The sequence below is a fragment of the Dermacentor albipictus genome, chromosome 1 (genome assembly GCF_038994185.2).
Source record: "Dermacentor albipictus isolate Rhodes 1998 colony chromosome 1, USDA_Dalb.pri_finalv2, whole genome shotgun sequence".
Taxonomy (NCBI): Eukaryota; Metazoa; Arthropoda; class Arachnida; order Ixodida; family Ixodidae; genus Dermacentor; species Dermacentor albipictus.
This window is the reverse complement of record NC_091821.1, coordinates 118,700,782-118,759,581: the sequence shown is the minus strand read 5'-3', so window position 1 is coordinate 118,759,581 and position 58,800 is coordinate 118,700,782. Positions and strand designations below refer to the sequence as shown.

Genomic DNA, 58,800 nt, shown 5'->3' with positions numbered 1-58,800 from the left:
CAGCAGTTTCGAGATATAAATTCTCGAACTTTGCGGAGAAATGCATTGGCGTTTCAATCACTTGTGTGCTTCAGTGCATGAAACGACGTTTTTTGTTTAACAAGTTAACTGGAGCACCATGCATTTCTCCGCAAAGTTCGGGAATTTAAATCTCGAAACTGGTGTCACCTTGAAAATTCTTTCCAAGCGTATCTGCCTTGCGAACTCCACTGCTAGAATTTGTAAATTGCAATATGGCCCATAATGTAATTATTTAAAAACGTAATCAGTGAATTCATATTAATTAGTCAATTTTGCATCTCAATTTCTTGTGCAAGTATTGTCCGCTGCTTCGAGTAGACCAGCTCACGAACTAAAATTGTGATATCTGCCACAGGCAACTTTTAAACATTTTTGAAAATGTTCGCTGAAACACCCTGTTCTGGCGCTCTTTGGCCATACCTGGCCCTTGCGCCAATAAACAACATACATTCATTCATTCAAACACCCCGTATATATATCCTCAGCGCCCAACACACTTCTGACGTGTGTTGGGTGCTGAATATAAAAGCGCTTCAAAGGGCAATGCGGAATAGCAAACTTAAACAACCGCCACCGATGTAGTAATCTTTAATTCATGCATTGCCTTTCCTTTTTCGTCATATGACTTAAGCAAGAATATTAACACTTTTTGACGTTATTCTTCTGAAAACACAATTGAATGAGCTATTTCTAGCTTCTGTTTATGAGAATCACGTCTTTGAAAAAGCCCCTCTAATAATTCTGTATACCGAAGAGCACTAAACGCACAAAAATGGATGACTAAATGATTGCGCTGAGAGTGCCCTAAAGGGCTCATTTAAAAGAGGGAGAGACAGAGAGAAAATCGCTGGACCAGGTTCCAGTACTTCATGGCATATTATGAGTCAGTCACGTGTTATACAAATACCGAAGCTAAAATTTGCACGCTCTCTTGCGGTACAAAGTTATTGGTCCAGAGAATGCGCCTCCCGATCTCTTCGTCTATTCCTGGAAAAGAAGCATTCGTTAGTGCGCAAAGCCCCCGTTCGTTTGACCCCTTCTCAGCGCATCCATGCATCACAGAGTAAAATAAGTGCTCCTTAAACTGGCTGAGCCTCAGGCGGTTAAGGTGTAAGAGGAAATACATAGTTGCCGAGCCGCACAACAGTTGGGCGCTTTTACGCCTAGTGATAAAGCGGGGCCTAAAACAAAGAGCACACAGCCCTTTCCCGCGATGCCGTTCCAACGACGGCCGAACTACTTCGCCGGATAAGGCTGTTTCACATGCTGCGACTGGAACGACGAAAATCGGTGCAGTGGCGTGCGTCGCAATGCGATATTTAGAGGGCCCATTTCACATGATTGCGATTTCAACCATGCGACTGGTTGCTTACTGCGAGGTTTCGTGGCACACGCTGCATAATTATTTTAATGTAATGAATAAAAAATTACATTATAGCATTGTTGACTTTGCTTTATTAGGAGAAAATAATATGAGTGTTTTGTAATAAAAAAACGGCGCTAAGTTAAGGCTTCTTTTGGAGTGCGCAACGGCGGTTTCTGGAGTTCAGTGCGATGAGACACGGCGCACGCAAACAGCTTTTCGCAGCTGATTGTTAAGCGCTGTGTGTTGTCTCATCTGCCTTCTATGACCGTTTCGTTCAGTCTGCGCTACAACAACCTGCAAGATGACCTATCAACAAGTTCAGTAAGCTACACTCACCGCATATGCAGTATCTGGAATCCGGCTGCCACGACTTCGTCGTGTCAGCCCAACGAGATCCTCGCGATACCCGTGCTCAGCGTCAGCTTCTGGAGAAATGATGTGTGCACATTTCTCGTGACTGCACATATGCGGTGCCTGCTCCTAGCCATGTTCATGCACCAAGCGCAACAAGAAGCGCCAACTCGAAAACCCGCGTCTGCCCCTGAACGAAGCCGCAAATGATCTGTGTGATTACTGAACGTGGCATGGAAATTGTGGTGTGATAAGCCAACCTTAGCGCCAGTCTCGTTCATCCACCGTGGTGCGCGTGCTGTATATATATATATATATATATATATATATATATATATATATATATATATATATATATATATATATATATATATATATATATATATATATATATATAATTCGTGATGCACCCTCGACATATGAGCGTGCATTGCAACGGATGAAGCTATCATTCTGTGCAGATCGGCTGCCTAGAGAAATTATGGAAGCTACAGATGTAAAACGGTCGGACAATCTTGCCAGCATGGCCTCCGTTAAATATCGATGCATTTCCTGTCAGGAAACACAGCTAAAATTTTGCTTCTCTTTTTTGTGTATGTTCGGTTTATTGCTTGTCAGCCAACCTTTACACGCCATGTACATTAAACATTCTGTTGTTAAATCATCTAGGTTTTCTTGTTCGTCCCATTTGTCCTCTTGTGTCATTTGCAGCCAGGTTATCTTTATTTTTAGACTGCATCAAGTCACATTAATGGCCCTTATGATGCTTCTGTGTACCTTATAAAATCTTTTATTTGAGCATTGCAAGAGTGTATAGTGTGGAGTAGTAAGAACAGGGCACGCTAACTTCCAATCAAAATGTTTATTGTGAGAATGCAATTATTTATAAAGGTTACCAAAAAGTAGTACAGCAGGAAAGCCAGATAAAAACCAGTGCTTGATGGAACCAAACAATCAAAAAGAGGAATAAGAGAAAATACAAATAAATACACAAGTTTAGGGAAAAAAGCATTGTGATCTCCACCTGTGCATGCGACTACCTTCGAAGAAACAAGTTCTTTGTTTATGTTTGGTTGTATCAAGCACCAATTTTTCCCTGTTTTCTTGCTGTCTTTTTTTTCTGGTAAGCTGTAGAGATTGCCTCATTTTTCAGAATAAATCTTAGTGGGACGTTAGCCCTCATCCCTCTCTTGTATAAACCCGTTGATACTGAGGCCTGCTATACGTCATGCTATACGTATGTTACGTGTGTGTGTGTGTGTTTGAAATTCGACACATCGCGATTCGCATAATCACCATCATGGAGGATGCACATTGTGTATAGTTGAAACTGTACATTGTGTATAGTTGAAATGCCTCAATTTCTTTTAAACTCCAAGAGTAATATGTTCTTGCAAGAAGCATGTCACTTCTTTACTTATAAAGGTATTAATCACACAGGATATCGTTATATGAGTTCACACACTAATAAATGTGATCACAAACTTGTTAGAAACTGTCGTTAGAAGCATGCAAAGCATGGATGTTTCTACACACTTGATTAGCTGTGGACGTTCTGTAACCGTTTATATTTAAAAGATTCACAGAAAGAGATGCAACTGGCTGAACTCACTGCACAGTTTCGATTTACGTTTCTTTAACCTGTCGTCTTCTACCGTTTCGTTTACACAAGAACAGGCTGGACGCCTGCCTTTCGCATTGTTGCACGAGTTTTACATGACGGTGCAGGAGGGTGCGTTGTGACCGTGCCACTATAGCAAGCTAATAATTTACGAACTGTACTGTTAACTACCGTTCAAACCAAATGTTAATACAGGTACAGTAAGGATACGAAGTCTGCAACATAATCAAGGTTTATTCGTTTCTGCGCAGGGAAAAAAATTTTTCCAGAGAAGAGGTGCAACTTAACGTGCATGAAATATTCGAAAACGAATTGACGAAGGTGTTTATTCAAGCCATGGAGTTATTGCTATCCCAGAAAATTCATCACGATGGCCTGCACGTTTGCCATGTCAAATTTAATAAGCGAGGTAAGATAACCTTTCATGACGCAAGGGGGAAGTCACGCTTGAAAACCTACAAGAATATGCAGCTGAACAGTACCGCGTTCAGCATAACGTTGAAACTTCGGGTACTTTGCTGTCTTGTCATTTGTCCTTGCCGAGGTTGAAATTATTTAAGGTGCTCCGTACGCGGGCGATTTTTGTATGCTACTCAACAAAGGAAAACTATGACGACCACAAAAGGTCATGTCGTCTTGGGGCGATCGAACACCCAACTCGCAAAGGCGAACGAAGCAAACATGAAAATGCACTTTATTTGCTGCGTAGCGTGTCAACGACGGCAAAGAAATGGAAGAATGGAATCGGCGGTTCAAGTTTTTTATTATCCCTTCACGTACGTACTGAATTCGGCAACCCACGTCTCCGCGCATTGCACTTGTTCAGGGAGACGCCATTTTCCAAAACAAACCGGCGAAAGAGCTCTCCGCGAAATTTAGAAAATCGCAGCGATCACTGCAACGGTGCGACCATGCGACCAAACCGGTGTGTCGCAGCCCAATATCGGGAGGGCGAGGGGGGGGGGGGGAGGCACTGAGATTGCGATTTTCTTCGCAAACGACGAAAACCGCATCATGTGAAAGAGGCTTTACACCGTGCGCTTCAACTGAGATATATCGGTTACGGCGTGTCTCTGCATGTCTATAGTTATTGTAGGTCTCTATGCTATGCATATATTTTAATCCTTCCCACTCACCTAAAATTTATTGACTTTCGTCATCTTTGATGACAATAATCATGCTTTAATTTCCCTTTTAATAATACAGTAGCAGTATCACTTGCTAGACGTAGCAAGATTCACCCATCCATAATTGAAATATCATTGTTGATCCTCAATTTTGGCATGCTCCAACCGCATTTAGCATTGCTGCATCTTCAAAAAGGACAGAGTATTTTAAAAAATAAAGCGGGATGAGGGAGGGGTCAGAGCATAGCAAAATCAGCATAATCTCATCGTCACATAGGGCCGCCACTGAGAGGAGTTACAGCACATCTATACGTCCAGACGAACTCAAGAAGTCGAGGTTGACGCACCTAACTGTGGTGCTCTTCCTAATATTGGAAAGCAAACTGCGTCTTTCCTTTCTCTTTTTTGAATTACCAATGCATCTATCTCTCTCAACTACCGGGGGATACACAGCGACCGATGGTTTAAAAGAAGAGGAATAAGGAGCAAACAATCGCCTTAGTCGTCTTAAGTAAATGGGCAAATAATAGTAACAATAATAAAACAATTATTATTATATTATTATTATTATTATTATTATTATTATTATTATTATTATTATTATTATTATTATTATTATTATTATTACATCCCGCTCCCGCTCTTTTCGCACTATTCTACCGCCTACTTGTCAGTCCGTCCCCCGTTCTGGGTATGTGCCATGTCTGGCGCCGTCATCATCATCATCAGCTATCGTTTTCTCGGCCATCACCGTCATCAGTGGGGCGATCGCGTGCGCAGCCGCAGAGCATCGGCAGGCGCCCGGAAGAGGCGGCTCCGAAGCTGGTCCTCAAAGCCGCCGGCGCCGTAGGCAGGGTGCTCGGAGGCGCAGCCCAAGATGCGCACCGACGAGTACATGAGTCCCTGCTGGGAGGACTCGTACAACCCGTCCAGCGCTTGGTCCAGCCCCGAGCTGAACGCGCCACCTCGGGGCCCCCACCAGAACCTCATGCGCTGGATGTTCCTGGTGCTCAGCGCTCTTCTCACCACGGCGAGCGTCGCCCTTCTGGCCATGGCCCTGATCCAGCCGAGTGGCTCGGGTCACCATCACAGGGCCCATTCTTCGCACCACACCGCCCCGCCGGGACATGGTGCCAAGGTGAGACGGACTTACTGGCTATGCAATATTTTCCACGCAAACTTCTCACCTCCATTACTACTCCTTGTGCCAAACAATATGCAGACATTGAAAACTGTGTCATGTTGGCCGATCCTGAACACTACGAGGATGTCAGCTTTCGTGCTGTAGTGTCCCGAGACCTGACTTGAAAATGCGACGGCGTCCATCATTCTCTTGTAACTACCCCGCAGTGTGTACTTAAATCAGTGCGATGGCAACCAGTGGATATTAGCTACCTGAAAGGCGTGTCCGCAGCGTAGGCATTCGCCGCGTAAACTCTGCCACTCAAACGCATTGTCTTCATTTCGATTACTGAAGGCAGCGGGTGCATTTCTCGCAGCCAAAGGCATGGTAAAGGATCATGGGTGCTTTATAGCAGCCGCTTCCTCTTCTCTCTCTCTCTTTCACTGACCTTCTCCTGCGATTCGACTGCTTACTGGTGACTCACTGTAGACGAGTAATATGACAGAAACGCGTAGGTGCCCATATGTCTCGCATTTCATTTACTTCTCGCGCAAAGTAGTCATTGCTTCTATACACCGCCTGTCATTTAGACTGAAGGAAACTGCAGGCAGAGTAGACTGAAACGCGAAAATACGCGTACGCTTGTCGGCGCGCGAGAGCTCGCGCTCGGGTGACTACGCCTGCGCGAATAGTGCAGGACAGATCCTAGGCGTCGAAGCGCGGCCCGAGCACAGATATCTTCACCAGACAAGTAACCGCGCTCTGTCTTCCTCACACACAAAAAAAGTCACTGTTTCACCCGGAAGGCCAAGCATCGATTGCAATAGCCAATTATTAGACAGCTATACGAATTAAGGGTAGTAGTTCTATCCGCCGTATAAACATTCTCTGATTCACTAAATTAACAAGCATGGTGTCACGCGCGCACAAGCAAACATGGACGCATCTTACTTGATGACCACGCGCACTCGCTCGCATCCGGCGCGCTGTGTCCCCGTCGCAGATGGCTTTCAAGATGGGGACCGCGTGGCCCCGTCACACGCAGTCAACGCCGGAGCACAACGCCACCCCACTTCCTCCAGTGATTAGAGCGCGACAGAAGACGACGCACGCGAGATTGGCCACCATTGTCGGCTCACCCTCCACGCTTTCACTCGCACATACAGCATACGGCCTGCGGCGACGAGATTATTGCCCCTTGACTTTATACGGAACACCACGGCGATGTCGACGCCGATTGTAGAAATGCGCCTGGAGTGTCCACGTAACTGCTATCGCAATAACACGAAACTATGTCTACCAAGGCGACAACAGGGAGCCAAGTGGACGCGCGCTAGCGCGCATCTTGTATATTCAAACCCCCATTCCTCACGTGGGCGGCAAACGCAAAGCGCGCCGGCAAGGGTGCGTGTAGTTTGGGTACGTGTAGCTTTGTTTGCCGCACCCGAACATTTAGTACTGCTGTGCAAACTGGTTAATGCTGAAAAGGCAAGCAATTGTTGCTGTGATAAAAATGGCAGGAATAGTTTCATGGAGTGCAATAACGTCGTTTATGGCTTTCAGCTAATCCGCGGAAGTAACGTTGAATTAACAGAAATACACCTTAATGACGGACTACGCAAACATGCCAACCTAATAAAACGTACAAGAAACAGTAATCTGGCTATTCATTGTGCTATCGAACACGTGCGGTTCGCTATTGTTTGATGAGCCGCGCACACTGAAACAGTATCATGACCAGCATGTACGCGTACTTTGCCATGTCTACGTACTTCACTAGAAGGGAGCAGCCTGTGCAAGCGCATCATCTGTTATTGCATCTTATTGAGCGTGTTTGTGAAAGAGATTATAGGGTTTTATTTTTGACATGGCGAAGCCTGCTGACAATTTCAATTATCTCTCACTGTTGATACTGCTTTTTAGTTTACTCTTGCATTACTGCTGCATGTTTACGAACCTCTCTGTTGAGTCATTGCTGGCTTTTTTCATATTCATTTACAAGTGGTCTGGTTTGGTCACATTCTATACTATTATACCTGTAAAATTTGTGCTTAGCAAATACGAGCAATACCGACTCAAAATGTGCAGTGAAATGCATTACGGTTCCACTGTATTTGCACAGTCTATATTTGCACAGTGTAGCAACATATTAAATTGAACAGTAACACATTTATCTGAAGACGCTGAGTATTATTTCTTGGAAATAGTATTTACTTCTTGCAAAATATTATGTTCTGACTACTGGCTGACCTCAATTCTGCAATCACAACATGTCCCCTTAAGGTACATACTGAATGTTAATTAGTAAAATTTCTTGACTTATCTATTGCACTGGCCGTACCACGCGAAATGTATGTATGTCCTTATCATTGTATGCCTCACGTAAGTCTTTGTCGAGCTGTTTTACTGCGCAGTGCTTACGGTAGATGGTTCGTCATCATTTGCCTCGATTCAGAACGTGGAAAGTTATCCCCGCGGACAACGAGCTAGCTGATATATAGCATAATAACACTTAGGACAGGGACCGAAGGAAGGAGACATACAAGCCGTTGTGTGTCCTGTCTTCTGTTCCTGTTCCAAACATTACTGCGCCAAATAACGCATACCATGCCAACAAGGGCGAAACTACGCCAATGGATAGCAGGCATCGGCTTACCTATTGCGCCTTGATACACTGCAGTGAAGCATTTGGGTCGCCGTTGCTGTGCTATACAGACTCTTGTTGTTTGCAATCCAAGTTTCTTGAATTCAGTAATGCTGAATCCTCAGAGAATCGGCGGAAGATGTAGGGAGAAACGCCGTGCAGCTATAGATACAGGAATGAAACCAATAGATACTGGAGGTTCGACCTCCCTGTTCCTCTTTCATTTCTCCAGAAGTCTAGCTTTGATGATCATCATTTGGTCCTAATGAAGCCGACAGAAAACTCGAAATGCAGTACACACATTAGCGCTTGCCTCTGCCAGCATATGGTCTGGTTGAGTGAAAGTGGAACATCTCATTTGTCTTTCGTCTTCAAAAACAGAACCACAAAGAGAGCGCTGGCACGTTGGTGGCAAAAAACGCAGCCTTGTCCAACCAAGGAATCGTGGTCAATGCACCCAGCACCCACCTCGTGGCGGGCCCAGGCGAAAGCAAGACGCATGGAAATGCCGGAGCCCGCATGGCTTCCCCTTTCCACCGGATATATGACGCGAAAAATACCCAGGTGGGCACTGCTGCTGGACTGAGCGCGTTAGATGAAAGGTCATTTTCTGTAAAGCTTGACTGCTCGGCGGAGTTTTGTAAAGGAAGTATATTCTAAACACTATATTGCACTTTTCAGATTAGAAATGGCGTTTTACTTTGTCTTAACAGCATAGCATACATCCTCAACACACCTTCAAAACAATTATGCCTCTGTAAACTGAACCTGCATTGACCGCTTTAGAACAGTGCGAAGTCTTACCTGTGCATATGTAGCCGCGTAGTACAAACTCATGGCTGATCATGTAGTCACCTCTTGTCAATTCTGATGCGCTTGAATAACAATCTCCTTGCTCTTTGCGGACAGTGCGATGTTAATATCACAGCGTGTAGCTGCCCGCCGGATGTTATTGCCTTGCGTAGTAAAGACGGCAAAAAAAGCCATCACTTTTTATAATGACAATAATAACTGCGCCCCACGAATAAAAGGTAATTTTTTTGCGATACGTGGTTTCAATACACAAGTGTTTCATGGCACTGGCGTAGTAGCTACGGACCGGAAGTCATAGGCAGGAATGATTCGCAATATAGAAAAGACGTAGGCGCCGAGCAAGGACGATAGCGCGAAAAATTATAGTAATGACGCCCGTCATCGGTGAACACTTCTGGCTAACGAAGGCGCTGTACATCCTCGCAAACGTTATTAATAAGAGGAAAAGAGGGGCTCGATTTTTTGTTACAACCATATACGAAGCAAACGTAAAATGAAGCTGGTTCTTCTTTAACAGTTCCTTTTTTTTAATTTAAACGTTGAAATAACAAGAGAGAAATTTGATTAAAACGAAATCCTGGGATGTTACGTGTCAAAACCATGATCTGATTACGTCTTAGGTGGGGACTGCGGGTTAATTTTGCCCTCCTGATGTTCATTAACGATCGTTTTGCATTCCACCCGCATCGAATTACGACCGCTGCGGCCGGCATCAAACCCACCACCTCGAGCTCAGTAGCGCAATGCTATAGCCACTGGGCTACTGTGGGGGATAAGAAGGAAATGAAAATGTGTAGAAAAATATAAATTGTCGCAGGTGGGAGCCAATTAAACTCCAGGTCTTCCTCGTTACACGTACGGTGCTCCAAACCATAAGACGACCGCGACGGCCGTCCTACCGCAAACATTCTTGGGTGTTTGTACAGGGTTAGGCTTTATCACTGTTAGCCAGCGCCGCTCATGGACATGGCGGCGGATGCTGAACATCCTCTGAACCGCTGCTACCACCGGCGCGTAATGCGGAAGGAGTGAGTTCTGCTCCCACCATCGACAAGTTGTGCTTCCGCCCACTTCCATTTACCTTTTCCTCATTAGTTCTCAATGCCAATCAATAAGCGACGCCTGAATTTCTATGAACTTTCCCTGGCTTCAGTGCCTGCGGAATATGGTCATAACAAACGTTACTACAGCTCGTAACCGCAATAGCTTAGGCGCGTCCCGCTAAATGCGCTATGTACTTTCCTATAAACCTATACGATCCGAAGAATGAGTAAAAGTAAACATGGCATTCAGAGCAATGCGTTAATGGAATTAATAAAAGAGAATTCAGGCCGTACCTGAAACAATTAACATTGCTGGTAGAGCTTAAAAGACAACAGTGAATTAATATGCTAGGTCTTAGAATGACAGGGCGCTATAACGTAAAACTATTCCAAACTTTTCTATTCCAATTCTGCTATCAGCCCTCCACGATTGGTCGAAAACTTTTTTCGACCACCCCCACTTCAGCTGTCTGTCACGTGACGACACGAAAACTGCGATACCTCCCCATCTGATATGATCTGCACACACCGATTGTGCATGATTTGACAGAAAAAAGAAAACAGTTATTTCTGATTCGACCCCTTTTCGCCATTAGCCCTCGGCTATTGGAAAAAAGTTTTCGGGCTGCACCCACTTCACCTGCCTGTCACGCGACGTCACAAAACCGCAAGAACTTACCGCGTCAAAGTGACTTGTACGCGATAAAGATGCATTAATATGCCGAACAAAACTGAATTTTCTTCGGAATACCCGCGGGCTGCCCCGTTCCGAAAGGAATACAAGATGGCTGCCGCCCATCGCTCACACGCTGGCTACTCGCACCTGCCGGAGAGCATGGGTGTATTTGCGTATAATAAAACTTCTTGCGTGGCCGTGTAACGTTTTCGAGCACTTTCGGCACGTTTACCCCCTCATACTGCCAACACTTCTTTGCTGAGGGTCCGTTTTAGCGTCATTCTTGAGCTTCCGTTGTATGCCGCCGCGATTTTCGACCAGCCACCGCAAGCTAAGTAAGGGAAAGCCGACCAATCGTAGACGCTGGCACCACCCTCTTCATCCGGTTATCGACTTTAAGTGCAGTGGCTCGGCCCCATCGAATCCCTCTCCACTTGAGTGTTCTCCTCGCCTCTTGTCAGCCAATTAGATACGACAAGCCGCTCAGTGTAGGCAAAGTTATTCGTTTTTCAAGCAAACAAAAGTGACCTCCTATGAACGAGGAAAGCGTTTGATTGGTCTGTTCAGACGACCCTGCGGGTGACCGCCCGGTGCTTGCGTTGGTGGTTACGCAAATTTGACGTCAGGAGATTGGAATAAAAACATATTGGAATAGTTTTACGTTTTAGGGCCCACAGTTACTTTATATTTTATTATTGTAGAAGTAAAATGCCATGCCTTCACAAGTGATCGGATTCACATTTACTCGCGCAACCGATATTACTTGCTTAATTTCTTCAAATTTTGTGGCTACTCTGACTATGGTTGCAGAAAGCATATCGTATTGCAAACGTGTTGCATGGTTGGGTGCAAGTGTGTTTACCGATGGTCATCGAAAAGTGCCGGTGCTGGGCGACCAATACACTGTGTGAAATATTAAACGAATGCTAGTTGTAGTCTGAAAAGTGACAAGTGTTCATTTTGTTTATTTTTTTTCTTTCTTCACTATACCTGAAGACGGAAATACACTGCTTCTACAACAACAAGGCACCAGAGCACCCGCTGTCGTTCACACCCAGCGACATACCTGTGGGACTGTGTTCTTCGGCGATTTACTGCTGCCTCGGTCCAACAAGCGATGGCGCCAACCTCACTTTTCTCAACATTGATCCCAGGAAGGGGCCGCATGATCTTGAAACATTCAGCTCAGTTGTGCATGGCCTGGACCCTTCCATGCAACGTTTCATCGCCATCGGTGGGCCCCGCTTGAACTACGCGCACCTTACGCGGGCGCTACGTGATTCCACCTCGAGGGCCGAATTCGAAAGAAGTATCATGGGATGGCTGCAGCGTTCGTACCTTCAAAAGTTCGGGTTCGTGCTGCATGTGCTTCAGCCTGAAAAAATCACCCGGCACCATCTGCTTGACACTTTCGTTCTAGAGCTTTCCGCCATGCTCAAGCCCAGGACATTTATGCTCACCCTGCCACTCAGCGGTGACGTGGCGAGCACTTACTTTCATCCGCTGGCGTATAAGAACGTAAAGTCTTTCATCAAGATGTCTCATCGTTTCGGCACACCCTCTATCGGCAGCTGTCCCAACCCAGTTCGTGGTCTGCGGGTGCACTCACTGCAGAAGGTGATGAAGGATATGAAGGCAATGTACCACAACCAGTGGAATGGAGGCATCAAAGAAAAGACTCTTTTTACGGTTTCCCTCGCCGGATACATCTACTGGGTGAGGAATGGCTCCCTCACCGGCCTGACCAAAGGCCGTGTCGAGAAACACGCACTTTCTGGTTATTGGGACATCTGCCGCAAGGTGGACGACGCCAGCTGGAACCACAAATACATCAGGGAGACCGGCTGCCTCACAGCTTGGTCTGGTCGCAACTACGTCTCGTCTCTTTCGCCAAAGTCGTTCAAGTTCCTTGACGGCAAGCGAGAGATAAAGGGCGTCGTCGTGTTTGACATCGAGAAAGACGACTTCAAGGGCATATGCGGCGACCCCTACCCTATGCTGAGAGCACTGAAGGAAAGTCTTGCGAAATATAAGGGAGCTAAATGACACTAAAAGCCATATGGAATGGAAAAGAATGGGTCAGGGTCCTTCTTTCGCTTTACTTTTCGCTTTCTGGTGAGCATTGCTGAAAAGAAAAGACACGCATAGGCAGAGCTTTGTGTTAATCATAAACAGAGTGTATAACTATCCGCGCTATGTGTACCTCCTCAGCAGCGGTGCGTTAGCGCAAATGCTACACGAGTTTTCGCTGCCTCCTGCTGTTGTAGCTATACTTGTACAGCCAACCCTCACATACAAGCACGCACAAGATTGAGAAGGCTAGCGGCTGTAATACCTTGGAGAGGCCGTGAGTGGCCGTGCCGAACTGTAAGTAAAGACTTAACGTTTTCTTTTTGTTGCGAATGTTGTTACATATATAGAAGCACTTTTTAGAACGACAATTATTTTGTGCTCGTCACTGGTTTTCACTGCATGAATCCCGAAGCGTTTTGCGAGAGGCTTAAAAATCAATGCAGTCTCGCCCATAATGCAAAGCAGTGTCATGAAAGACGGCGCAAAATTATGTGCAGTAAGCCTTGCACTGTTTCATGTGGTATCGGTGCCCCAGCAAGAAATACTGCGCCTGGAAGAGCGCAGTCGCTCTGCTAGCTGCTTGTCCATATGTAGTGTTTCGAATCTGACACAGAAGCCACATGAGACACGATGAAAAGCTTTCACACCATGACTTGGACACAAACTTGATTGATGAAAGAACAACATGACTTAAGCAAAAAAAACATTCATGTGTATTAAACGAACAATTCGACAGCACGTCCGCAAGACGCGCGTGTGATACGCGCCTTCGTCGTCTTCGACAGCAGAGGTTCGATGACGGATTTTGTCCGTGTCACGCAATGATGTTTCTACGCTGTTGTCCGCCCAGCTCTGTAGGAAGTCCTCGGTAGCTACAAAACCATCGGTTACGGTTCCAATGAGCGTTGAGCGGCGCAGCCTGTGCGCAGCAAAGGCTCGTGACCGGCCCGGCTTCTTCGGGCAGCAGGATAACCGGCCGTGGACACTAGCACAGCCCAAAGATTTCCGTAGCCACTTTGGCTGCCAGACAGCAGGTCACAGACACCAGCAAAGCCCGGCAACGTTAGTGGCCCGAGTGCTTCGGCAATGCTACAGCAGACCGCAGACACGACCACAGCCTCGACTGCCCAAGTGCGTCAACTGCCGAAGACATCGAGCGGCAGGAGCACAGTGGCCATCTAAACCGCTTCTCGACGGCTCAGCATGCGTCGTCACTCAATCCCGTTCCACCAGCTGCCCGGTGGCAACCTTGAGCGCGCGGATCTCGCAGCGAGTGCTGTAAAGCCTGCTTCTTTCGTGGAGTAATCAAAGCACCCGAAAAACTTGACATTGTATTGTGCTTTTACATCGACTGGTACTATTTATTCGTCCCAATTATTACCACGGTGAAATGGTGAAATAATTTACACGAGAACGGCGACAAGAATCAAATTGCAAAATACGCGTGAAGAAAAAGCAATGTCCTTACACTTCTCCGCCACCAGGGAGCACCACATGAACAGACGAAGGTTCGAAAGTTTTTTTTTTCTTCGAAAGGAGATAGCTCGCGTGCATCAGCGAATGTTGACAAGTACCAATACCGTGCGAAACAGTGCAAGGCTAACTGTGATAGTATTGTGCCAGCTATGGCGTCTCTGCTTCGAATTACGGGCTAGACTGGAATTTTTAACACAGCGCCAATTAAATTTTATTGCGCTACATAGGAGGCAGTAACAATGCTACACTGAATGCGTGAGTGTAGTGTATAGTGTTTCGACATTTCCTTCGGTGCAGGAAAACTAACGCCTCTTACCGAACGAATATATTAATGCTGCATTTTTGGTACATTTTTGTTTGAGCTAGTGTACCATTTCACCGCTTGAAACACCGGAATAGAAGAAGTGTACACGGCTCCTCAACGCTAAGCGCTATTTATGGCATATTTCTGATACATTTCTGACGGCGATATCATACTATACAAAAAGTGCAACGGGATAGCTGCAGTTATGTGTTTTATGGCGATATGGACAGTGAAGGCGTATTTCCGCCCTCGTCGTCATCGAGACGTTCCGTATAAAGTGCAAGTGTGAAAACATCATGGCCACCCGCCGTATGCTGCAGGTGCGAGTGAAAGCGTGCGAGGTATAGTGCGAGGTTGAGCCGAGGTCTTTTGGCTGGATCTAGCGCGCGCCAGGGACGAAGGCGGGGAGAACGCGCGGCGTTTTCCATCGCGCGCAAGGCCCCGGTGGTGGTGGAAAACTTTTAATGGCCATATATGCAAGAGACAGTTGGGGAAGGCTTTCAGCGCCAACCCCTAACAATGTCTAAGAGGGGTCCCTAGTCCGGGACCCCTGTGGCTTCCGCGGCGGCCCGGGCCCTAGCCACGAGAGCTCTTTGGCTCTATGGTAGAGTAGCCGAGCAGGGCAGCCTCCCAGCTCTCTCGGGTGGGTGAGGGAAGGGAGAGGGTAAGCAGAATAGGAAGGGCAGACCCGCACCATGTAGGAAACGTCCGAGAAAGAAAAGCCACGGTGTGGGCATTGCCCATGAAATGCAGGATTAAAATGTGTGTGTACTACTGGGCACAGTACAGTGTTCGTGTACAAGCAGAGCAGCCAGCGCTCCTCTACTTTAGATAGCCCTATCGCGGGGGGGGGGGGGGGGGGTTGAAAATGGCTATGCCATTTTCGTAGAGCTGAGTGATATCTTTACATGTAATTGCAGGGATTGGCGCTGAGATCTCAGGCTGTGGTTGTCGAGGTGATGCCTGGTGGTTGAGTGCGCGGGTGGAGGCATCGCCTGCCTCATTTCACTCGATTCCCGCATCTGCTGGGAGGAGGAGGTTCTGCTCCGGTGGCAGTTGCTGATGGCGAGGCTGAGCGATGTGCCCTATCTGAAAGCCACCTGCAATAGGTACAGAATATAGGTGCGCCGAGGGCTCACAGCTTTGTGTGCGGGGTGTTCGCAAGGTCGATTCAAATCGGTGCCGAAGCTTTGGGCGAAAATCAGTCCACAATCAATTGTAACCGACACTAGCAAGGGCGGCTAAGGCAGCAACGATTGAAGCTCGACCAGGTCAGGAGAGAACACGCATTGTTAAAGAAAAACAGCTTTTAGAGTGCAACCTTTAGGAGCGTCGGCGTCCCTCGTAACCGAGCGAACGAGCATAGCGAAAGACGAAAGAGGCAACGCGGAGCTCAGCAGAGAATGAAAGAGGGCGATAGCGAAGGGAGCACGAGGAGGAAAGTGGTGAAGGTAGGTATGGCCAGAGTCCTTCTATTTTTTATCTGGTCACGAAACTGCCGCCTCAGTTTCATATAGAGCCAGCGCCCGCCGCTAGAGGCGCAACCGTCCATGAGAGGGCATGCGAACGCCGCTACCGCTGTGGTTGTGTGTGGGGCAGCCTCGGTATTCTAGCTTTCTCAACTTCCTCAACCGTCGCTTTAGTTTCAGGTAACTATTTTTAACATTGAATATGCTTAAATTGGTGTCTGAGTGCGTCTTCTGCCATGATATGAGCGCACGGGACGAAAAAATAAAAGCCGCTCATAACATAGAGCTCGCGGTGGTCTCCGACCAAACAAAAAAACAATCTGGGATTTTAAGAGCCAGAACCGCGATACGATTATGAAGCACGCCATAGTGGGGGACTCAGGATTAATTTTGACCACCTGGGATCCCTTAAAATGCACCTAAATATAAATAAACGAGTGTTTTGCATTTCGCCCCCGTCGAAATGCGTCCGCTGTACACGGTCGGGCGGTCTCGGTTCAGATTTCTTCATCATCGCCGTTCGCCTCAACGCTTCGGTGGGCTCCGATTTTAATTATTTGCCTAAAATAAACACCGCGCATTCGCAACAAAGCGCCAGTGGTCCCACTTTTCACCAGATGATATGGGTGGTTGCACCCCCGCTAACCAGTAAGTAAGCGCCAACTCTCCGTTGCGCATAGCGCCAGATTGTTCGCCGAGCACAGTGGTTCACTTTCTGTTAAACTGTGGCAGAGAAGGACTCTGACTGTGGGCAGTATCTTATAAGGAGATTAAAAGAATGAAATGGTTATTGCAAAGGGCTGCTACCGCAGAATACTTAATGACAAAGAAAAGGAAATTGAGCTGCTCTGTGCGCTTAAGATTTCCCTGCAAAGCGATGCCATTTTTGAATGAGATTTAGGTAGGATTAATGCAAGACAAACTTCGCTACTAAATGTCTTCGGTGAGGCTTTTAGCAACGGATTAAGGCGGACGTGAAATGTTAGGACCTTCACAGTTGAAACTAGCTGTGTTAGGACCTTGCACAGTTGAAACTATCTGTATTGTAATTAGGCAATTGCCTTAGCAAGCAGTCGTTTAGAAGCGTCAGTAAGCCCAGCACTTATTCATGCTGCTCGTGGTTCCGACGCAGAAACTACGAGACTAGGTATTTTGGTTCTTAATGCGCAACTACTTACAATATGTTAAAATGCTGCAATCACTGGTCCTGATATGCTTATCATGGTCGAAAAATGAAAAAAAGAAATTATAATTCGTATAAGAAAATAAATAAAACGTGTTGGTGCAAAAACAACATACAGGCACGATCATTTATTAATCATGTAATATAAGCGGAGCGAAATACAGACAGCACAGAGGCATCCGGTAACGAATTGTCCACCATTCACAATGCAAATTTGTTAAAAGCATTACACTGATGTGATAAGCATAAAGAAATAACATCAAACGTGAGAGGTATGCATTGGGGGCAGGAAACAAACACCAGCAAACGAATGGCAATAAATACAGAATGCATAATCGATTGTTTCTAGAAACAAGAAAGTGTAAACCATAAGCATTTCATATCACATGGCAAAACAACTCTCAAACGAACACCCGTAGCAGTATCACAAATACAGCATTCTTTTTTAAATGACTTGTTAGAGATACCACCATTCTACTCCTTCAGCTGTTACTTGCAACACGTGTTCGGCATCGTTGTCCCACCCCACCACTTCAACTAAAAAGCCCAGCACTGGAAAAATAGCACAGCACATGCACAGAACGCACCCGATCACTAAGCTCGCCTTGCACTGCGCACGCGTTTCGGTACGCGAACGATGCCCTCTGTGGCCCAGTGGCGCCACATCGCGGCACCTTTAGGCAGCATATGAACCCCTCCCATTGCGTGACGGCGGAGTTTCGTGACCAGAAAAACATGGAAGGACTCTGTTATGGCGAAAGTGGCAGAAGAAAAGCGTAGTGCCGCGCAAGAACAGGATCTGCAGGTATGATGGCTACGAGATGGCGCAAAGTAGCGCGCATCATCTGTTCACCGATGATGCGACCGATACCATACATGGAAACAAAGCGCTGAATGAGCGGATGTCTATCTGCGGCAGTTGATGTGAATCGGGTCCACGCGTAACCCACGCGCTGCCTCCAACGATCTCCTGATTAGCGAGGCAGTCGCGCCACACTTCGCTCCATTTACAACGTGCCGTACGAGACAGGTAGTCCGCACGTATAGCACGTATAGCACGTATAGCGTTCCACTCAAGTTTCACACTAGGGAGCATCGCAATCGTAGGCTATTCAAAATAAGTTGACTTTATTCACCGAAAATAAAATTTCTAATCAATTTTATATGATGCGGCGAGGAAAGAAAATGTTTGTTTTGACTTTATAATTATGAATGAACACCTGTCTTTAGAGCCCGCTAAAACAAGGGTGTTCACGCCGCTATCAGTTGCAATGTAATTCAGCTCATGTAGCATGCGGAAAGGCGCGCTCGTAAAGTTCACCGACTGCCATTAGCCCCTTCTCATATTATGTTCTTTTGCCACTTGTCAACGTGTGTCAGGGTTCTGGTGGCGCTGCGCTTACAAATTGTGTTTCAACGTGGGTAACGTGTTCAGTCAGATGCAGTGAGGTACGATCGCGATCTAATTTTTCACATAGCTGCCTTCGTCCCATGATGGGACGAGTACTCAGCACCGAACGCCTTTCTTCGGCCCAGAACGAAACAATTCTTCGTGCTAGGGTGTGCTCGTGACACCTGTATGGTTGTCGTTTTGCTGTGTCGCTTGCGGCGCAAAACACTCAAAACAGTCATAATGTAGAATTGCGGGACATTTGAAAATAGCGCCATAATGACAGGCCACGAAAGTAAATTTTGCACCTTCAACAACTAAAATGACGTCTATTTTTTTTTTTTTTTGGGGGGGGGGGGGTATTTCAGTTCGAGCATATTTTTTCGTCCGCCAGAAGTGTTCCCTCGTAACACAGATGGCGCTAAGGCCCATGGACCGCCGAGGAGCTGCCATATTTCCAACGCATGGGTTTCTATGGAAGCTTTGCTACCAGGTATGTTTACCTGGGTGTTGGAGCTTGGGCAGGTTGCTGTGACATTATTTTTTCAACAGCGCAAAGGACAAGAACGAGACGAGTGTACATAAGCGCTGTGTATGTGCAGTCGTAGCGTCCTTGCCCTTTGCGCTGTTGAACTAAGAATATCTTCGTGTTCTCGTCCCTTAGTTCGCCTTTAATCGAGAGGCAGCACGAATAACAATTCCCTCGCTGCTGCTGCTATTCTTCCACACGCTAGCGTTTTGGCAGCGCGTGTACGTGATGATCGAGTGAGATGAGTTGATGATCGCTTCTGCATGTGTGACACAATGCTTGTTAATTTAGCTAGTAAACGAGTGTTTGCTAGTTAATACGGCGGATAAAACTGCCACCCTTACTTCGTATAGCTGTCTAATAATTTGATATACTAATCTAACTAAATGATGGTGTTTTACGTGCCAAAACCACTTTCTGATTATGAGGCCCGCCTTAGTTCAGCACTCCGAATATTTCAACAACCTGGGGTTCTTTAACGTGCACCTAAATCTAAGTACACGGGTGTTTTCGAATTTCGCCCCATCGAAATGCGGCCGCCGTGGCCGGGATTCGATACCGTGACCTCGTGCTCAGCAGCCTAACACCACAGCCGCTGAGCAACCGCGGCGGGTGCTATAGCAATCTATGCTTCGCCTTTCGGGTAAAACTGCAGCTTTCTTTAACACAACGACAAATGACAAGTCGATCTTCGAAACGAAGGTTGCCTTTCTCCAAGCGACTGCTGCTAAATGAAAACCGAAGCAAGCCAGAGGTTCCTTAGGAGACAGTAAGATGTTGATGTCGCTGTACACCGTACATTCCATGATGACATTTCCGCATGTCACCTGTGCCTTGTGTTTTACGTAGCGAGATTCCAATTAGCGGCAACAAGGCTGGGGCAGATGAGTGGGTGGCCACTAACAAGCTGAATAAGGAGTGAAAGCTCATCGACGGAATTCAAAAGCTGCAGGTTGTTTTCCTTGCTCTCACAGCTCGTACACTCATTTAAACACCGGAAGCAAAGATCGACAGTAGGAGGTCACATGTTTCCACTGTACGCCTCCCGAGATATCAGCTTTAATAACGAACATAAGTGGTCAATGTAGGAGCGCCGTTTTTAACATTCTAGAGCCGTGCGTGGTCTTCTTGAGGCAAATGAAAAGTAGAACCAGTGATCAGTCTCGTTTGCTGCACAACACAGAACTTATTCATGTTTCGCTAAAGGTTTATTATTATCACTGCATTCTCTTTCACATGCTCAAGTAATGTAGAATTCTTGGCACCCCTCTAAATTTACATGTTGCAAGCTGTCCATATGCATGGTAGCACCTCTAGTATGAAGTGCGCTAAATAAAGAATTACTCAATGACGCATTTTAGGCCAGCTGATCTATGTTAATTATAAGCGACATGCCACTGTTACTTTTCCGTACTAACTATTCGTAGTTGCACCTAAGACAACGTTTTTTTTCTCTACTAAGGACGCAGCAATGACCACGGGCTGTGACCCCAGCTGACAGCAATGGCAGTGAGCGTTCTTCTGTGGACGGCCAGCACACATTTCCGGCAAATTCCTAGTATATGACGTGGAGCCGCTGCGCTATATCGTTAACAGTGACGGTTCATACAAGTCTGAATTGCAGCCTAGAGTTTCAAATCAATTGTTCACCTCAAAACCTTATTCCTGGAGTTCGTGACGTGATATGATTAAAAGGTATTGTTTCGGTTGCCATCATTGATAAGGTCGCGCATGTCACAGTGCAGCGATATATGCGTCAGATGCCCCAGAGGAACCTTTCGAAATGAACATTGGCAAGAAGGAGTTGCCAGTAGACTAAATAACTATACATTCATCTCTCTATCTCTGAGTGATTTCAATTTCAGCCATGACACGTAGTTATCGGCACTGCACAAGGAATCTGCTATGCGTTTGCGTTTCTTTATTAACGCTAATGACAGTAGCTGTTACAATCGATATGGTGACGAGGTGATGAAAGCAAAACAAATTGACGGCTATATTATGCAGGGAATTAGGTGCAATCATAAAATATGGTGCGATCAGTAAAGGCCATTCTTATAAAAAAGAAAGAAATATGAACTCGGAGAAAGCACTTGCGCCAACATCTCTTATAGCGTCAATAAAAAAAAACGTTCTGGGGTTTTACGCGCCAAGACAACTACCTGATTATGAGGCGACGTATTGGGGGGCTGCAGATTGATTTTGACCATCTAGGCTTTTTTTAACGTGCACCAATGGGCGGTACAAGAGAGTTATTGCATTTTGCCACCATTGAAATGAAGCCGCCATGGCCGAGAAATGCTTCTGGGACCTTGTGCGTAGCAGCGCAACGCCAACGCCGCTAAGCCACCAGGGCAGATCATGCGAACAAAATTTTTAAATATTATATCCTACAAAACTTGTTAAGACCACTAATACACTTGTTTATCCATAGATTTATGCCTAACGCTTCGTGTGAGACCCTTCTTGCGGAAGAAACTGAAGAAATACTTATAATGTATACGCCATGCTAAATTTTAAGAATTACATGCGTGAAAGCGTCGACTAGGTAGTGTGTATACGCAACAAAACCAATCTCATTCTCGACGTGTCACTTTTACCGAATATCAGTTTTGCTTCGTCGCGGACACACGTGCTTGGCGCCTTTTTACAGAACAGTCCTTTGTGGCGTCTGTTCGGCAATGAGTCGCGAGATACCTGAGACAGCCACTTCCTTTGCCTTTAGCGATTATTACAGGAGCCTTACTTGACTGGCTCTTTATGAACCATCAAGGCCCGTATCAACAAATGATCGTTGATAGCAGCCAATTTTGCTGTCGGACATGTTAGCCAAGGTGGCTGGTCAATTGATCGAACTGCAGCTACCTCCAAATGGAAGTGTACAGGACAGGGGACACATATATATGGTTCCATACAAGTTCCGTGCCACCTTTACAAATTTCCAAATCCGAGCTTATAAGATATAAGTGTGCACAGCGCACTGTACTGCCAAGTATCATACGGGCTGGGTCTTAAACCCACTATACAGCTAAACAAGAAACATTTTCATTTTGTGTATATTTCGTTATTTTCGTAACTAAATTTTTGTAAGTATCTGAACGACTACCATGCGACCCTCACTCAATAATGAAATACATAGCAGTGTTTCAACGACCTTTAAAATCCACACTAACTCTCCGTTTAATTCCAGACGAGCTTCCGTAGATTACAGTAAGCCTTAGCTGTATTTTCCATTCCTTATCCTAACGCACTCGAATTAAAAAAAGCACGAACTACTGTGCGAAACTCGAGACAATAGCGCTACCTTTGGTGCGTTTTCTTCTTCTATAAAGTACGATCTAATGGGAATAAGTTTTCAATTTGTTTGAGCGCTGGTTCCGCTAGCTTGCACAGCAACAGGGATGGAAAAACATGCTTATCATGTTGAAATAGGCTAAAATCCTGCGGCATTTGTATCTTTACCTGGTCCTGTAAACAGCAGTAACGTAAAGACAAATGAGATATCTCAACACCAGAGACGTACAACTGATAACTGATTGGGCTGAACTCTAGCGGGTTGTTGTGAAATATAATGCGTTCGTGGGCCTCCTTTTAAATCTCACACAATGTAACAATAATAACCAGTTAAACAAGATAGAGGATAAAGGAACGTGAGCAGTGGTGTTGAACAGTACACTTGAATGCGAATGTACCCAGTTACTCTCGTAGACGACGTATTGTAGTATTGACTGTGCTGCTTTGCATTTCCTTTATTTGCGTGTTGCCTTTTTTTTCTAAGCATACAAGTAAACAGAAACAAGAAAGCTCTTGAACCCTTCACTTACCTTCCTATCTCGAAAACTGCCAGGTGTCCTATTGAATTTTGAAGCGGCGGTATAGTTCGCGTTCACTGAGCGCTGCCGATAGCTTAACATACACAGCGCCGTACCCCAGTGGCATCGCTTTGCTCTTATAACTTTTTGTGAAAAATTATTCTCATTTTACTCTGCGGCAACTTAACAATCAGATATTAAGCGTGGTGTTGAAAATCGAGAAATAATTTAAATATTAAGAGAGTGGTATCACGATTCAGCTCTCCTTGCCCAACTTACATTCTTTCTTTATCGGATCGCTTACAGAGTCACTAATGGCGGGTGTCAGCATTCAGCATACATGATGCAGAAAGCGAAGCGTATGAGGTTTTTATGGCAGTAGTGTAGTAATTCACCACTTGTCAACCTAGTTTACCACCAACACAGATGGTAAATTTGCGCTGCCAAATCCTCTATTGCTGAAGTTTGTTGGGAGCCCCGCATAATATTTGTTTTATCAAATTGAATATGCGACTCACCAGTGAATATCTTATTCCCATTATCCCAGCTCAAAACGTTCGAAGGAAAGCTGTAAGAAGGGGGTGAGGGCATACTTTGCATGGAATTACGAGTATACAGTATTTAGAGTGGTACCTATAGTTATTCTTGGGTTACAAGATGCTAAGTGCCACTAAAGCGCTAAACATCTCAGCGGTTTCTTGCAGAGGCGGTAATCTTTGCATTAAGTTCTATCACTGGTGCCCTAAACGTTCTTTTTTATTTTCGCCCTGTAGACTCGTTAGCTTTTCTTTTTTTTTCATAGAAAAGGTTATCATGCGGCTTGTGATATTGACGCCATCTCAATAACATGGGGCAGGCCATGGCCATGTAAAAATGGCATAGCAGTGAATTTTAAACGTACTCATTCCTAGGCCAACGTCTAGAGCTCTCAGTCTAACGAATCAGTAGCTTGGCTGGCCTTGACTCCTGGGCAGAGCCAAAGGAGGTAGGGAGTGTCCGGCATCCGCTGGTAATTTCAGAGCAAAGCGCTTAAATTTGCATTGGTCTTGTGAGATTAGCAGAATAAGTCTGAGGACCTCGCTTTTTTATAATGCTCAAGCGAATATTTTTCAGTTGTAGACGCTTTTATTTACCCTTACTCAGTAAGCAGGATGGTCTTGTCTTAAGGCGCCGAGGGTGTTTGAATATTTCTGAAAGTCCTGACATGCTTCTAAGTAACCGAGACGCATGTCCTGAATGGGAGTCTTGTGTGAAATATTCTAGTAATATCCAAGGGGGGCCTCACCGAGGGAGTCACAACCAGTTAAATGTAGTATTTGGACTAGAATCGTTTAAAAAGAGTGAGCGAGCGAGTAAGTGAGTGACTGACTGACCGAGTGATTGAATGATTGAGTCAGGTAGGGAGGGAGGGAGGGAGGGAGGGAGGGAGGGAGGGAGCCTGCGAGTAAGTGAGTGAGTGAGCGAGCCAAGTATCTTGTTTATTGTGTGCTCAGGTAGAACCTAGATTTTTCTGTGCTAGCCCAACAGTGTGGACTGATTTCGTGCAGCCACGGGTCCTATTCACATTGCCCGTATAGGTTGTTGCGGCTACGGTGGCATTCAGGGCATAGATTCTACCAAGCCCATCGACTACGACGTAAAGTTGTAGAAAATGAAGGAAAAATGGTTTACTTAGCTTAGTTACACGGCTCCAGTGCGTAAGCTAACTCCATGCAGGAGCAATTTAACGTCACAGTTTACATCAGGACGGTCTGTCCACTCTCGAAAAGTATCTACTTTTAATCCCGTCGTCTTCCCTAGGCGAGTCGACTAGGGGATCTTAAGAATGTCCAGCAGCAAATCACCATCGTCGACTTCGTTGCAATACCACGCCCCCATACTATCCATAACCCGCAGTAACTCCACGTGGAAGAAACTGGTTTAGAATTTGTGGCAGAAAGAAATCATCCGGCGACACCTAGTTCTTTCGTCCTTGCCCACCCCGTTCTTTTTTTTATTTTGCTTTATTTTATTGTACCATCAAAACCGAAGTATTACAGTGGGGAGTGGGTAAGAAACATAGAGAAGTAAATAACAAAGCAGCAAAATGTGGTTAGCTATTACAGCATAATTGATTAGTTAATTGTGTCCAGGAGCGATGATGGAATTGTGACAACTGCGCCGTGAAGGTGGTTCCATTCCTGAGAGGTCCTAGAAATAACTTATCCGTGACAGGTTCTGGTGTGGCATTGAATTATTCCAACCTTATGGCTACGATCAATGCGAGAGGAAATGTAGGTAGGAGATAATATAAGATTATCGCGCAGGTAGGAATTTTGTAAATCTAGTTTATGAAATAAAGAAAGGCGAAAGCACTTACGTCGGGCTGAGAGAGGAGCAAGTAGCAAATAGTTTTTCATTGCAGTTACGCTTCATGCGCGGCTCTAAATACTATAAATGAAACGCGCGGCATTGTTTTGGATTAGTTCAACTGATTGAATAAGGGTTTCAAGGTTCGTATCCCAGATGAATGAGGTGTACTCCGTTTTACTCCTAATAGGCATTTTGTATAAGATTAATTTTAATGATGTAGGAGCAGAAGGAAACATTTCGGCGAAGATAACCTACCATGTGGTTAGTATTGTTAAATACTTTATCGATGTGCAACAACCAGGAAAGTCACGACGTTATGTGGACGCCTAGGTATTTACAGGAGGTTACCACTTCTCGGGGAGCGTCATTAAGGTAATAGTTCGACGGAGGAATATTGCTGCGAGTTACACGCATACATTTACATTCAGTTACGTTACGTTGCATTAACCACACGCCCCACATGTTAAAGATAGCGTTTATATTGTCTTGTAAGAATTTGTTATCAGATTTGTCTGAGATTTCACGGAGGATAACACAGTCATCTGCGAAAAGGTAAATATTAGAAAAGAACATTATTGGGTAAATCATTATTATAAATTAAGAAAAGTAGAGGGCCTATAAATAACTGATCCTTAGGGGTACACCAGAGTCTACGGGATTAAATGGGGACATATGATTATTTGACCCAACGTACTGTAACCGATTAAGGAGAAAATGTTCAAACCATGCAAACAGGTTAGGATCAAGATTAAGTTTACTAAGTTTAATTACAAGCAATTTATGACACCCTTTGTCGGAGGCCTTGGCGAAATCAAAGAAAACGCTGTCTGCGAATGAACCTTTGTCGAGAATAAGATGAAGGCTATGAGTAAAAGAAAGGAGTTCAGTTTCGCAACAGAAGTTTTTTCGGAAACCATGTTATGTTTTTGTGAAAAATGAATTATTGCCTAAGTGCTTTGCTAAATGTCAGTACAAGATAAGTTCAAGAAACTTGCAAGGAACGCTGGTGAGGGAAATGGGGCGGTAGTTGAGGGGCGAATTTTTGCTACCGGACATGTGAAGCGGGACTATCTGCCCGAGCTTGCAATCTGCAGGTAGCTGATGGATATCTAAAAATTGCTTAAAATTTTTGAAAGCGGAACACAGGAATAAACAGCATTATTTTTCAGAAATTCCGCGTTACCCAATTAGCACCAGGACTTGATGAAAATTTCAAATATTTAATTACATTTTCGGCCCTAAGAGATTCAATGATAATAAAGTCCATAGGTGGGTAATTGCAATACTCCAGAGTTGGAAGCACAAGGTGTTAGATATGGAGCTGTTTCCTGCGATTACTTCGAGTTCCCCAAACCACTTCGAAACGCAGCACAGCTAATTGAGGAATGCAGAAGCAGGAAAAGCACATTCCAGAGGAGCGCCCAGGCAAACAAGTTGAAGGCCACAAGACAGGTGCAAACCAAGACAGCGGTAATGCGCCGTGACAGCCAGACGTGCCGGGAAGGCCCAAGCGTACCTCTCTTCGCCTTTGAAGAAGACATTTGCTACCGCTGTGGGGCCGTAGCACCGGGAGCAGGTGGGCCTCGGACAATGGAGCATGAGCAGCCCTCCCCTTCTCCTCGTTAGAAGTGCATTGCCAGTCTGCGAGGCAAGACCGCAGAGAGCCGCCAGGTGTGACACCGTGACACGGGCGCCTACCATTGGCTTAAAATGGCGTCATCTGAGCGGACTCTCCTATTGGTCAAACATGACGTGACTTACAGTGCTCGAAGGGTTTATAAGAAGCCTTCCAGAGAGACCAGGACATGCCCTGATTCCCTGATTCCCTGATTCACCTCTCTCGAACTTCTTGCGCGGGCCGCAGCGTCCGAGTTGCTGCCGGCCCGTAATGACGGTACGACTGTTAATGGACGCTCACCTCCCTGTACATAATGTAAAATAAACCTCCCCCAAGTTTGGCTTTCATCCCGACGTCCGTCCTTCAACCCCTACAAAGGTTATTACATACGACGAAGTTGTTACAGAACACAGAATTAATGACAGGGGACATACATAATCGGGTACCGGTGAACCACTAGAGTCAATCAGCGTGACCGAATCATCTTTGGAAGGGTTATTAACATGCCAAAACTTTTTAGGGTCATTCGCAAGGATTGTGGGAAAGTGTGTACTTGGCATGCTTTTTTGCCAACTTTTCTAGCTTCTGTGTAAGTATTGTTCGCCTCCTTATAAGCAACCCATTTCGATGCATGCCAGTGCACTTTAATTCGCTATTCGTTGCAGTCCTTCTTTTTTTTTTTGGTTGGAAAGCCTTTTTAACTTTTTAACTTGAGTTGAACCGGGGCTTCTTACCATTGCAGAATATTACACTTGACGGAATAAACCTGTAGGTGAGCTCACGTATCTTATTTTTGAAAACGGTCCACTTCTCATCAAACGTGCGATCATCAAATTGCTTTAGGAAGGGATCAAGAAAATTAGCTAGTTCAATATTGTTAGCGTCAAATTTTGCCCTATCATAGTGGTAAATTATTTTTTTCAACAACTGGTTTTAACAAAGGAAATAATATGTTGAAGGGAAAACCCAGGTGATCGCTTAAGCCCGGTAAGCATGAAAAATGGTGACTACGTATGTCAGGATGAGAGCATAATATTAAGTCAAGGAGGTCAGCAGCTCTGTCTGAGATCCTAGTTTGTTCCAATACTAATTGTGTTAGGGAAAACACGGAGCAGAGATCAAGAAAGTCGTTACTTTGTGAAGAAAATGGATCACACTGCGGAGGATCAGTAGTCCAGTATATGTTGGGGAAGGTGAAATGCCTCAATAATATAATGTGGTTTGAAGGATGCCGCAAAGTAAGGGTGTTAAGCACATCATGAAGCTCAGCAGTGAAAATGGATGCGTAGGGTGGAGCGCAGTAGCAAACAACGATCGTAATTTTACGGCAACCGATGTCAATACAAGCGCACACAACTTCCAGGTTACAGTGAATATGGACTTCATGACATTGCAGGGACTTTAAAATAGCGAGTAGTACACCTCCGCCTTTGCGAGCAGTGCGATCGCAACGGGAGATACGAAATCGACACAAGTCAAAGATTTCACACTCTTGCACATGAGGTTGTAGCCATGTTTCCGTTAATGCAATATTACCAGCAAAAAGCTATCGATGAGCGATTCAAGTTCCCCGCGTTTGCGAAACACACTTCTAGCATTAGCAACAAGCACGGAGGCTTGTCGTGTTCAAGATGCGCCATTGTCCCTTGCGAATTGCTATGCAGTAGGGTGATGACGCAGATTGCCAGGTACGCTTGTGTGATCTGGAACACCACTGTTAACTAGCTTAGCACTGCAGCCTGTTGGATCATACATGAAACGTTGCTTATCAATGAAAAGCTTGTTAAAACGTAGTTTAAATCAGGGGGAGTTACGCTGGTTTTTGCCAAATTTGAGAAGCTTTTTTCTAGCGAGCCCTGTCGCAAGCTAGAAGTCCTCAGATACTGAAATGTTACTACCGTTAAGCTGGCTGCGTGACGAAAACATGCTCGCCTAATTTTAAAGTTTGGTAGTTTCATTATAATCGCTATATAATTGTATTTCCTTCGTATTTGAAAGAGCCCCGATTCGATTCTCCCGTTCAACTGAGTTTGGTAGCAAGGCATTTGCCATCGCTGTAGACTGGGCATCCAGAGTTTTCTGTTCAGTTGGCAGCCATGACTCACGGGAATTGAGCATGCCGTAAAAAACCAAGTTAGTGCGCCTTGATCTGTCTTCTAAGTAGTCTAAGCGCGAGACTGTGGTGCCCTGTTGCTTTTCCAACCGCTGAGCGCTTTCTTGAATTATGGCGAAATCATTACGAACAGTGTCTAGTGCTTCATATATATTTTCAAATGATTTAAGACGTCAGAAAATATCGGTTAGCTTGCTTTATATGGCGTTTTGGCTGGTTTTCACATTCTTCATATCTGATTTCAACTCGAACTGACCTTCTCAGCTCGGCTGTCGTTCTTTGTCTTTAAGCAATAATAAGGCGGTATTCATCTGATCAGACTGGGATTCGGGAAGTCTATCGAGGCAGAGTCATCTTGAGCCGGCTGCTGCACCCTTGGAGGACCCGGGTTTTTTTCGACATCGCCGCATTGCAACAACAGCGCCGCATCGAGACAAACACACAGTAGCATATAAGACAAGTGGACATGGGATCAGCAAAAGTGAGCGATTATCACTCCGTTTAGCATACAGGGTCAAGTTGTTGCGCACCTGTGGAGCAAAGAAAAGTTGCGCATGAGGCATAGTACAACGATTGCTGCTCGCATGCCCACTGAAGGAGTAGGTAATCAGCAAGCTGGTTTTGAAGGGTCTGGCAAAGGGCGGGAAATGAGCCGGTGCCATCGTCCTAGAAGCGATAAGGTGTCCGTCTTGTGGTACATCCAGGAAGGACGGAATATTATGGAGACCACATGTACGGGTGACGGGCTCTTGACGATCTTGGACGGCATCAACGCATACGCCCACGCTAGGGCAGATATGGATGGACGCAGAACGTGAAGCAAGCGCAAGCATCAGCAAAATCTGGGGAGCGAAGAAAAGTTGTGCATGAGGCATAGTGCAACGAGTGCTGCTCGCACGCCCACTTTCGCTTAGTCTGGTGGGTGAAGCGTGGGCTGAGGGCCTTTCCTGGAATGATGCAGCAGCCGGTTTGCACTATGCATTTCTCCTTCGCTCAGTCTGCAGGGTGAGGTGCGGGCTGAGGTCCTTTCGTGGAATCCTGCTGCAGCCGGTTTGCACGCTGCCTTCTTCTTCGCTCAGTCTGCAGGGTGAGGCGCGGGCTGAGGTCTCATCGTGGAATCCTGCAACAGCCGCTTTGCTCACTGCCTTTCTTTTTCGTTCAGTCCGCAGGGTGACGTGCGGGCTGAGGTCCTTTCGTGGAATCCTGCTGCAGCCGGTTTGCACGCTGCCTTCTTCTTCTCTCAGTCTGCAGGGTGAGGCGCGGGCTGAGGTCCTTTCGTGGAATCCTGCTGCAGCCGATTTGCACGCTGCCTTCTTCTTCTCTCAGTCTGCAGGGTGAGGCGCAGGCTGAGGTCCTTTCGTGGAATCCTGCAACAGCCGCTTTGCACACTGCCTTTCTTTTTCGTTCAGTCCGCAGGGTGACGTGCGGGCTGAGGTCCTTTCGTGGAATCCTGCTGCAGCCGGTTTGCACGCTGCCTTCTTCTTCTCTCAGTCTGCAGGGTGAGGCGCGGGCTGAGGTCCTTTCGTGGAATCCTGCTGCAGCCGGTTTGCACGCTGCCTTTCTTTTTCGTTCAGTCCGCAGGGTGACGTGCGGGCTGAGGTCCTTTCGTGGAATCCTGCTGCAGCCGGTTTGTACGCTGCCTCTCTTCTTCGGTCAGCCTGCAGGGTGAGGCGCGGGCTGAGGTCCTTCGTGCAATCCTACTACAGCCGGTTTGCACACTGCCTTTCTTCTTCGCTCAGCCTGCAGGGTGACGCGCGGGCTGAGGTCCTTTCGTGGAATCCTGCAACAGCCGGTTTACACGCCCTCTCGATGGCTTGATAAGTGCCGAGGGATGAGTGGTGATTTGACTCGTCTAATTAACTGCGCTTATCCATTTGTTGACGGGGTTCCCTCTCGTTCATCCTTTTCTCCAGTTTCCAGGTAATGGGGGGAAGGGGGGAGCGCTTTTTGTCGCTGTCGACGCCGTGCTGAAGTCTTATTAGGAGGTACAGTTGTCTGACAAGTGGCAAACGTTCAATTAACATCCTTCGTGGTGCTGAGACGTAACAATGTGCTTGTCAGTGACACAGCTTAACCCCGTCATACCAGCCTTGCGGTAGTATACTAAACATTACTAGATAAGTAACACCCACAATGAGAATACCTCTACAAATGTAGTTAATCCACCTACTGCTCATAAAAGCTATTGGAAGCTGGGCCATATGTGAAATGTGACGCTTCGTTGTTCACACGCGTGATGTTCTAACTGCCATCCTACTCTATTCATGCCACGAGCCAAGCCTAACGTCATTTGTTTCTTCGAGCGAGGTTATTACTTCCGCGCAATTTCACGTGCACGATTAAGCCGAGGGCTTCGCTTGGCAATATACTAACTCGTGATTGCTTTATGGCCCGAGCAGACGCACACATTAAGATTAGGATTCGTAGGTGAAGAAACACAGATGACTCGTTCCGCGTGCTGACAGGCGCCTCATTTTCATGATTATTCATTAATGACGTTCATAACGGCTGACTCTATAGGCCAAAGCAACCGGCAGTCTAAAGTCCCGAAGGCGCTTGATGGACAATGTCTTCATGGCCCTTGCAGCCACCGCTAACGCGCGCTGTCAAGATATCTGCTGCGAGAAAAGCATCGTGCACACCACGTCAAACGGCTGGTGCCTACGCTAAATCGAGCGCATGCCAGCCAGAAGCGTGGCAAATGATTTCGTCACAGTGTCAACTGCCTACCAAACTTCAGCCTTGTTGATGTTCACTCAAGGGTTTTACGGTGACCTCTTAGTTCCGGGAAAAGTTATTATGTGGGGGTATTCTGATAATAGGGGAACGTAATATGTATTCCAACCAAAACATGTTGCTTGAACACAGTTTGAATGTCAAACTATGGCCCAACTGTACTAACGTTCCTCAAAGGGCGTATACCGAACGACGCATATTTCTTCAAATGTATGACTAGCTTTTTATGTAAGAGTGCTAGGAAAACAGTAGCATTAGCGATTGGAGAGAACTCGCGCATTGCTGACTCAGACGAATGATTTTACCACATAATTATCATCATACAAGAAACAGCGCAGCAAGGTATACTGAGCGTTTTATAACGTACTTGATCTACCGCGCCTTCAAGGGTAAACTTGGACAAAGTTTGTTTAAAGCATTGAGCGTGCTATGCAGATGCGCCTTATACAGATGCTACACGCTCCTTCGCGAAGACACCTTATGCGGTAAATTACAATGAGAAAGTTATAATTAAAATAAAATTAACTTCTTTAGCTATTGCGTTTACACGCTACATCTACATTAAAAATTTGAATACAATTGTATCCAAAGTAAACTTAATTTAGTTAGACTTTTCTAGACTTGCAACATATTCATCCCCAAATATGGCATTCAGTGTACCTACCTAACTTCGCGTTCAGAAGCGCCAGGGCCGGCACAGAAGTTCACTTCAAAGTGTTGCAACTCATCGCGTAGTGCGCACCATTATGAAAACAGAGCGGCGCTCATAACGGTTGCACTGTCACTCTCGCCTTATGAATAAAAGAAACGACGCAACGATGTGCATCGCTCCAGGGAGCACCCTTGTGCTGTGATTGCCGCTGGACAACGTGAAAGTAGCCGCACTTGTTGACGAATTCCCAAATTGCTCTCAAAGAACAAGCTGTGTAGAAAAATCAAACAAAATAACATCCCGTTGTATACAATTTGTTGTTATGTTGCCAAAATAAATGCAACCCTATATTTGAATGTAAAAAGCTTTACTGAAATTTAGTTCGTTATGCACTTTCTGACAGCATTTCCTTCTGCACAGTGTGTCTGGAAAGGAGCTCACTACCGTTTAACCATGCATGACAGATTTGCCCGTTCGGTGACTGATGACGGGGCAGCCTTCTATCGGTGTCACGTTTTCTGAAGTTGGAAGTCAGCACTCTGTTCCTTCATCTGGCCGCTTAGGCTTATTTCTTCCTTTCTATGTTGCGCTGTGCCAGTTTTAGGGAGCATACAGCATGTGGCACAGCCGCATTTTCTTCGCTCGGTCATCATTTCAAATAACAGTAGTGAATGTTAATTTTGAACGAGGTCTACGTTTTTCCATGTTTAGCGCTGTTACTTAACTACGTAAACTTCATTTCATTAACGGCTAATATTTTGCATTTATTTGACGATACGTCACGATATTAACTCATTGGCTATCAAACTTGAGCTTTCTAACTAATCGGGTACATTTTGAGTCAGTTCAATCAAATTATAGTGAAGAAAACGAAAAAAAAGAATAATAGCTTCGAACATCTAAGGATATGGTGCTGTGAAATAGAAAATTGAAAATACGCGAAAGTAGAACAGCAAGTGCAATAAACTGGCAAAGAGAGAGAGAGACCAAATGATAAATGAAAGGCAGGAAGGTTAACCAGGACTGAGCCCTGCTGGCTACCCTACAATGGGTAAAGTGAAAAGGGAAGGGACAGTTTAAAGAAGAGATTTTGTTTTTAAGTATTTTGGTGATTTGCTGCCACACCTGGGAAACAAGTATAATACAGAATAGGCCAGAAGCCAATGTCGAAGTAGTATATGTTTTAAGGTGTGCAAATATCCATGAGCTTCATCAAACATGTATTGTGCCTCGGACACCAAGGAGTGGCTGTATTCACAACTTTTTTACGTTACAGTTGTTCTTAAGAGCAGATACCAGAAGATATTGTGATGTCTGATGTCGGGTGAAGGTGGCTGCTTAATATAATAAAGCCCTTACTAACAAACTGAAGGTCGCGACTTAGGCGTGAGTTCATTAAGAAATGCTAATGACTTTAGCAGACTGTAAACTGTGAGATGGCCATTCCACGAGAAATAATTATTGTAAAAGAATGAAATGCAACTTCCAAAACATGAGTTGTCAGATTACAGGCTGCTTTGACATGCGAAGACGTGTCCTGTTTCAAAAACGTCAGTAGCACACAAATTATGACAGCTCTTTGTGTACGCATGTACCCTGGGCTCAACAGTCGTCTCACAGCGCTTTAGATGTATATTTTACGAAAATGCAACATTAGCACGCGAGGGGTGCGGGGGGTGGAGGTGGGGGAGGGGGCCTTGAGTGACACCCGAAATCGATGCAGTGCTCTGTCGCCTCGCCAGTATTCCAAACCTTCCGCTATTTCGCCTCGCCAACCCCTCCACCGCTGCCTCGCTGCAGGCAGGCGGGGTAGGGGTTGGGGGAGGGGGCATATTTCTAACAGAAGCACTGTTATGTTATATCGAAGCAAATAGCCAAGAATACGTTGCGGATGTTTGAAGTAAAACTAGAAGGAAATTCGAACCAGGAAATCACAGACCACTTACCGCGAAAGAGAGCTTTGCAAATACTGAAGTAAGAGTGATAATGTGATTGACTGGACTCAGCTGCTAGTCTAAGCTCATTAACAATTATCCCGGCAATGAATGTTTTCTCGGAAAAATAATACTGATACAGACACAAAATCAAAGTACTGGTCGGAGCCCATTCAATGACTCCATACGAAGCAAAACAGGAAGTTTGGGTGTTTACTTAGAGTATAATGCGCCATGGGAGAGCAGGTCCTGTTTTCATTTGTCAATAACAGCTTTTGTTATGCAGTGATGTTCAATGTACATCGTACTGAAGACTGACATTACCAGAGACTCGTACAAAAAACAGAGCAGGTCGATATAATTTCTGACAAGCGCATACACGTGCATATATGTGCACAAAGCATGCAAGCGTATATTTGACATCCCTGTCTGCTCCTAAAGGCTGCTCTTATGTTCAGCTTAAATATTTTCTGTGCGAAGCGTCTCAAGGCGTCATTATTTCTGTGTGCTTGCTTCTTTCTGTGGTATTCTTCGTTTTTCCTTTGAGCTTCTTCCCGCTTCCGCGATTGTTTTCTTAAGCAGCATCGAATTCCGGCTCGTTCACATACAGACATTCATCTCTGAACACACTGCGTGAATAGAAGGATACCCTGGTTCTTATCCCGGAATCACAATGAGTGATATAGCCCGAGGCTAGCCATTCCCTTTCGCAGAACGTTCGTTAAGCCTGAAGTAAAGGAGAAAAGGAAGTGTGTTTCACCCATCTGTGCTTTTACACGCGAGCCAATGTAATGTACTGTTATAGAAGCTTTCGCAAAAACTACAGCAACCATCACAAAACGGCAGAGATAGAATCGGAGATAAATGTGAAGTTGCGAAAGCCAGCTCGCGCGCACATGCTGAAGGGAGCATTTGTTTTCATTTAGGTCTTGGCTTTACGAAGCTGATGGCAGTGCGAATGCTTTCACGCCGTCTCTCTAGAGTTCGTTTCTGCAGCAGAGTGGCGGGAGCTGCCGCTTTCCCTCGCGCTTTTGACGACGAGCGGCCTATCTCTTGTAGAAGCAGCTGTTTCAAGAATACGATGGTCTCTTGTTGTTGTTGTTTTTTCCTTCTTTTCTCTCTCTCTCTTCTCTCTTTTAGGCAATGCACAGCGTATAGTGGACTGGCCCCCGCGGTATTAGTTGGACAAGCGTCGTGTTCTTGCCTTATTCCAACTCAACCACGGGGAAAAACGATTTCTCTTGCCCGTACCATGCGGGAAAGCTCGCAGATAAGTGTTTACACATATGGTCCACTGTGCGTGAACATTGCGTGCGGCGTACGTTCAGTCACTTCTTGCGTTCGCGGCTCTCTTGCAGTGGAATTAAACGACTGGTATTTGTGCCATTTGCTGGGTCATATAAGCTAACGGGTCTCGTGAGCATGGTACTTGCTGTGTTTATTTGATTGTCTTTGGCTTTAAGAGAAAATTTATTCTATGTGAAAGAGAATCAACGAGCGCGCTACGTGAGCACATATTTATAAAGATCGAGTGTGTCACTTTTGCGCGCGTTCATTAACGCATAGTGATTAGCTTCCTCTGACATCAGAGGCCGGAAAACAAGGCGCCAGTGAAGGCCCAAAATATTCCCATAGAGAAACCCGGATGTGGTTATGACAGTCGCGGGCAGAGCATCCAAATTTCGTATGCAGGGGCTTCCGCCTGTTTTAGAACTCGGCACGGAGCTTCTCGCAAATGGGTTTATGTAAATAAAGATGAGGCGGTGCGGAACTAGCATCTTTTCTATCTTACGAAGCTACAAAAATGAAACGTCAAATGTTGGAACAAGTCTGCACAGAAGCGCGCCAGTGGCTTTCCGAAGTTATACTGCGAACATTACGGCGGTGTCTGTGCGAGTGTTAAAGACCTGGTCGATAGGAGAGTAACCTTGCAAGCAGAGTGCAATTCACGACCACTGACATAAGGGAGCGGGGTATAGCGAAAGGAAACAACGCTAGTGGCCATCGTTTGCAGAGCTCTGACGGCGGCGCCACTTTATGGATGAACACGTACCTAGGAATGAACGCGCACTCTTGAGAAATAGCGGATGTCTCATTAAAATGCTACATGATTGAGGTCTTCGCATACCAAATGGAACATAGCCAGCTGTGCTCTGCGCTGGGGAAGATCGCCGGACTTTCGGCTTGAGTGTGTCTCCCGCGTATAGTGCAAGGCAATGACACGGACACGCGAATTAATTGTCGATTCAATTATATTACAGGTAAGCTCATACACAGACAAGATTGTTTGGCTTCTCTATATAACAGTATATATTTTAAGCGCACACGCACACACGCACGCACGCCAGCAACAACACACCCAGAACTAAAACAATAATAAATAACAACAGGTATTTAATTGCCTCATTCTTTGTCACTAAATTTAGCCTCCATTATGGTCATCAAATTTTTTTGTTGCACATCACGCAAATGATACATGTGTGGCCGCATTCCTATGACACAAAATGCGAAGACGCTGGTTTAAAAAATATAATTCAAAGATTACTTCTCCCAACTGCTTCGCAGATTTAAAATGTAGCTTTAGGATAATAGACCGATAAATCAGTCAATGCCACGTGTAAACAAGGGACGATAACCTCTTCCTGCGCTTTGGTTTCGGATCTGTTCATGGGACATTGTACTAGCAAACTGCTAATTACATAGATGATCTAATCTAAAATGTCTATCCCAGTGACTATCCAATTAAAGGTGGTGCCTTGATTGCTCATTAATTCATCGCTGCATGCACGATATGTGTTCTCAGTAGCGCATTCACAGGGTTGATAACGCGAGCCGATCCTGCCGGACATATAATCCTGATAGTGCTATCGCATTACAGTCACTCGAATGTAGCATGCGGACCTAGTTTTCTTTTTTCTATTGCCGCTTCCTCCACGCAAGGCGTCCGTATCTCACTAAGTCGACTTGAAAAGGGCGGGGGAGGGTTCGTCCACACAGCTGTGGTGTGGTTAGGAACAGAAGAAATAACGTTTGCAAGACAAAGAGCGCCTCACCCGGTAGACTCAGCTGGACGTCGGCGGTCGCATAGGTCACCTAGTGCGCGTAATACATCATGTGTTTGTCATAGGTGTTGAAGATTTAATCATGCATTGTTATGTTTAATTTTTTGAGCATACAGTTCTGCTTCCAATGCATCGTTGACCACTCGCAAAACGTCTCATTATCCTGCAATTCATGGCTGCATCCAAGTTGCACATCTCAGGCTATGTGAACTTATGTTCTCATCTAAGCAGAAGTTTCTAGCGATTATATTTTTGGAAATAAAATACATTTACACGCGTCATGTGCATATTATTCAATTGAAACTATTCAAGAAGGCTTTGCCTAAGGTACATTCTAACAAATGTGTTTGATTCGCAGTAATTTGTAATTTTTTTATTGAAATAAGCGAGATCTTCCAAGTGCATTGTGTTTTAAATGTAACTTCTAGGATTAAAACTCATGGCATGAGAAACTTCATCGAAATTAAAGACGATGAGCAAAACGAGAACAAGGTAAAAGCGGGAGTCAACGCTTTGACAAGTAGACTTATCTTTTTCGAGGTGACATATGCTTTCCTAGGCATCGTATATGCTTGAATGTTCCTTCTGTAAGAAAGAATATGTCGGTGAAACGGGATAATAGATGAACGCCATATTAAACGGACCTTGCGTGGACACAGCTAAGGAGCTTCGCAAAGCCGTCGCCGAGCATTTCAACCAACCAGGTCATAAGATTGAATACACTGTGCCGAAGAAAACAAGTGTTGCTATGAAAAAAAAAAACAAGTCCACTTGACGAAACGCTGGCTCCCTCTTATACTTTGTTCTCGTATTGCTCATCGTCTTGAATTTCCACTTTCCATGTTCACCATGCTTTCATAGAAATTAGAAGCTCTTAACTTGTTCGAAACAAGCTAATTACTTGAACGCTGCCTGTAGGTATCCTGTTTTGATAATGAAAGCGATTCAACAACCGCTACTATAATTCGAAAGATTGCGCAATCTATGAGTGCACGGCGACATTGTTACATGGCTGAGTAATATTCTGACCCCCTTCGATATCACGTGTTTGCCTTAATAAAAACCAAAGGGTGCACGTGTTATCAAAAATATTGAAGCTACAATGTTGCCTTCGAATAATCGGCGACGACATGCGTTATAGCCTCATCAAAATGCTTAGTCAGTGCATCGTTGACAAACAGTACCATCGTTGGTACATTGACACCATACGGCCGCCAGTTATCTCGGCGTATAGGAGTGACATTTTTTCTGCGTTATTTTAGTATTCTCAGCTAGGCAATTTCCGGTGTCCGAAGCGGCTCAAACGCTGGCGCGTGTCCTTTTCTCACTCTACAGCGTTGACGTTGAGCGAAACTTATCGCCCACGCCACTCTTTGTCCGCCGCAGTGATGATCTATAAATGCGCCCAGTGCAGGTTTTCTTCAGCTGCATTTTCTGCGTTCTGGTTTCTGCATTTTGCCGTGAGACATACCCACGGTGGGGGGATCGGTCAAGGGATTACGTCGTCACTGTCGCTGCTGTGGCTGATAGAACGGGCCCATTCTGGCTCCGACGTGATGCTGTGAAGAGCACCGGCTGCCTTGGAAGAAATTGCGTTGTTGACGACCCAGGCTCACCTTTATTTTTTTACGTAAATAGATCGAAGCACGCGGCACAATGGACCATGGAGGAACACAGCATCAGTGCGTGCAGCAGGTGTACTGTGTCCCCCCCCCCCACACACACACAGGTACACACACTACTTTTTCTTTTCTTTGCTTTTTTTTCATTGAGCACGTCAGAATTTTTTCAGCCCACGCATTCATGGACCCATTGGCACCGACTATGGGGGGGGGGGGGGGCGGGGTCTGGGGCCCGAGCTTACTCCAGAGCTTACCAGGGGGGGGGTCTGAGCGCCCCCCCCCCCGGGCGATGCCGAAGTCCGCTCCCCAGCTACACACACACAAACCTAAAGTGTCATTACCAGAGCTTTGCCACCCACATCATTTGACGTTTCTTTTGACTTTCCTCCATCTTTTCACTTGAAATTTTGCTGGGGCTAATAGCTTACTGCATCGTTGTTGGCGTGGACGTGCACGGCTTTTAATAAATACTTTCGCTTTATTTCTGCAAATCCTGACAATAGGAGGACACGCACATTAGAATCACTAGCGGCGGCTGTCTCATCCGTATTTTCTCACTTAAACATTGCTTTAAATTTCCGCTGTTAACACCGTGCACATATACAATGTATGCAAATATACACAAAGGACAAAGTTTATTGTATTTTGAGAGAGATGGAGATAGCCAATTAAAATTATTTCTAACGGTATGGATAGCCTATGCCTTGAGAATGAATATGTTGCTGTATGTTCACCGCGCTTCAAATTGCTTTGCGTGCTTTTTTGACCATGAAAAATACCTATACACTTCAGTGACACTTTCGGCAGAGTTTTTTATCAATGATGTGTGAAATGGACGTGAATGTTGTGTGTCTCAGTATTGCTTCTCTTTCCAGTAAGCAATGGTAACGACTCATGAAAAAAAAACATTTATAATAATTTACAACATTTATTAGGGATGGAAACATTGTCAGTTCCATGCAAACATAATAAATATATGGAGGGTGTCCCAATTACCTATCATGCACTACGACTTATAAAAATAGCAATGCGTTACTCGAAGAAAATCTAGTGCATATTGTTTACAGTACAGTGGAGTAGCTGCCAGTAACTTTTTCGTTACTGAGATTTAATTAGGTAATTAGGTAAATAATTATCTAAATGTAGACGTACTCTACTAATTATCAAAATATCGATAAGGCATTTGAAGGCACATCCAAGGGACATCTAAATTCAGCGACTAAATTGCGTACTAACTTTTTCCTACTGATAAATAAACGCCTAGAATTATGTAGAATACCACGTGACTGCCACCCACCCGGATCATAAAGCAGCGCCCTCGAACAGGCTCCCTCCGAGTTATCCAGAACGAAATAAAGGACATACATAAAGAAAAACATAGTGATCGAGCTAGTGCCTACCCGGCCCCACCCCGGTAGAAGTAACACGTTGAGCATGGTGTTAGCTGGAAACAAGCTGTGATAGCTGTTGTCTTAGCGAATATAAAGTGCGTGGATTCTTTTTTTTTTTGCCACTAAACCTATCGCCACAAAAGCGAATTGACAACGTCAGTCCAAAGGTTTAAAGGCGCGTTTTGTTTCGTCCCAGTCGCCATCTCTTTCTCTAATGAGGACAATGTAAACATGATCCTTGCCTCGGGATCTGCAAATGGCACCAAGAGGAAGGTCGCAAATATGTATATCAGTCATGGAAGTATGGCGGTAGCCCAAATGCATCGACTATCATCAGAAATTATAAAAACCTGAGACGAACCGGCAGCTTCAAGAAACAGTGGTAGAGGACTCCATCTTCGAATCCTTGCCTACGCACAGATCTTCCAGCATTTATGGCTTCAAACCCTCGTGGTAGCCTGTGGGATATGGCCGCCCAGGCATCAATTTCCAAGTCATAATATTAAAGGATTTTATATGACAGCCTCTCACCCGTACCACATTAAACAGCACCAGTGCTTAGAAGATAGGGACCTGCAGAATCGTCTAGATTTCTCGAATTGGGTCCTCACAAAAGCCGATGAGTCTCCGGACTTTTTGAGAAAGGTCATGTGCACAGATGAAGCCAGTTTTCGCAGAAACGCTTTGTAAATTTGCATAATGCACAGTATTGGAGGGACTCCAATCTACACTGGGTAAATCGCAATCGGCACCAGTACAAGTGAACGCTGAATGTGTGGTTTGGAATTTACCTCAGTGCTATATTCGGTCCCATCTTCTTCGATCACACACTGACTGGACAGCGTTACGTCAATGAAATCCTTGAAGAAGTGGTGGATGAGTTTCTCAGCGAAGTCCCACTGTCACGTCTTCCACTTCTGTAGTATCAGCAAGATGGAGCACCAACACACAGCAGCAGCCGGGAACAAAACTAGCTGGATGCGACTTTTTGTGCGCAACAGATTGGAAAGCACGGGCCTGTAAATTGGCCGGCTAAGTCACCTTACCTCTCTCCACTCGATTACTTTCTTTGGAATTATGTGAAAGATCGTGCTTACATGATCGAGACGCACGTAAGATTAGTTCAAAGCAAGGATAGCGGATGTCTGCCGCAGAATCCCGGCGTCGGTCTTCAAGAAAGCCACTGAAGATGTGATAGTACGGAGACAGTACTGCGTAGCTGCAAAAGGACATCTATTCGAACACGTCCTCTAGGCTGGTGTATCTGATGTATTTGCATGCGTGCGTGCGTGCGTGTGTGCGTGCGTGTGTGCGTGTGTGTGTGTGTGGTTGTGTGTGTGTGTCTAGATTGCCGATTCGGCTGCGGTACACTTAGCAAGGAAGAAGTGGTAAATTTAGCAAGGAAGAAGTTTGGGCGTGTACGTAGTTCAATCGTAAACTGGGATACATAGCGTTTTTTTTGCGGTATGTATGCCAGTTTACGGTGGTACATTTACTTTCCTGCATGCACAGGTTTTTCCTTTTCTCAACGCGTGGGTTGCTTCCCGGTCTGTTTATTTTGCTTTTATTTTTTGACACGAAACTGTTTTTGCAGCACGTATACACTTTTATGGAAAATAAAAGCAAGGGTAGCGTTTAATTTGGCTCTGGTCCGAAGCAAGTTTCTGGCACGAAATATAGGTTTGCGCGCACTCTTTCGATGGGCTGCGAGTAAAGCCGGGATTTCGAAACATTCTAGGCCTATTCCACGCATTTCGTGCGTGGAATAGGCCTAGAATGTTTGTCCACGCATGTTTGTCCACTCTGTCCACGCATTTCGTGCGTGGACAGAGTGGCGATTCGGCCGCGTTAACAAGGGGCTTTTGTTATCACTGTGATCAGTCGGCCTTTAGAGACGGATAGTAAGTGTGACGTAGAAATGAGAAGAAGGAATGGCCGCGAAGTCACGAAACCTGCCGTTGGTAGTCCTTCCGTGTCATTATCAATGTGATGCGCTGTCTCTTCGGGTTTGCGAAAGTAAATGTAGTTGCTTTCAATCAGCCTATTTGAATTCGCTGCTTTAGGATGCGGGTGAGAGCGCACTCACGTAGTATTTTTAATACTTCGCGAGCTTTTTTTTGCGTCGGAAAAAATTGTACGCAATTAGTACGTCGCTGGAAACACCGCAGTTGGATGGCACGTTGGGGTGCCTACAAATGCCTCTTTGACACCTTGAGAATTAGGACAGTATTTCTCCACTTAGATAATTAATTGCAATTACCGAATTAAATCTCAGTAACGAAAGAATTACTGGCGGCTACTCCACTGTACTGGAAACAATGAGCACTAGGTTTTCTTCGAGTAACGCAACTGCTCTCTTAGCCTTGGTGCGTGATAGTTGGGGAACACTGTATAATTCACTCGAAATCAGAATCAACAGCAGTCATGCGCAGCAACGCTTATACTCGGACTCACAGAAATAGAGTGAGACAGGCTGCAGTTTCGCCGGGAAGATGGAGCAGTATTAGTGATAGCCAAGTATGCTACAATTACAAGCAGGAAGCTTACACCACAGAGAGGACTCAGGCTGCGAAATTGAACTGTCTGCTACTATGAGGTCTTGTATACACTCATATAGCGCCGTCACCTCAGCGCTCAGTTCTATGAGGTCACAAGAAGTTTCTATATATATGGGGTTCGGAAAGCTGAAGCTAGTCGGGCCCCAGCCTCCCCCGCCGCCGCCCCCCCCCCCCCCCCGGAACGATTAAAACTCTCCGCCTATGCAAGGACCCATAGCATGCTCGCCTAATGGCCAGAACCAACATGTCAGCAAGCTCGCGCAGGCTTTCGTGCTGAAGTGTCTTGGTTTCATTTATGTTACCCGCATTCACGAGCAGTCACGGTTCTAGCCACAGCTCGCAAGCTCAGTTATCAGGTGAGACATTCCCAACGATCATATTCTACAAAAGTACGACATATACAGGCCTAATCCATGTTGTAATTATGCACAGCGCATTCATTAGCGCAATTTAATGGGGCTTTTGGACTAAACCTCCAAAATAAACATGGCAACAGTGATGGGTAGATGAGGGAATGTCACTGCAGCCAACGTTTGGACAAGGGGGCTTATCTTCGTCAGGGCCCCATTGAGCATTGCATTTTTCCAGTGAGACGTTCAAAGTTTACATATATTTGTGGTTCGAGGCTTTTATTGATGTGCGAACCAAACTTCTCCGGTACGTAATTCTGGTCACACTATCTGGAATCTCCGGGAACAAGTGCGATAAGCATACCTTTAGGTCTAGTGAGCATTCACGTACGCACTCTCTTCCAGTGTTCTACTGCACCTCCATTTAATATGCCACTAATATTGCCCGCGTCGTATACATTGGGAGCCTCCGGTGGACGCACATTATTTCGAAAACACTGTGGGTGTGAAAAGCTTTGTACTGCGATTTGTGTCTGATGCGACGGAATTTTGGCCCTTTCGTTTCCCGAGCCCAACAAGCAAAGAGCACGTCAGAGCACGACTACGGAGTGGACCCACTTCAGGTGAATCAGGCCTCGTTCCCGAGGTGCGAAATGCTGGACATTTGAAACAAGGTGGCATGTCGTATATGCCGTCCATGGAAAGTGTCCTTTTGTCTCCACCCGCCGCAGTGTCTCGGTGGCTGCAGCCAAGTGGAACTTTATTTCATCCCGTGTATCCGATGACATTTCCTACGTGTAATATTAATATTTCCCGCGTGAACGAGGTATAATAAGTATTTTCCTTAATTATTCATATATATTTTATATTTCTAAATGTCTGGTATGCTCAGACATCTGGATAATCTGACGTCGTACCTCCAGTAACAGCTACGTATTATTCGGTATTTAATGTGTTGTGACAACGTAATACCTCTGACAAGGGTATTTAAAAAATTGTGTGCTACATGATGACGAGAAAGAAGTAGGGAGTATTCTATGCTTAATATCAAGGGCATTACCCAAATAACGCTAGGAACAACATGGGACAATCCTATCAAAAGCTGCTGCAAGGAAATGGGGACAAAATCCTGCACGTAAAGGATCTTGTTTCCATCCCACGCTTACCTGCAGCCCGTGGCAGGAATCACTATAGGGCCCCACATATATACTATACCGGCATATAACCCTTGATATGTGACTGGCGTACAAGTCTGTGCGTGCGCTAATTACCATGACTACGTACCCAATTATAACACCATACATAAATCACCCTAGCCTCCGATTAAGTTTCGCGATTAAGCAATTATCCAAAATGCTATCCGTGTTTCTAACTGCTCGAACGCACGCATACACCTCAGTGATGATTAGGCAATGTTAATGTTACCAACAGAGATTTATGTTCGTACCGTAGGTATGACTAGGCAGATGAGCCCGCAGGTGCGAAAAATAAATGCAAAAAGCTCGTTATTTGACAACAAAACCGCTGCGCATCGATGCGAATTACCGAGCATGCTACCGTCGTGGAAAAGTCGGCATGCATAGCGAGCCTAGTGATCGATTATGCCCTTGAGCGCAGCGAGTTACGACGACAATGATAAGTGCTTCAAGGACAGGCGAAATGCCGTGCAACCGCTGTAGAACGACGAAGCGGCTGATGTCTATGCATTTTTAACAAGGTGAAGCGTCGTCGCTCTCCCCAGTGCTGGTCGTAAACGTACCCCACGTTTCACCGTCAGCGTTCAGGCTGCACGACCGCTGTTGCAGAGGCGGAAGCGTGCATTAACTGACCTTTTTACAGCCATCCAAAACCAGCTCGCCATAGGAATTTGCGCCGCTACAGAGTGATCCGACTTTGCCTAGGATCCGGCATCAGTGCCCGGAGTTGAAACTTCGAAAGCGGCGTCCTTGTATTCAACCAAGGCTAATTGTAGAAACAAGATTCAGGAGTTGGAAGGCTCACAAGGCCACATGTGCCCACAAGGTTGGCGAACATGTACACCTTGCGACCTTATGCTATTTTAAATACATTTTCCAAACAACGACTTCTCGAAAATGTGGTGGCTTCAACGCTCTTAGAGGCGCGTACCAATGCCAACGACGGGAGGAGGCCTACGCTGCACATGTATAGTGGCTTACGCTCCACAATGCAGAGGTTGATGTTCCTGACCTTAACGGACGTGTACGCAACAGCGCACTACCGAACGAATAACAGAAGAAAGCGATGGACACAATCGCTGACTTCCAAAAAAGAGTAGCACAAATATATATTCTTTCGCACAAGCGATTTTCAAATGAAGTGCAGCGATAGCACGTTGCAAAACCATTGCCGCAAAAAAAAAAAAAAAAAACGCCACAGAGGATTTTCATTGCCATTTTTTTCGATTTTGTTTTGGCAACGCTGCAGTGCCGCAGTTCCTTTGTAAATCACATGTGCGAGTGCAGATATATTGGTGCCCTTAAAAAAGTTTATTGGTTGAAAGTTAGCACTTGTGCCCGTCTCTTCTTCCTGTCCTCCGTTCGCTAGTGCACTGTTGCTTACAATGAATTACCAACTTGCCCGTTCACACAATTTGCTTCAAGAAGCGCGACTGCTGTCAGCTACATGCCTTTACGCGAGTGACAAAGCCCCTTGCGATGACGATTGTCAAAAAGAGTAAGTAGCCAGGAACGGGGGAGGGGGGGGGGGGGGGGAGGCGGTTTACACATTCTTTTATATATACTGGGCGACTCGTGAATCAAAGCTGCTGTGCTTAACTGTTACAATTAGTGCGTAATACAGGCGAATGGTCGCCGCGGCCACGAGAAGGCCGAGTTGACAAGTGAAGACAGTGGATTGAACGCCGTGTTGAGTTTCGCGCCCTTATGTACACCTTAAGGCAGGAACAGCACACGTAGACATATCGCGCGTATGTCTCCGTGTATGCCTACATACACGTAGGTGTATGGTGTATGTAGGCATAGCCAATTTCAGTAAAGAAACGCTTAACAAATAGCACGAACCATACAAGCACGGGGCGGGACAGGTAACCGCGGCCACTACAGAGCCTGCCTATGTCTATCCCTCACAATGGCGGCTGAAAATGAGCGTAACCTGCCGAGATGGCGCAGTGGCTTTGGCGTCGCGCTGCTATGTTCTAGGGCACACGATCATAACCCGGCCACGGTGACTGCACTTCGTTGAGGTCTAAATGCAAACACCGTGTTGCGTGCATTGGATGCACGTTACAGAACCACTGCTGGTGAAAATGAACCCGAAGTCCCTCACTACGTTGTGCCCCATGGTCATATCGTGGTGTTGGCATGTAAAGCCCCAGAACGTAATTCTTTAAACCCCATTCGCCTCATCACAGCACAGGGTTGTCGGCTTTATGAAAGTCACTTATAAGTATTCGCGAGCAGAACGGTTACGCGTAATAAACTGTTGAATGCTAACTTCTTTAAAAGCGCAAGCGAAGGTCACGGCGGCTAACTGGGCTGTTCTCAAGGAAGTTCTGTTGAGTTGGTAAAGATACACGGTTATTGCAAAGTTTCTGTTACAGTGTATATAAGCAGTGCTTTGCATAAGCAGTTTTTTTTTTTTAAATCTGAGTGATGTTTCTTAGTCAGTAAAGGTTATAAGTCAATGCGAAACCAGGTTGGTGTAACAGTTCTGCGGAAATCCGCAAGGTGGAGAGAAGTAATTAATAAAGGGAAAATAAGATATCCACCCAATCGTAGCAATTGCTACAAAAGGAACCCACATGGATTCCTCGAAAGAGAAGCCTTGCAGTTGAAGAAAAATTCGTCCTGGTCCGGAACTCTAACCCGCGACCACCACCTTTGCGCGGCAGTCGCTTTGCCCATATAGAGTTTCCTACAAAAATTACTAGAGGGAACTCTGGCGCTGCAGTCGTTGTCCTACCATGGGAATGATGGGAAGTACATGGATTTGTCTGATCTTCGTGCTTCTGGATTCAGGCGTTCTTGTGGCTCTGTATATTACGCTATATAAATCTTATTGTCGTATATTTCGGCGCAATCTATATTCTTCGAAGTGCAGGAGACGCCGGTAACGCGTACAATTGCTATTAATTGCAACAATTGAGCTTGTCCAGGTGGCCAAATCGAAACGCGCCAAGTGTCTCAAGGCACTGGAATGCTCGCGATAAATTCATCAGGGCATTTTCATTCGCTTGTCGATACATGCGTCCGTGACTTAATGGTTTCAGTACCGGGCTTCTGTGCTAGAGTCCCTGTGTTCGAATCGTGTCGTCGGGAAATTCTAATGATGTTTATTTAATTATTTATTACGGAATACACTGTTGAAAATGACAAGTTTACAAAGTCACAAAGCCGTTTCAAGCCAAAAGAACGAAGTTTAGGCAAATACATGTACTTCCCATAATTCCCACCCTGGGACAACCACTCCCTTTGCAGCTCCCGTAGACACTAGCGCCAGTAATTACTACGCCTGCGCCAGCGTAGTAATTTTTGTAGGAAACTCTATGGCTCTGCCATCTGAGCTAGCCAGGCGGCTAGCAGATGGCAGGGTGGGTTTGGCGTAATAATTCTGCGGGTTTCCGCAGAACTATTACGCTAACCGCGACTTTAAGGTATCGGAAGCTCACGTAATAGTAGAAGGCAGTAATAACCACAGTTTCATAGATAGATTAAGGTATCTTACTCCGTAGTTTTAAAACTGAAGCGCAACACTAACCATATGTCACATGTTTTCCGTGGCACTTCCCCGGATGGGTCGTGACGTGTTAGCAATGAAGCAGGCTCGAACAAGAAACATTTATAAAATAACGTTGATATATACTTATCTAACTGAGTGTTTTCTTGCCAGTGCTTCCCGTGTTTCTTTTGTTATCTCTCATTACAAAAGCGGCCTCTTAATTTCACGTAAGATTTTATAACACTGGAGCTAGCAAACTTAGGGGCCAATAAACTTGACCAATAAATCTGCGAAAAGACTTAGCCGTCTTTCGCAATATCAGCCATCTGTTAGGTTGACTAAGTTGGTCTATAGTAAAGGAGACAGCGAAGTCTCCCTCAAGGAATTAAGTGCGAGGCGGATTATGAAGGCGCATTAAGCCGACAGTTAGGCGAGATTACAAAGATAAGCTGCTCAGACCTCCGCCAGCGGCAGTATGTCGCGAAGAAATAACGGCGATAAAACGTTTCTGTCTTTATTTTCTTTTGTTTCAGTTTGTTTTTTTCTTACTAAGAGCCGATTTTAGCTCATCGGGCACTCACCAGGACAATAAAATGGGAAATGAGGCCATTGCGTTTTTAATCTGTACGTCGTCAGTGCCACTGCCTGCGGCGTTTCAACGGCGCTTCAATCTGAGCATGCAGCAACGTCTCGAGGGTATGCGAGAAATATTACTGTCGGCACTGTGAATTTCCTAAAGCCACGAGCACAACACGTCAACGAACCTTCAATAATTATAAAGTTAACACGCAGGGAACTGAAGATGTAGCGAACAATTAGTACGACGAATAGGGCAAACATAAGAATGATCACTTTTGTTTCTTTGCGAATGTTGTATATTTGCGCAAGGAATCAGTGCAGCTCAGACATCTGTGTACGTCCGGGTGATACTTAATATCGTTAAACACTCGCACCTTTTCCCAATTCCGTTTTGAAAAGGCGCACTGCCAATGACACATCACAAGTATAGAATAAAGCACATTATAGGTTACAATACGCAAAGTCTTCGAGCATGTATACCAGAAGCCAATGATGACTTTAGCCATAATATGTATAGATAATGTGTCTGTCGTCTCTCTGTAGTGTAATAAATATGCGCAAATTATTTCTGCAGAGATGCAATGCGACAGTTTCTACTGTATGTGTGACCGTGGCAAGACGAAAATTAACAAAAGTCGGCAGAGACAGTTACGACTGCTTACATGTGGGAATGCGAAAGCGTTATAGTTTTTGTAGTCTCAAGTTTCAGGGACACGCTGAAGCGAGAGACAGGACGAAGCGTTTGCTCCCCACTGCCATTATAGTTTCTTTGGTGAAATGTTTTCGATTGGTGTTATCACGCGCCCAATGACGCACACACTAGGCCACACTTTTAGTCAGAAAGATGGCTGCGATCTGACGAGCGCAATGATGCTATTCGATTGATGTTCTCGCGTGCCCAGTGAAGCAAGCGATGTGACACGTCCAATGACGCACGCACCATAGACACGTTTAGTCAGTCAAAACCATGCAGCCGCCGCGGCTTCGCAGAAGTGTGCTCGTATCGCACACTGGATGGCAGGGTTCAACTTCCACCCAGATCGGAGTGGGCCAAACTTTCTTTTCAAAGCTATTAATTTGCTTTGTGTACAGGAACCTCTCTGAGTAATCTGACGTCAGTCCGAGCATTTCTGGCCTGTTTTTTACTCTTTAGGCGGTTATACATTTTCGGTACCATCGCTCGGTCACGCCTCCGCCGACGGATTTTCGCGTAATAGGTTATATAAGGCTTCGGCATTAAAAGAAAAATTGGAGTATCGTCTCAAAGACGAAGCATTGATAGCGATATCAAATTATTAGACAACTACACGAAGCATGGTTCGCAGTATTATCGGCCGTACAAATTGCAGTAAGCCTTCGCGTATCAAATAAATTAACAAGCACATGGTCATACGCGAACAGGCAAACATGAATAGATCTCACTCGATTACCGACAACACTCAGTGTCACAACGCTGGCATCATCAACAGCGCTGGCAGTAGGGAGCAAACGCTTCGTGCTGTCTCTCGCTTCAACGTGTCCCTGAAACTTGAGACTACATGTCGACGTCCAATACTTGGCATGCGGGAACACGCCCAAACTTTGCATCCGCCGCAAGTTACCTCCAAATTTGGGCACGCAGGCCACCTGCTCCCCCCCCCCCCCCGCTTCCACCCTGCCCCCTTCCCTCCTCTAGCCTTGATCACGTTACCACACGCTCACATAGGTCCTCGTACTCGCAGCATACGGTGCGCGGGGCACGATTTTATTGCACTTGAAATTTATGCAGGACTTCACAGCGATGGGGCGAGGATGACGACAACGACCAAAATTGGCCTGTAGTGTCGGTATAATTGCTGCCTGAATGAAAGCAAGTACAACGCTGAAATAATCCTTTATCAATTATCGAGCGAATATTTTTCTGACTGCTCTCAAATTTGGCCGCAAGAGGGAAAAAGTGCGGGCCCCAAGAATCAACAGACTCGTGCATGTATACAGATCTCAACATCGGGTTTTCTTAATCCTGATTATTAAAGACGCCAATAGAGTTGTTGGGAGGTGCCAACGGTAAGAATGTATGCTCAGTTCATTAATTTACCTTGAGCGAGGTGCATGGAAATGCGATCTTCATGAATTTTTCACCCGGTCGAAAACCAGTGATTTGGTTTACTCTCTGGCCGTGCATACGGCCACAGGTGCCTTTGAATAGGAACCAACTTGGAGGAAAAAAAAAAAACTCTCATTGGGCCCGGTCAGTTATTTGATCCGTGTCGTTTTTACTTGCTATGTCGAGCAATTACTTCCCTTATAAGGCGCCAGTCGAACGGAGCAGCGCGCGGACATGAAGCGCGTGCGCCTGTTTGGCGAGGAGCCTCCGCTTGCTTGTTATGGTACGCCCACACTAGCGACAAAAACGCGCGCGACACGCCGCACGCGGCAAGCGCCCGCGCGGCAGACGCGTGCGGGCAAGTCCACAGTCGCGTTTTGCGGCACGCGGCAGCGGCCCGTGGAGTCCCGCGTTGTCTCGTTCCATTCGATAATTCTCGCGACAACGCACTCTCCGTTCTGCCCATTTCGTCTTCCATCGGAAGTGTCTGTTTTTTTGCGCCACTGCCGGCCACGCTCAGGCATGTCGGATACGGACGAAGAGCTACTGGTGACTGTGAACACTATAATACTTGTTTGTTCTTTACTTGTGCGACGCCGACGTGCCAGACAGCGGGCGAGAAAGTTTTGAGTGCGGTACAGGGACACTGAGGGCCAGGCGCACACTCTGCTTCCCCGCCTTCACCAATTACTCACCTGTCATGCCAAACTGCTGTCCATAATGTGCCAGCGGTTGGCGCGCAGCTCCTTGTCCGACGCTCGATTTATCATAGAGGTACGCATATCCGCGAACGGTTTCCAAAAACGCCTCCATTGCGAGGCGAATTCTTCGTCGACGCCTCAGTGGCGGTGTGGTAAGGGTTAACAAAAACAGCCCCCTTGACTGGAAATGGCCTCTGAGATTTTACGGCGCGCGTGTCACTGTTCAGTCTCAGAGCCCATAGATTATGATTCTTTGCTTATGCGACAGGTGGCGCCACAACAGCGCGGCTCGTAAAGCGGCTCGCTTCTGATTGGTGGACGTTTCGCGTCTGCCGCGAAAAATGGGTCTCGCACCCATTCGCGCGTTTGCCGCGCGTTGCTGCCGCTTTTCGTGAATCTTGCCGCGCGCGACAGCACCGCTCGCCGCGCGCGTTGTGTCGCGCGCGTTTTTGTCGCTAGTGTGGACGTACCATTAGACGACGCAGCAAGGCATTAATAGTGCCCCGCCCCCGAGACTACGCGACAGTATTAGAGCGTCTCGCCAAAGCCTCCTCTGTCGCACACCAGTGTCTCGTCGGGTAACGACGTCGACTGCATACCAAGCAGGCCGCGCTCCAAAACGGGGTCGCCTTTGAAATGCAAACCAGCAGCTGCGTGCGCACGCGACGATGAGCGCCAGGGGTTTCACGCCTCGCAGGGCGCACAAGCGGTTCGGGTCGGCACCGCCGCCGCGCAGCAATTGACGCGTACGCGCGCGTCTGGCCAAGTGACCGCTTGCCTGCCAAGCAGGCTGCGCGTGGGCACAAGGCGCCCTCCCGCGATGCGCGCTTGCGGGGTGGCGGTGGACCGCGCGTGGGCTTGCGACACTGTTTGTGGACGCGCGGTGCATCGTGCCGCGCATATGTGGTCGCCAAGTTGACTACATAGCTGGCCACTCCGCGCGTCTCTGGCTCCGCTGGGGCGAAGCGCTGCTCGGCGAAGAAGCTGTTCGCCATCTCACTGATCTACTCGTGACGTCATCGGGCGCCCGCCGCGAACTCGACGGTGGGTTTACGAATTCAAGGCGAACCACTCGCAGCGGGGAAGCGAACAAGCAGTAAGCGACGCGTTCGCAATACGGTATGGCCGGCTCTCGCGAATAAAAGCCAGAGACGATGTACGTGACGACAGCTGGTGGTTTAACAAACCGCGCAGAAAGGCTGTACACCTTACAGGTGACATCAGCAATGCGATTAACCCTCAGCGGGCAGCTGTATGGGATGGTTTAATATCTCAACTGCTTGTTCGTTTGCGTTTTTTTTTGCCCCAAAAGTCTACATGCTGACAAGACTGTCAAATAATTAATGTGGCCACTCGCCAGGGGCGCTTATTTGAACTACCACGTTATTTCACTGATGACGTCAGCCTTGTCTTCTACTTAAAGCATGGTGATAACGAACAGAAGTTCGCTAATATGCTTAATAAGCACTTTGTGGAGTGGAAAAGACGTTATTACCAGATTAAAAGAAAGAAACAAATGATGTTTCTTAGGTTCGTTCGTGAGAACTATATAATGATTTTCATTATTTATTCACCTAGGGAAGCACGAATCTATACCAAGACAATGAGAAAAAAATAAGAAAGGCGGGAAGGTTAACCAGAGCAAGGCATTCGGTTTGCTACCCTACGCTTGGGGAGGGACAGGGGGAGATACAATGATAAGAAGGAAATAGAGAAACAAAGCACATGCTCACAATCACTCACAGCCGTAGACAATACACAATAAGAGTCAACATTATAGTCGGTGTTAAAATCGCTTGTGCATGTTTGTTGCCCTCAGTAAACGTAACAATGCATTCGCGGCACCCTGCTGCGATGGCTCTGGAGGTTAGTATTAAACAATAATTGGTTTTTGACAACTTCATAGTGCTCTGCGTACAAGCGGTTCAGTTCGACAACGCTGCCGCCTGGCGGCGAGCTATAGTGAAGATGTGAAAGATCGTGCATCCCTGTAAAGGGTGATCGTCAAATGTGCAAAGCATTTATGTGGTTGTATGAAAATAAATAAATAAATAAATAAATAAATACAGCAGCATCAGTGAAACATGTACGTGAGCCGCATGTCAGATAATGTGACAAGATAATCCAATAACAGACTGTACGTGTTGCTGCACTACAGAAAGTTTATTTTGTGAGACCGTCACCTTCTGTGTAATTTATTGAAGGCTTGAGTGAAGGTAAGGGGGGTGAGGGGGGGCAGGGCAGCGACAACTTCGAGAAATGCTTCTTAGCTGTTTGTATTGCGAAATATAGACCCATTTGTTCTCCGGGTTCATTTTGACGACCTAGGATTCATTAACTAGCACCCAAGGTTCGGTACATTCCACCCCATGCGAACGCGGTCATCGTGGACGGGAATAACAATCGCGACGTCGTGTTCATGTAGCCAAGGCCGTATTCAGTGAGCCACTGCGGTACCAGTGGTGTTCCAGCCAGTTTAAGATTTGGAGCAATTTTTGGAGCCGAAAAAAAAATTTATTTTCGGAACACTCGGAGTACTACAGCAATCTGTAGCCATTTGGCGAAGCTTGTAATTACTGTGCAATCAGTAAGTGCTGCTCAACAGTGAATCAAGACACAAAGCCAACAGCGACCAATTAAGCCTGCCTTCCCACGGACGGTATACCATGCACGCTATGTTGCAAACATATTTATTTGGGTATGCAAGGAACTTCATTTTGTAGACAATGAAATAAAGTTTTCTAGGCTAACGAGACTAAAGATATGCGCCTGGGCTCAAGACAGACATAAAATTACAAATTAGCTAGAACAATTTGCGCCGTCAGGCCCAAGCCAAAAATTGATGGCAAATGTCTTATGCGAATTACAAATAACAGATTTTCTTTGATATGCTTTACCGCTCTAGAAAAAATATGCATTACGCCAAATAACAGTGCTAGAAGCTGGACAAGAGACTATGCGTCTATGAACGGCGCCAAGATGAGGTGCCTCTGCACGGTGTGTCGCAAAGATCGTGATGGTGGCTAAGAACAACGTCCGTACCATCCCGTATGCACTCGCTTTCGTTCTGAGGCGGTTTGTCGGCTTCCTGCGTGTTGTGTGGCCTTTGCGAATATCTAGATACCAGTCGATTTAGCGTAAAAACGTAACTTTTGTCGCCGGTATACGACCGGCCTTTCGAAGCATTACCGATTAGGCCTAACTGCCAAAGCAGTGTGCCAAGCCGAAAATTGGCTGTTGGCCGATGTGACCGGCAAGCTCACCACAAGCCATCGCGGAAAGCTTGCCGCTAATATGTTCGCATGAGCGGCTAACCAGTGATTGGTTCTGAGGTGATGCATACGTGTTTTTGACAACCGTCAAAGCCAGCAACTACTGCAATCGCCCATAGAAATTCGCAGATTGGCAGAAAGTTTCGAACTGCAAGTTCAAACGCGTGAATCTGTGTACATGAACCCGCATATGCGATACTATCTGCGTACCTTCCAGTGGCTAATGGGTCCTATATCTTCGCACATGGGGGCTACTTTCGTCGCCATTCCCTTTGTCCGCGTCGGGTATAGGGAATGTTTCCACGAGAGCTGATGACCCGGGCGATACTGGTACCAAGACAGGCGTGCCTCACAATCAGTTTGTGGTTTATCCACGTAAAAACTCCCGAATTAAATGTTCTTTTGTCCCAAAACCAAATGAGCGCCGTGGTAAGGCTGCGTGCAATGCATCGACCTCAGCCGAGTATTTCACCAAATATGCGAAAAACGTAGTAGTAGATAATCAACTCGCGAATCGAATTATTAGAATGTTTACAAATCGACTCGTATAGTTGAGTATGGTTGCATATCTTTTCTGAAAACATTGCATTGCCATGGAAACTCGAAAATACCGAACATTCGTACTGTTGGTGTATAAATGGCACTTGAGTGGGCGCAGCCACTAGCAGGCAAGTCGAATTGCTGCAAAATGGCGCAAATGGCGCAGTTGGACCCCCACTACCCGGGTACTGGCATCGAGTCGCGAACTGCACTGCCTCCTCAGTTTTAAACCACTTATTGTTTCTTTTCCATTTTTTTTGGTACAGACATTACATATTTTCATATGAAAGTGAAATTGGTCGCTCTGCAGTGCTGTTGAGGTGTCCTGACAACAACAGACAGCTACGACGCTGCATTTTTCACTTCAGTTTGCTACTTATAGACGTCACTTAGTACTAATACTGCGTGCCACAACTCGAGCGCCTGGTTAGATATGAGCCTCAAAAAGTTTGAGAGCACGTGGCGTGTTAGACGTCGCCCTTTTCATGGAACGACGAATCGCATCACGTGCCCACGCGTTCGTCGACGCAGAGGCGCGACGTATTCCTCGTTATTAATTTGGGTCACCCCCCCCCCCCACACACACACACACACTTTTTTTTTTCTCCTGCTTGCGTGGCATACGTGCATTCCGACGCGCGTAGGCATGCACTAGCAGTCCCTCAACGGAAATGGGTGGCATGCTGCAAACCTGTTTCCGAAGGTACGGGCGTTCAACGCGCGCGGCGCTAATTAAGTTACTGCGTCAAGCGATAAGGAAAAAAAAAAAAGAAACGCATCACCCCACTTCCATTGAAAACCTTTTAAAACTGTAAGGCAGACGCTATTGATCACATCTAGGCTAAGGCTACTGTTTCAATACAGCAAAACCAGGTTAAAGGAAGATTGTTCTTGGGGAAAACCCTAACTTTAGTATCTTGCTTGTCTCCCAAATCTCTGAGCAGCACGGAACTGGCGCAAACGAAATAAACATGAACGCAAAAAGTAACGACGCATTTCGAGTAGATGGCGCTGATTTTATTTCCCCCTTTCCCTCGTTCCGGCAGAGGACTTAATTAGAGACGGTTTATTTTATCACAATATTTCATTTGACGCTTCCATAGAAATCTCCTTCCGCAACGTTGTGTTGTAATTTAGCTAAAGAAGTTTTTCACGTTTTTTGAGAACTCTTTTTAAACTCACAGTTTCATTATTCGAGGGCCGCGCAAGTAATACGATTGTCAGGGATATTGCAGCAATACGTTCTGCTTCCTTAATCATCCTCCCGGTGGAGCTTTTCAACGCTATTTGCTGCCGAGGAAGGCAGGAGATGCCTTTTAATATCATGCGGGCTACTTTATCTACATATTTATTTTATCCGGAAGATGGCGCAGGTTCAGTTATAATTGTCTTAGCACGGTGCGCTTTATTGAATTCTCTACACCGCTGTGAGTCATGCCAATAAACCTGCATGAACAGTCGGCGGCAAACGTTTGCGGGCCATGGGATCTCAAAAAGAAAAACCGGAATTTAGGAGGAGATTGCGGCTATAGTTGGCAAACTCATACAGCGCTATGCTGTTCACATACTACACCAGTAAAGCTGGAAGTCCAAATACCGGACAGCGTGGCCAGACTGCAGGAACATTCACTGATTTCTCAGACCATGTTTTAGGGTCTAATATTAAAATGTTCAAAAATATTTGCGGCTGCTTGCGAGTAGCAAGACATGGAAGTGAGAGACTGTCAGAATTTCGCGCGAGAAGTGTATTTTGCAGCTCGTCAAGAGTATCTTGAAGCTATTGACTATTTACTGTAGCTTTTGAAGTGTACCGGCCCGAGTGAGCATCTGGATGGTCAAGCTTGAATCACCTCTTGCAATCGCGCACTGCTCGCTCTCTCCCTCTCCTCCACCTCCCTTTACGTTACGTGTTGGGTAGCGAACCGGAAACTCGTCGTGTTCAGCCCCATACATTTTCTTGTCTTCTCTCTGGGTCTTTCCCAGAACAACTCGTTCGTTCAATATGAGCAATAAATTAGTAATAAATTTCAAAATTTATATTAGTAATTTAAATTAGTAATAAATAATAAAAGCGTTCCATTCTAATATTCATTCCCGCTACATAACTTATGGCCCCATGATCAAGTTTGATAGTTCAAAACTTGTCCCAGACATTGCATTCGTTTTTCCCTACACTCTGGTGCAATATCATGCCGCCGTGTGTGCATATTACCCGGTCGTATTCATACGAAGTTGCACGACATGAAAACGTGCGATATGTGAAGATCCTGTTAATCGTCACTCATTACCTTCCAGACACTTGGTGACCAGAAACTCAAGGGAGTGATGATAACTCGATGAGATTTCTTCTGGTTAAAATCAGCACGAAATTAAACTTGTTAGCTCATCTCCAGATCAGTTCGAAAGTGAGCTGCAGAATGTACCATAAGCCATCTAAAATTTATGAGGTAGGGATTGATGCTGTTTTGATTAACAAATTAAAAGCTTCGATTTTCCGCGAATTGTTTATTCGCATAAAGACCAGAAATTTTTCACACCAACACGACATGCTTTACATTTACGTCAGCGTGACAACGTTTACTAGAAAAACGCTATCGACCTTTCCGTTTGTGAGAATTGTTCTTTATAGGCAACCACAATCACTTCCTTCCTCCCTGCCATCACATGATTGAATAGCACTCGAACTCTTCATCCGGCACGAAAACACCTGCTCTGATTCTTAAAACTTGAACTACAACTTGCTCTGAGCAACGTATTTAACCCCACTCGACGATAGATACATCGCCATGGTAGAAAGATATGACGAATTTTCAACATGGTCGGGCAACGGGGTAGGTTCGTGTGAAGAAATGCTTGTATATGTCGTTACGATGGGAGGCCTTGTTATTCTAGCGTTAGGATTCATGAACTGCTTCAAAGAAAAACGCGACAAACTCACTAATAAAACAAATTAGGAGACTGCAGAACAGCCAAGTTCAGTTAATCAAGTTCGTCCATTTAGTTCGAACATTAGGTTAGGTCAACTGCACTAGCTCCATAATAAGTACAGAGTAACGTGAGTTGCGGCTACATGTTAGGAGTAAGATAATCCTCTCCAGAATTAATTAATTAACCTCGCTATCTCTCTTCTTGCATGGTATTTTGGGGCCGATGTATATTTTCGTATGGTTCTTTTCAGCTCTGTCAACAAGAGCCGTCATCCCGGCCACGGCGGCTGCATTTCGATGGGGGCTAAATGAGAAAACACCCGTGGTACTTAGCTTTAGGTGCGCGTTAAGGAACCCCAGGTGGTCCAAATTTCTAGAGTACCCCACTACGGCGTGCCTCATAACCACATCATGGTTTTAGCACGTGAAATCTCACAATTAATTAATTTAATAAGAGCCATTGTCTCCTCGCCACACTTGCTTATCTCAGAGCCAAGGGGCTGGAACAGAACGGGCGCCCAATGACATGATTAGCATTACTATTAGAGCTTCCCTCCCTGGCTGAGTGTTATTATATTTAGGACATTC

The 58,800-nt window shown here is 45.8% G+C and overlaps 1 protein-coding gene across 1 annotated transcript; it reads left to right on the top strand.

The window, feature by feature from the left end:
• Positions 1–5,224: 5,224 nt before the first annotated feature.
• Positions 5,225–12,974, top strand: LOC135907870 (endochitinase-like). The gene is made up of 3 exons (XM_065439631.1): positions 5,225–5,624; positions 8,635–8,817; positions 11,782–12,974. Exons 1-3 carry the CDS (start codon positions 5,364–5,366, stop codon positions 12,829–12,831), a joined length of 1,494 nt encoding a protein of 497 aa, XP_065295703.1. The 5' UTR covers positions 5,225–5,363; the 3' UTR covers positions 12,832–12,974.
• Positions 12,975–58,800: the final 45,826 nt, after the last annotated feature.

What these genes read in the sequence shown, in the direction of transcription:
- LOC135907870 (XM_065439631.1), top strand. Translation starts at nt 5,364, where the DNA reads ATGCGCACCGACGAGTACATGAGTCCCTGCTGGGAGGACTCGTACAAC. An exon ending in CGCCGGGACATGGTGCCAAG is followed by an intron (nt 5,625 to 8,634) that starts GTGAGACGGACT and finishes CTTCAAAAACAG; the next exon opens with AACCACAAAGAGAGCGCTGG. An exon ending in ATGACGCGAAAAATACCCAG is followed by an intron (nt 8,818 to 11,781) that starts GTGGGCACTGCT and finishes CTATACCTGAAG; the next exon opens with ACGGAAATACACTGCTTCTA.